The sequence below is a fragment of the Abramis brama genome (assembly GCF_963993115.1).
Source record: "Abramis brama genome assembly, chromosome: 13".
NCBI classification, from domain to species: Eukaryota; Metazoa; Chordata; class Actinopteri; order Cypriniformes; family Leuciscidae; genus Abramis; species Abramis brama.
Window position 1 is genome coordinate 9,384,484 of NC_139975.1, and position 72,089 is coordinate 9,456,572.

At 37.5% G+C, this 72,089-nt stretch overlaps 5 protein-coding genes across 6 annotated transcripts in view; 1 reads left to right on the forward strand and 4 right to left on the reverse strand.

The window, feature by feature from the left end:
• rnf44 (ring finger protein 44) overlaps window positions 1-967 on the reverse strand; it is a 14,510-nt gene extending 13,543 nt beyond the window's left edge. Inside the window, exon 1 of one of the 2 annotated variants that reach the window (XM_084132604.1) lies at window positions 679-967. The gene's annotated coding sequence lies outside the window, so the exon portion shown is untranslated. The remainder of the gene's footprint in view (window positions 1-678) is intronic. The other variant, XM_084132602.1, reaches the window with a different exon arrangement.
• A 3,529-nt stretch (window positions 968-4,496) lies between these two features.
• On the forward strand, window positions 4,497-20,560 carry cdhr2 (cadherin related family member 2). Its single transcript, XM_084133010.1, has 31 exons — window positions 4,497-4,738; window positions 5,275-5,340; window positions 5,583-5,648; window positions 5,762-5,901; window positions 6,056-6,109; window positions 6,195-6,284; window positions 7,861-7,950; window positions 8,029-8,151; window positions 8,348-8,491; window positions 8,894-8,969; window positions 9,179-9,297; window positions 9,486-9,704; window positions 9,831-9,986; window positions 10,666-10,824; window positions 10,907-10,968; window positions 11,159-11,402; window positions 11,562-11,801; window positions 12,008-12,080; window positions 12,217-12,801; window positions 13,295-13,366; window positions 13,497-13,546; window positions 13,713-13,867; window positions 14,154-14,247; window positions 14,373-14,461; window positions 14,571-14,639; window positions 15,253-15,400; window positions 15,556-15,677; window positions 16,137-16,250; window positions 16,357-16,440; window positions 19,188-19,251; window positions 19,858-20,560. The coding sequence occupies exons 2-31, from the start codon at window positions 5,289-5,291 to the stop codon at window positions 20,020-20,022; spliced, it is 3,918 nt and encodes a 1,305-aa protein (XP_083989136.1). The 5' UTR covers window positions 4,497-4,738; window positions 5,275-5,288; the 3' UTR covers window positions 20,023-20,560.
• Window positions 20,561-20,745: 185 nt separating this feature from the next.
• Window positions 20,746-23,776, reverse strand: gprin1 (G protein regulated inducer of neurite outgrowth 1). The gene is made up of 2 exons (XM_084134055.1): window positions 23,635-23,776; window positions 20,746-23,194 (listed from the first exon to the last, which is right to left on the reverse strand). Exon 2 carries the CDS (start codon window positions 23,108-23,110, stop codon window positions 21,512-21,514), a length of 1,599 nt encoding a protein of 532 aa, XP_083990181.1. The 5' UTR covers window positions 23,111-23,194; window positions 23,635-23,776; the 3' UTR covers window positions 20,746-21,511.
• A 3,096-nt stretch (window positions 23,777-26,872) lies between these two features.
• adirf (adipogenesis regulatory factor) lies at window positions 26,873-28,874 on the reverse strand. Its single transcript, XM_084134154.1, has 3 exons — window positions 28,656-28,874; window positions 27,547-27,609; window positions 26,873-27,225 (listed from the first exon to the last, which is right to left on the reverse strand). Exons 1-3 carry the CDS (start codon window positions 28,732-28,734, stop codon window positions 27,122-27,124), a joined length of 246 nt encoding a protein of 81 aa, XP_083990280.1. The 5' UTR covers window positions 28,735-28,874; the 3' UTR covers window positions 26,873-27,121.
• Window positions 28,875-29,856: 982 nt separating this feature from the next.
• sncb (synuclein, beta) lies at window positions 29,857-43,697 on the reverse strand. Its single transcript, XM_084133605.1, has 6 exons — window positions 43,112-43,697; window positions 42,177-42,307; window positions 38,590-38,619; window positions 36,805-36,923; window positions 32,311-32,397; window positions 29,857-30,647 (listed from the first exon to the last, which is right to left on the reverse strand). Exons 2-6 carry the CDS (start codon window positions 42,295-42,297, stop codon window positions 30,618-30,620), a joined length of 387 nt encoding a protein of 128 aa, XP_083989731.1. The 5' UTR covers window positions 42,298-42,307; window positions 43,112-43,697; the 3' UTR covers window positions 29,857-30,617.
• Between the last annotated feature and the right edge of the window lie 28,392 nt (window positions 43,698-72,089).

The window sequence follows — 72,089 nt, forward strand, 5'->3', positions numbered from 1 at the left end:
TCCGTCTCTCCATCAGAGACAGTGTGACACAGCCCAGTCTGTTACATAAGCCTTGCGCCAAATGGCGAGCCAGCGGACAGAAACACATGCAAGCGTCTCAAAGCGGCCAGAGTAACATCTCGTTTATTCAATGCACTTTAAAGTTCATAAACTGACATCAAAAATATGGACTTAAGTTGACCTAGAAAATGCACCATTCAATGCATTAATGAGACCGTAGAAGAACTAGGAAGGCAAAGTGCCCCATTTTTTTTTCCTTCTAATAATGTTTGAGTTTAATTCGTCTGAGCACCCATGGGTCAGAATAATTTTTGCAGCATTTTCTCTCGTGTGGCTTCACTGCAGAGAAAACGCCGCAATGTAACCTTCCTTCCTAATCTTTAACTCGCGAGAAAATAGCGAAAATAATTCCGATTCAAGTGAAACCTGCGCTGCGCGTGCACACAATCACGCACATCGGAGACAAGCGCGAGACAAGCAAACCCGCGTCCAATCCATCCGTGCACTTCCAATCCAATGTAAACATTACAGCATTACAGCAACAAAACAAGGAGGGGCTCAAGGCTTTAGGGGGACAAGATATAAAAACACGCTGATACCTATGTGCGATGCATTCAAGACCGTGAAAACCCACGGAAATCCACGCCATCAACACGAAGACGCAGGCGCGTGCGTTACCTGATTGTTAATTTGTGAGCATCGCAATCGCTGACATTTCTCCTTGTAATTCTTCACATCTCTCCCATATTCGGTGCGGCATGATCCTCAGCTGTTCCTGTTAATGGAACATTCCGTGGATTTCACCACTGATATGTGAAAAAGGTACAAACTGGAGCTCGCACGAAGAATAAAGGCAGAATGTGTCATTACTCTTCGCATCTCGCGCAAAACAACCACTCTCTGAATGCATCAGGCTTTGGAGAAACCAATGCACTCGGTTGAACCCAGTATCATCCGCCGCCTATTTGCGTGCTTTTGTGACATACCCCTATGTGGGGCATTTAGAGGCCGCTTGCTTATGGCAAGCAGTTTGAGCATTATTCCTCATGAAATAAATAACTGTTTAAAAATAACCGTAAAAATGATATGATCAATCATGAGCCAGTCATGAGTCATAAGCCATAACTTATGTTTTTACATTACTTTAACTCATCAAAATAATTTAGCAATTTCAACTTTTTACAAGTTATACAAGAGTTAACTCGATATATAAGTCAGTTTAACATATTTAAATGACTTGTACAACCAAGTTGAATATGCATAAAAATTGAAGACATAAACTGACATTTTTTTTTTTTTTTTTTTTTACAATGATATAGTGATATATATATATATATATATATATATATATATATATATATATATATATATATATATATATATATTTTATTTGTAAATAATCCAGTTGTCCAACTATAAAATCTTTTTCAGTGTCACTAACTATTAATTACTAGTACTATACTGATTACATTGTAGTATTTCAAGTATTGACAAATACTGAATTAGTCACTATTACTTATTCATTAACTTATATTGTTAGCAGTCACTTTCGTAGTTGCAAATACAAACAAGTAAATTCCACATATTGAATTCTACGTAGTTATTGTTATTCTTTAGTAGATACTAATAATTATGTACTAGAATATAACAAATAAATAGTAAAAGTGGAATAGATATTATTATGATTGTTAGTCTTCATTCCTCTGTTGAATCTCTTTGCTGTCTAGGAGAGTTTATGATTGTATGTGTGAATTTCACTTTCATATAGGTATATTGAATGAACAATCAATGCAAGTGGATGTTTATATATGATATTCAATCATACCATGGATTAAAAATGTAAGAAACTAAATAGATACGCTAAGGAATACATGTTCAAATGGCTTGCCACAGTTGTCTTGCTCTACCGTAAACACTGTACAAGTTTGTCCTCATGAACTCCCAATGTCAAGTCTCGGTTAACAAGATTGCATGGCTACAGTTCGGTCATTGCATAGACTGTGCCATTATCCTATTCTCCACATCGAATAACAATTAATAAAAGCTCAAATCCTCGTCGAGCATCCTCTATGACAAAAATAGACAGCTGACTGGGATATATTTTTTTTTACTTCATAACGATATTGATGACATTACCTGTGCTCTATTTTCTTATTAAATCTGTTTGCATCATGAGGAGGCATATGTCATCATCAATTTGATTCCTTGCATCCATTATGGAAAAACTAATCAGGGTCACATTACGTAATTGCCAGTCTATGATTAGAATGTGCTTTGCTTTGTCTCCCTCTACTAGCCAGACGAGGAACAGCAGACACTACCTGAGATGATTGACACACGATACACCATCATGTAATTCTCGCATTGTTTCTTCATAAAACAAGATGTTACAAAGTTATTTGATGTGTGTTTACACAGTCTATATTATATTATAGTGAGGGTCTAACTCTTCTATAAATCATACACCATCGTAAAGGCTACTGAAGTCTAACGTTTTTTGAGCCTGGGTTATTGTCTGTTTATTTATTGTGTGTATGTTCTTAAACATTAAGGTCTAATAATAGGGCGTTAGTCCATACTTTTCATAACCGTTGCTTAGTGAGATGGCTGCCTTGTTGTCAGCAATAAATGAGCAAAACACTTTATTGTCACGGAAAGCTATTCAATCTATAAATGATTAACTAAACAGTGTTCATGTGTATAACAGACAAACCAACTTATCGTACATACTTATTGTTATTACAGTGAAAATTATGACATGATGCCTGTAAACACTATTTCTTTTCCCAGCATAATTACACAATATGCATATCATTAAATACTTGTGTCTTAGGATGTGATGATCACTGGGCCTCACCTATTTCTCGTCATTGTGCGAGGTCATAAACCAAAGTCTAATATGATAAGATTAGGATGGCATATTACTGCAACACATGTGGCATGAACAGGTCACATTTTACAAAATGAGGACCAGTAAACAGATTTATGAGATTTTTGTATTTTTATGTACTAGTATAACACACCCACATTCTTTAAAGTCATAGGCCACACAAATTTGCCACAGAATAACTGTGAAAAAGAAAAATCGCTAGAACAAAATTAAATAACCTGTTAAACATGAAAGTATTATGCAATCATTTAAGACATGTCTTCGTATAAAGAACCTTTTCACATAAAGGGTTCTTTAAAATTGAGTCAAGAACCCAGAAACCAACTGAACCTGTTTTAAGAGTGTATACACAGACATACTGTACATACGCTTTGTGTGTGTGTGTGTGTGTGTGTGTGTGTGTGTGTGTGTGTGTGGTCCAGGTAAACCCTACGTTATGAGGACAAAATGTCCCCACATGTCCCCGAAATCCTTGTCTGTGTGGGACATTTTTTGGTCCCCATGAGGACAAAAGCCTATAAATCAGACTAAATTATGTTTTTTTAATGTAAAAGTGCAGAAAGTTGTCTGTGATGGGAAGGTTTAGGGGTATGGGATAGAATATACAGTTTGTACAGTACAAAAATCATTTTGTTTATGGAAAGTCCCCATAAAACATGAAAACACAACATTGTGTGTGCATGTGTGTGTGTGTGTGTGTGTGTGTGTGTGTGTGTGTGTGTGTGTGTGTGTGTGTGTGTGTGTGTGCGTGTGTGTGTGTGCGTGTGTGTGTGTGTGTGTGTGTGTGTGTGTGTGTGTGTGCACGCGTAAGTGGAGAAATAAATAATGTTTTCATACTAATTATAATATTTTATTCAATGATACAGAACTACTATTGTATGAAGCATTGATCTATTTAAACTATTTGTATAAGTGGTATAAAGTTCTGCTGCTCAATAGAATTAATTTTCTATAGGATTAGTTGATCTTCAGGGCTCGAGTGGGTTTAGTCTGATCCCTCATTCCACAGCATGTCCAGTATGTAAAACACCAAACAATTAGAGACGGACAAACACAAGCTTTTCCGTCAGTCCCAGGAGAAAGTTCCTCCATTGTTTTTGTTTGGTAGCGGTAAAGATTCTCCCAAGGGAGAGTTATCTTTTGTCTTTCTCTCGTTAATTATGAAGGCCCACGAGGGAAGTGGGCTCATTAGAGCCGGGCAGAGAGTAGGGAGGTTCTTGAATAGCTAATGAACTCATTTGCTCCCTGGAATCTCTCACACCACATTTATGTCCAGCTCACTGGGGTGATGCCAAGAAAGAGCCAGAAAATAAAACCTGTATGGTTCAGTAGTTGGCTTAGGACGCAGATGCACTATAACACTTCACTAGAAATGGTGTTGTTGTCCTCTGGTTTCTTATATAGTTTTTATGATCTCATCTAATCAGGTATAATAAAAAGGTTCCAGTTATTTTCTATTCCATGCACCCTTCATTAATCTTGTGTCTTTGAGTTTGCTCAGGAGTTGCTGAATTAATGTGTGAATGGACTGGATTATTCTAGACATAATCTGTTGTGACATTTGTTTGCCTACCCAGACTTGCTGCTCCGCTAAACCATTCTCTGAACACTGTTTTAGGATCTGATACTGTGGTGCCACTGAGCAGCTTTATCATCTGTCTACAGGGTGCGAAGACCGAATTAAGCACGCAGGCTTTTCTCCCCAGCATTGTTAATGATTAATGTTTACAACTGAAGGACAGTAATAGCCAGTGATGCACTAGACAAAGGTCTCATATATCATATATTGTTCGCTCATTTGAAGAACGCCACTTGTCGGAATAGCACTATAAGAGCAGATTGGGCACGGTAAGTCTTCATCAACCATATCATTTTTCTCTTATTATATCTATTTATATTCAGTTACTGGCATTTAGAACAATAGCCTATATCCGGAATAAACTTTAATTCGCATAGATTACTTTTTCATGAATGATGGGTTTGTACTGAGATTTAATTCAATTTTGATTGCAGACTGATAATGTCTTGACAAATCTAATCTCATAGTCAAGGAGAAATATTTGAGATTTAAAAAATAAATAATTTGTGATTTTATTTAGTTATTGGTATTCTAAATGAAAAATCGGTGCAAGTATGTTATTTATGATATTCAACCATTCCAGGGCTTGAAATGTAAGAAGTCCCGAAAAATAAAAAAGACAGATTTTGTTACTATTAATTAGTTAGTTACTATTAATAAGGTATTGTGCTTTCTTTTTGTTTCATAACATTTGATAAATAAACCACTATAGCAAAATTATAAAAGTTCTATCTTCTATAATTTTGGAGGTGGAACTGTTTTGCATTCAGTGGTGATATTGTGTTTCGTTTCTTTGATATTACAGCTTTATAGACAGACATGGGGAGGATGGGGACTCCTTTACTTCTCCTTTTCAGTTTTTTAGCTTCTGGTGAGTATCTGAGAATTAGTCAGTGTCCATTTCATATCAATAAGATGTGACTTGTTATAATGTACTAGCTCAAAGTCCAAATCTAACAATGATAGTCTTGACTGGAGAGAAGCCAATGTGATTAAGTTTCACTGTCATTTACAGAGAAGAACTCGAAAACTTGGTTCTTTAAAATAAGATTTGTTTTCTTACAATTGCTTTCTTATGACTCACATGCTGGTTCATATTTGTGTTTTCTGCAGCGTATTGTAATTCTGTTCCTGTGATTAACATGGCTCTGGTAGAGCTGAGAGAAGATCTTGGAGTAGGTCTGTACACCAGCCCTAGTTTCAGTCTCTCAACTCTTAAACTCAATCCCATTTTGCATTACTTTTTATATGCCTGGATGTGACATTTTCCCAATGATCTATTAACCTGACAGGTAAAGTGGCATTTCAAATTATTGCATCTGATCCGGATGATGACCCTCTAACATATGGCATCACTGGAACCGACGCTACCTATTTTGACGTCAACAAAGCGACTGGTGAAGTCAAGATCAAGAGTCAGCTGGACAGAGAGGTAGCCAGTTAGTTAAGATTTTAAAGGTCTGCCTTCTATTTCTGAATTGAGATGAAGGACAAAAATTGGGAATAATTTCCACAACAATTGTATAATAATTACTCTTCATGAAAGACAATATGTTAAGTTTGTGAATGTCTGTGTTTTCTTTCAGTCAAAAGACCTCTTACTCGTACAGGTTGTGGTGAATGATGGCGTTTATGCGGATGTAAGTTGGGAATATGAAAGTATTACAATGGTCATAAAATTCACTTTCCTGTAGCCTATCCTAATATGTACCTCTGCCCTTTTAGGTGACAAAAAGCGTTTATATTCCTGTGATAGATGCTAATGATAACGCGCCTTTATTCCATGGTCTGCCCTACAACGTAGAGGTCTTAGAGGTGAGTTTATCATGAGCCCTTTATCCTGTGGTATAATATGTAAAAATGGATTCTGTAACTGCTTCCTTCATTGAAGACAATGTTCCTTCAATGTAACAACTTTTGTCATTTAGCCTACTCACCATCTTGTCTTCCACAACAGGGTCGTTGCTTGGGTTGGAAAAATATATACAATGAAATTATATACTAAAAATATATAGGCCCTACGCTAAATTTACATGTTCAAGTTGTAAACTCTGCAATGTTTTTATTAGCATAGACGGTTTGTTGAAATCTTACGATTGACAACAGCCCCATCTACTGGCCAGAACAGGTACAGTTTAAAATGTGTTTTAAAAACGCGGCGCTCAGGATGCTAGGCAAAAAGCGAGTATAATAAAAGCATCCAATATTATTTGAGTACTATATTTCACCAGTATTTTTTTTTTTTTTAGTCATTGCTCATTGCATACCTTAAATTTATTTTTTCAGCGTTCAGAGTGTTATGAGTATGTCAGTTTACGTTGCGCACAGTTTCTTGTGGATTAGTGCGTTCTTGTGAATAAATGTTCTATATTTTATGTTATATCACAAGTAAACGTACAGTAGGTCTGCAATGTTTGTGGAATGTGCTTTACTGAGCGGAAAAAGATAGCAAATCGCTCTGTTAGCTGCAGATTACTGCTACAGCATGAAAGCCACAGAATATAACATTTAATAAGCCTATTAAAATCTTAATGTTTTAGGCCTATTATTATCATTATTAGGCATACACAGCAGTCATAAATCATTACAGTTCAATTCTAATTTATTTGTTGAAACCTGGAAGCCTTCGAGATTACACATCTTTATTATTTTTTTCATTAAACAATATTTATAATTGAATTATTAATTTTCTCGTTATTCATTAAAATGCATTATCAGCATCATAGTGCATAACAGTCATTGCCATTCAAGTCTTATTATAACTGGTAAAACCTGAAAGCCCAAAAAAAACAAAATATCAATATTGTTTATTTTCTAGACAGTATACAATATTATATCACCCAATATTACACACCGCCTAAATACTACTGCCACTGGGTTTGAACGAATCATTATTTTGTGAACTAGATCTGGTTGATCCGTGATTCATTCACAAATCCTCCTATTCTCGACGTGCATTTAGAAGTAAACAACTCACTTTATCCAAATAGTGTAAAACGACAAATTTAAGTCTGAATGACAGAAGACTGGTATCGTATAGACCTTTGATATTTTTATGGTGCAGTTGAGTCCACTTTGAAGCTTGAAAGTTTCAGTCAACATAATTTAACTGAAAGTATATTATTCTGCATCTTCTGCGGAAGAAAGTCAAACGAGTTCAGGACAACATGAGTGTGAGTAAATGCTGACCGAATCTAATCGTTTAAGAGGAGTTGAGGTTTACAAGCTGTGATGGTGTTGATCTTGTGTGAATGTGAGCTGGGCTAATTCTGTCTGTAATCAACTCCAATTTAACTTTACTCTTTGTCTCTGAGCAAAGAGTAATCTCCAAGAATTGACTATGTGTGTCAGTTTATTTTTATACATGATGTTTTCCTATTCTCTCCTTCAGAATGTAGCTACGGGCAGTGAACTGTTCAGAGTCAACGCCACAGATAAGGATTTTGGCCAAGCTTCTATAGTGTCCTACAAAATTGATGAAGTATGTTCCCTTCCATGGCATAAATTGCATTTTCACTCTCACATTAATTGTATTCATAACACAGTATGTTTGTCTTAGGTGGTACCGGATGACGGGATTATCCTGTTTTCAATTTCTGCGACCTCTGGAACTGTTGTCCTGCTGGGAGCTTTAAACTACACTGGGAAAAGCCCTTTCTATCAGATACGAATCATTGCATCTGTGAGTATTTATTTGTGAAGTAATCGTATTTAGATAAGTGATGGGCTGTTTTAAAAAATGATTGAGGGAAGATATCTGTGTATGGAATGCACAATCAAGTAGTAAATAATTCTTACAAGCAAAACAAGAAAAAAGCAATCTGAAAATCTACATACATTGACTGTGTCATGTGCTAAGTGTCCATTGGTTTTGTCAGGATGGTGGTGGAAGATTGGATGGTAAAGACGTGGTTCAATCCACAGCAGCATTTGCATTCATTACGGTTAAAGATGTGGCGAATATCAACCCACAGTTTCTGAATTTACCTAACTTTGCTACTATTGCTGAGAATTCGAATGTGGTGAGTGGTGTATTTTTTGTTTTTAAATTAATTTTGTCATGCTGTACTTTACTACTTGTACATCACATGCAAAAAATCAATGCTAAATGCAAATAATAAAATTAAATATAAAATTAAATTAAATTAAAAAAAGAAAAAAGCACTTGCAAAATAAAGACAGACCCACAAATTTGTTTTAAGTTTTCAACCTTAATTGACTATGCAGTTCATATTAATACATTTCAATATTTATTTCAGTGTTACTTTGTAAGCTAAACAGTTTTGGTACTGTGTTTGGGTACCGCTTGATGTCTAATGTAAAATCTGGATCACAAAGCAAAAACATCTGAGATCCACTGGTGTAATATATATATATAAATGACCTCTCACCGTTGACCCTCACCATATGCTGCTCCATCTCAGGGTGCGCCAGTCTTTACTGCGAGAGCCATAGATCCAGACACTGGGATCAATGACGAAATCCTCTACAGCATTGAAAGTGAGTCAGCTGGAAATTTTATTTTAAAGATGCGCTTGAAATTTGAAATATGAACTTTATATTTTGTCTCTAAAATTGTAAAAATACTCCATTCACTCTGTTACCCATCATTAAGATATATTAAGTAGTTTGGGACACCCTTAATAAAACAGCTTTTTCTTGGCCAATTAAATGACCTTTTGTCTCTATTATTTTGTCCTTTTAAACAGATACTAATGCACCAGACCTGTTCCAAATCGAGGAGAAGACTGGTGAAATATCTGTCAAAACTCAATTTGACCGTGAGGAGTTACTGCATATAAATACTACTGTAGTACTGCGCATAAAGGTGAGTTTACTGACTACTGAATTTGATGGTATCCTGTTATCATAATATCAGAGTGATTACTATTTGACGGCAAACCAATAGCACTATATACTTTTAACTTTCAAATTTAAGTACCTATCATATTCTTTGATTTCTATGAACTGCACTTTTTTTATTTTTTGCTCATTTGTTTTCTTCCTGTACTTCAGGCACGTGAGACACACCATAATGTGGATGGAGTATTTGCGAGTACAGTATCAGATTTAGAGATTTCTATTGGCGACATCAATGACAACGGCCCTGAATTTTATGAGTGTGAGAGTGAAACCTGCACAAAGAAAAACAGCTTCACAGGCAAGGTTGATGAGCATTCATCTGCAGCACTGGCAGTAAATGATCTGAATATAAGAGTCAAAGATCCAGACCAGGTTTGTAGTTACAACACTTGGATGGTTTCTTCTGAGAAGATTCTGTGTTTTTTTTTTTTTAGTTTTATTGAAATGATGACTGTTATGTTGTTTTATTTGTTGATGTTTAACTTATTTATGATCCAGGGGCAAAACAGCAGGTTTAATCTCGAACTTGCTGGACCCGATAAGGATGCGTTCCATGTCAGTCCCAGCTATGGGTTGGGAGACAGTCTTGTACAAGTGACAATAAGAGATTCTCTTGCTGTTGATTATGAGAAGAAGACAGTAATGTATGTTCAGGTATGTATTTGAAGGTGTGTCTCTGGAGATTAACCAATTAAGATAACCAGTCTATTACTTTGGAAGATGCCAGAATTATCTTAGTGAAAAGGACTTTGCCTATTTAAGATCAATTACTTTTAGAGTGATTACAGATATTGAAGAGCATGCCAGGAACAAATATTGGGGACTTTACTGTTTTAAGTTAATCGCATCTACTTGGAAACCAGGAAATGTTTGATTATTTTAAACTGCATGGCAATTACGTCTGTAACTAGCCATAAAACAACAACAATTAACTTTATGCAAGTAGTATAATGTATATTATTTGAAGAGAAAATTTTGTATCACAGCATTGGATGTTTCAGTCTTTGAGTTCACTACTTTGAATTTCACTTCTATGGTTCACAACATTTTAACTGAACTATTTTCATTGGTGAAGTCAAAATGATTTAAAAAAAAAATAGCTGTCCATATTTTGTCAAAAATGTTAGTTACTCTAAATTAACTTTAGTTTATTTTTATTATTTATTGCGAGTTTAGGATGAGACTATCTATTTTCCTAAACATAGTCAAACAGGGGTAGTGTTCAGAAAACCTCTTTGTAGTAGAAAAACAATGTACTTTACCAATCAAAAAACAACTTTTGAATCAAAATTATGATAAAATGCACTTTTTATGCTTTATTATATCTTCCTAGATTATTGCTAAAGATGCCAGTGCAGACTTCACCTCTACAGCCTCTGTCACCATTAACATCAATGATATAAATGACAACTTTCCTAAATTTGAGGAGGAGTTTTATAATGCAGATGTTTTTGAACACTGTAAAGATGGAACTTTTGTGGCTACCATTACTGTAAGTGCACTTGCTTTTTACCTTTATCTTGTCGTGGTGAGTAAAATTGTATCTTGCACTCACTAATGTTCTGCTTTGACAGGCAACAGATGACGATGCCTTGGATGATGGCAAAATCACTTACAGATTGATGCCAGAAAGCATGTATGTTGAATATTCAGTCTGATATCATTTGGTTAAGCCAAAATTATTTACTTAGTCAGTGCAAGATTCTAGCTAAATATGTGACTGTGTGATTTATGATTTAAATGTATTTAAATCATACTGGAGCATAAAAAAGATTAAGATGACTTCAAATGTTTTTTCTATTTTTTCCTTCTCAAATTGACTTTAGGCGGTCGTTATTTGATGTCTATGAAAATAATGGAACTATCTATGTAAAAAATGGATCACGTCTTGACTGGGAAGGCACCAATTCCTACTCACCCACCCTGCAGGCCTTAGATTCAAAACGCCAGATTGGTAGCATTGTTGTGATGATCGACATTATGGATATTAATGATCAGACACCAGAGATGAACAGAGAAGTTTATGAGGCCTATGTAAAAGAGAACAACAATTTTGAGCTTCAAATTAAGGTGACTTTATGGATGTAACTTTGTTTGAAAAAGCAGCGTAGACATCTCAAATGATGAAAACAAATTGTGTGAATGTTCTGTATGACACTTTTATCTATGTACCTACCATGTAATAGAAGTCTCCTTATTTTCTAAGACCTATTTTTGTATTTTTGATAGGCTATAGACGGAGATAAGCCAAATACGCCAAACAGCAAAATCCAGTATCACATTAAGGACAGCTTTTTCAGTAGTAACTTCACCATAGACCCGGACACTGGTTTGCTTAAAAACAATGGTCAGTTGGACCGTGAAGCCATGGACCCTCTTCTAAAGGGTGTAATTGATTTGACGGTGCTCGCTTCAGACATGGGCACACCATCCCTTTCCTCATCAGCCAATGTGACCATCAACATTGAGGTGAGAATCCGGCATGTATACAGTTAGAGATGTAACTACTTCATGCAAGTGTCCCCGCAAAGCAAATTTAGTTAAGCTGAATTTGACCATTTATTGATGTGACTTCGCAATTATACGTATACATTTTAAATGTGTATACCTTTGCATATATTTATAATTCAATAATATAATTAATTAACTTTAATTTTTCTTTCTATTTTTCCCAGGATGAAAATGACAATCCTCCACAGTTCCTGGATCCTACTCCCAAACCCTTTCATGTAAAGGAAAGTGAAAGAGGCAAGTAGAGTTTAGTGCTTTTTCTGATCAAATTTCATTACGATTTTAAGTAATTATTTCTATAAAATTATGTTCAATACCTACGTGATTTGCAAAATATCTTGTGAAAACCGACACTTCTTGTTGTCCCTTTTAGGCATATTGGTTGGCTCTCTGCTGGCTAGCGACGCCGACCAAACGGACTTTAATAACCGCATCATTTTCAGCATCACTGATGGCAGTTTTGGGAGTTTCATAATATTTTCTGAGTCCCTCAGTGAAGGTTACAGAGGCAACATCACGGTGGATCCTGCAGTTGAGCTGGACTACGAAAGTGACCGCAAGACTTTCAATCTGAAGGTGGAGGCCTCAGACTTGGGTCAAAACAAGGCTGCAATTGAAGTGCAAGTGATAGTGGATGATGTTAACGACACTCCACCTGTATTCCCATCTGGCTTGATCCTGAATGTAAATGAGAACAGCAGCTTGACAGAGCCTCTGATGACAATCAAAGGCAAAGATGTGGACACCAAACACCTTCTAGAATATGAGCTTATTTCTACTGAATGCCGGTGCAATGGCACCACAGGGCCGTGTCCAGAGGAGTGGTTCAAAGTTGAGCGTAACGGCGATGTGAAAGCGATTAGCAGTTATGATATTGACTATGAGAAATGTGATAAAGTGTTCTTGACTGCCATGGTGGTGGATCTTCTAACTGAGAAGGGGGAGAACAGTACTGAAGGTGTGTTCTGTTGCTTCTTACTGTCTTAAAAATGTGCTGTCTTTCTTTCCAGCATTGGTTTTTTTTCATAGTATGTTTTGTTGTTAAAGGAATAGCTCATCTCTAAAATGTTCTAGTTTGTATCATTTTCTTTATTCCATGGAGCACAACAGGTGTTTTCCATAGAAAAAAATGGGATGATAATTTCCATTTTCCAATGTTTGCTCCATTTTGCTTTTAAATTCAATTTCTAGCTTGCCATATCATGATTGGTCATGTGACACTCCTTTGTCATCAGTGATTTCAAACTTAGAACCCTAAAAATTAAGAAAAATACAGGACTCAAACAACATGAGGATGAATTAGTATTTTTTAGGTGCACTATTCCTTCAAGTTTAACATATCACATTTTATTTTTTTTATATATATATATATATTCCCATCTCCTCTCTCATACTGACCAGTACCTTTACTACTGAGTGCATTAAATAAAATATTGTTCACCTGCTTATAGGGGTCGTGACTATTAATATTGTGGATATCAACGACAACGCCCCAGAGTTTATTGCCACACAGGATTTCTTTGGTAAAAAAATTATTATTTTTTTTTTAAATTTCACCTTGACCATGTTTTGATGTGAATTAAAGCATAAATGTATACTAAGTAAATGTATATTATGCTTTCAAAAAGTTTTAACATATTTCTGCTTCTCCAGTTGTAGTCATTGAAAAAGTAGAAAGGGGCACATCTGTCGCCAGAGTTTATGTAAGTGTAATATTTTACTCATTGACAATTTGAGGTCTCTTTATATCTGTCACTCTTTGTACTGTAATATACATTTATCCACTGTTATGTAATTAAGTCAGAATGCAATGTCTCTACGTCTCCATAAAGTATGTTCCCTGTGTTTATTTCCTCTTACCCTATTAAGGCCAAAGACAGAGACACGGATGAAAAGAACAGGAAAATCAACTTTGAAGTTACAGAAATGTTCATCGACAGTGAAGCGAGTGTCATAGAAAACTTTCTTGCTGCTGACTCTCCCGCTCAGGAAGATGCTGAAGGAATCTTCTCTACACATATAAGGTGAGAAATTAACATTTGGAACCTGTTTGTAATTCCTTTATGTAAGTCCTTATGTGATGCGATGCAACAAGTTTTCAACATCAAATTATTTGTCTGTCCACGTTGAAGGAAGTCAAAACAGAATCAGAAAGTAGAAATTGTTACATGTGCGACAGTCAAAATGTCGATGTCCCTGGTTAGGGAATAACTGATTTATTGCTTTACGCGTCACTGAGAACAAGTGATTGTAAACGCACAAAGAAACTAACTCAAGATAAACAAGCAAATGCCTCTTTATAATGTCCAGGTCCCTGCAGGCAATGACAAATAATAAAAAAGGGACATACATGGTGAAGGTGAAGGCATTTGACGGCGTTTTCAATTCCACCTCTGTGGTTGAGGTAGAGAATTTTCACCCTACAATTCATTCATTCATTCATTCATTCATTCATTCATTCATTCATTCATTCAGTCAGTCAGTCAGTCTTGTTTGTTTTGGTCAATTTCTAATTGCATTGTTTTGCAGCTTCTCACAGTTGACAGCTCCTACAGAGTCAGCCTCAGATTTAATGCGCCTGTGACTGAAGTCAATGAGAATTTGGGTAAAATCAGAAAGTAAGGATATATGAATCATGATTATAGTTTGTTTATTTATTTAATACTTTTTTTTTTTTAACAAAGATTCAGGCCAAAAAAGTAAATGTGTATGATATATCTCTTACAGTATTCTGACAAGTGCTACAAAAGCAACAGTGGAATTCTTTGGTGTAAATCCTGAGTATGGTCCTCAACGGTAAGATTCCACCACCCACATCCCCATTTATACATACAGTAAACTAAATTGAATCTCACTAAACACATGTACGGCAGAAATATCTAATTTTTTCAATTCCTTCCGATGTTGGAATTTGTAAGATCCAGCAGGTGGCGTGTACATCATAGAATAATGAATCCAAGTCGGTTTGTATTAATTTATAGATTATAGACTGAGAAATTGTCATCCTTCACTCACTCTCATGTCTTTCCAAACCTGTATGACTTTCTTTCTTCTGTGGAACAAAAAAGGAAACTTTTTTAAAGAATGTTCACCCTGCTCAGTGTTGTTGACTTAAACTATTAAAGTAGTTTTTGTTAACTGAAATAAAATATAAATATTAGATGAAAAAAAAAACATACTAAAAACTTAATTACTATAAAGCTGAAATAAAAATAAAGCTAAATAGGAATATTAAAAAAAACGCAATTAACATGACATAAGGAAATATCAGAATTACTCAAACTAAAAGTACTGTGAAAGCTTAAAAAAGATTTATATGTGAATTAAAAATATGAATAAACACTATAATAGTATATAAATATAACTGGTTTTCATACAGTGAAAGCAAAATTTGTTATGTCCTTTGCAGAGCTGATGTGACGACTGTTGTGGAGGCATATTTTGTGTTCAGAAATGGCACGGCTCTTGACTATGATGCAGTGACCTCAATCCTGAATTCAGAGGAGGTCTATAGGGAATATGGATACCAACTAACTGAGCTTGGATTTACTGGCATTGTAAGTAATTAAAAATAATAGGTTAATAATTCCCCTTTTCAAAACACATGATGAATTGTGATATTCCAAAAGTTAAGCATGAAGGCCAACATTGTTGTTCAAAACATTAAGCATTAAATTTTTTTTAAATCATTTTTTTTTTATTCCCTTAACAGTCGACAACCATTACTGAGTCTGAAGGAAACAAGACAGACTTATTCATCATGATTGGTTTGATGGCTGCACTGGCGATCGTTCTTGTTGTGACAACCACCTCACTCGTGTGTATCAGAAGAAAGTAAGAACTGCTGAATTACCACCCATTATAGTTTAATGATGTTAAAGAAACACTCACTGTTGCGTTTGCATGATGCTTGATGCATGATGCTCCATTTGTTTATATTTCACCTTTTGAGAAACTTTAAAGCCAGATTGTAAAATGTACGATGCTAAAATTAGCAGTCATGCCTCTGAAGTTGGACAGGAAGACATTGAAGCTCATGTAGGGTGAATATAATATGCAGAGAACTTGAATGATCCCGTATGTCAGACTTGTTTCCAACATTATGCATGGAGCCAACATTATACAGTACCCTCTGACCTCAGTCTGGGTCACAAACAGTACAAATCTGCTAACTAGTTTCAACAGATTCTAAAATAGCTCTTCTGATGTGCAGTGCACCCACACACACACGCACGAACACGCAGGAGTTACTCCATCTACAACTTTACGGTATTGGTCTCTTTTACCCTTCAGCTACAAGAGGAAACTGAAGGCAGCCAAAGCCATGAACTCAGCAGCCACTGTGGTCATACAGAATCAGAAGACCGGGCCTGTTGTTCCTGGAACCAACAAATACACCAAAGAAGGGTGAGACAGAAATAACAAGCTACCTAAAATGCTGGCCCAGTGTAATATCATTTTGAACTGGCATTCAGCAACAGGCTGGTGTATGAGATTGTCTGATATTCCACAGAGCAAACCCAGTGCTGAATATGAATATTGACACGGCCACAGACCTTGGCTTTGATGAAGATGGCTCCAGCGCAGACAGAGAGAGGTACCGTGAAAGTACACTATACCTGTACACATCAGGCTGGGGATTCACAGTATAAAAAACCGACATTTTGCATAGGAAAAAAAAGTCTCTTATGCTCACCGAGGCTGCATTTATTTGTTAAAAAATACCGTAAAAGTAATATTGTGAAATATTTTTACTTCATATAAAATGTCTTCCAAATAGAAAATAACTTTTCTATTTGAATATATTTTTAAATGTAATTTATACCTGTGATGCAAAAGCTGAAATTTCAGTGTCACATGATCCTTCAGAAATGATTCTAATATGCTGATTTGGTGCACAATAAACATTTTTTTTTATTATTATTATCAGCATTGAAAAAGGTTGTACTGCTTAATTTTTATTTTATTTTATTTTCTAGATTTTTTGATGAATAAAAGAACAGCATTTATTTTAAATAGAAATCTTTCGTAACATTATAATTGTATTCACTGTCACTTTTGATCAAATTAATACAGCCTTTTTCGGATGCGTACCACATTACTTTTATTATGTAGATATGTTGTCTACACAATATATACTGTATTATTTACTTGTTCTAAGTAAAGCATACACTTTAAAAGCATGTATATATTGTATGAGAAAAAAATGTTCAAACAGAATATTGCAAAGTAAACTTCAACTAAGTAGAAAATTACTTTATCTGGTCAAGTAAAAGTTACTTATTTTATTTGATAATTTTACTTAAGTATTCCATATGTGAAATTTACTTTCAAAATATGCGTGCAAAAACTTTTTGTAAATTTTACTTATTGTTTTTTTAGTGTATTAGTTACATAATATATCATATTTGACTGGTCTCTCAGGCAGTTTGTGATTTCAGATATTTATATTGGACAGTAAGAGGTAAAATATGATCTTATGCATATGCACGTCTGCTCTGAAATGATCTGGGCTGCATTTCCAGATAACGATGGATCTTAGCACTTACGAGCATTTTCTATGAGCGACTTTACGAACGTTCGTGTTCTTTTCACATGCGTTTCATAAAAACGCACTTAGCACCCAAGTAGCAGTGCTTCGCCTGTGCTTCACCCCAATATAGTCCCATGTCAATATCTGCCTAGGAAATCGCCTAGTCTTAATCTGCATTGCTATTTGTACTCGTTGTGAATACGCAGGCCACATATTTTTTATTTTTTATCACTTTTACTCACGACATGCTAGCTGGCAACAAAGGATTCCATTCATTATGCTAAGCTAAGCTATCGGCGGCGCTGCCAAACTAAAACAATGTATGCACTGAGACAAAAATGTGTTCGCCCACCTATCTAAATGTAGGAAAGACGGTGAATAAGCCCTATTTCAAAAAACGGTGGAGTGTTCCTTTAAGTGCTACTTAAGAGTCGCTGTCCGTATGTCAAGTTCTGAAATGTCACCTTGTAGAATGACTCGTAATTGTAGCACACGCTTGTATTTTGAAATGTTTAGCCTAATTGTTTTCATCTGATGTGCATTTTCTACGAGCACAAACCTAGCTGGTGGAGACACCAGCAAAATGGCTGAACCAAAAAAAACTAGAAAATACATTTTTCAAAAAGAGGAGATTGTTATTTTAGTCGAGGTGGAGCTATACAAACATATTATTTTCAGCAGGTTTAAGGACAGTCATACAAATAAACCAAAACCAAAATTTTGGGAGGATATTGCTAGAAAACTGACTGCAACTAGGGGCATTAAAAGATCAGGGAAGGAGGTCAGGAAGAAGTGGCATAACTTTGCCAGCCTTGCTAAAAGGAAAAGGGCACTGCAGAGGACAACATTTAATAAAACAGGTGGTGGGACCAATGATTCCCCCCTTCTTACAGCAGGGGAAGAAAAGGCCTTGTCACTACTTGGCGCAAGTGCTTCAGATGGCATTTGTGGTATTGGAATACATGGAGGAGTAGGAGTAACTCAACCTGAGCCTGAGTCAGGTCCTTCATCAGTTTCACATGCCATCTCCTAGCACCTACCATCTCCTAGTCCTCCAAACAACCCTCCCAGGCCTCAGCCTCCATCTTCAGTTGTCCAGACTGCAGCCACAACACCTCAGCAGTTTGAGAATGTTTGTTGTTGTAGTCAGGACATATGAGAGTCTCCTTACTTAACAGGGAGGAAGATGAAGAGGTGGTGGAGGAGGAGGAGAAGGACAAAGTTGGCATGGGACCAGCCAAGAAATAGACGACATGGCTGGTTTTCGTGCACGTCACCAAGTCATTGACAATTTTTTTTAGTTCATCCCTATATTTTCCCAGTCTTTGAAGCATATTACATATTTTATCATTTTTGTTGTTCATTCATTTAATTTAGAATAAATTATTTTGAATAAAAGTTAAAGACATTGACCTACACTGGTGTTTGCATGCATATTTATCTTGTCATGGAAGCCCACATTATACTGCATCTACAAAATAATTTTACAATTGTTTTGACTACAAACAATAATGTGGTCCTCCATGACAGATGAACATCTGCTTGTATTGATATGTGGGCAATAGTAGATTATTAGTTTTACTAGCAATAGTTTTAGTTTGATGATGTGGCTATTGGTGACCCCATATTTCTCAGAATCACACTGAATCACACAATGAAGCATGTTTTTGATTTTTTTTCAAGCTACATAACTGGTCCAAAATGTCTCTACTGGTAACTTGTTCCCCCATAATGTCACTTATGACTTCATACAGAAGATTTGCTTTGTGAGATTCTGATTATGCGTGTATGTTGTGTCTGTTCTGTTTTAGCCTTAACTCCCTGGACTACAACATTGACATGACCATGACAGAGAAAGACACTATGCCAATGATGGTAAATGTATTATTAAAATGAATATAATATACAGTGGGGTGCAAAAGTCTGAGGCCACTGGTGTAAAACAAACATAAATTTAAGTGAAGCAGTGAATTAACATGAATTTGATCATTTGTGTTAGTATTTATATACTTTTTTATATATTTATATTTATATACTTTTTTGCTTTAATACCAGCAGAACTCAAACTGCATGAACTCCTCAAATCAGGCTGGAGAACATGATCATCAGGTTTTACATAAACTTGTGAATATCCAAAGAGCATCTTGTGCTTCAGTGGAAGCAAAAACATCTGATCATCTGACATCAGACCAACGGCTTTCACATTGTCACGAATTTAATTAGAAATTATAGAAATAGTGTAGCATTTAAAATATTTCTTATTCTTTTTACTTTGTTTTTTTACCCTAAAAGTTTACAAAACCCTGAAGATATTTAAATCTGATTTTCAGTGTGATTGCATTCAGACTTTTGGATTCCACAGTATTTCAAGCATATTTACTTATGGTGCAAGGGTATAAATGCTTAAGGGTATAAAAAGTCTTTATAAGCTGTTTGGTTATGTATGTTTTTTGAGTGCTTATGTTTTCTGTTGTGTGATAGGTAATTGAGGAAGAAGAAGAAGAAGAGGAGGAGGATGACGACAGGAGTGGTTCTCCATACACTGAGCCTTTGGGCGCTGCATTGGCCCAGCGAGAGAAGAAGAGAGGTGCAGACAGCCCTGGTCTCACTTTTGCAAACCCTTCCATAGACACCACTGATCTCTAAAAATCAACCTCTGACCTCCACCTGTCTGCCATTTTATATGTGGTTCTGCCAAAAAGGAGAAAATTCTCAATTTCACACTATATATTCTATGTTTGGCCAAACTCTAACTCTAAACAACACCTTTAAAGTTAACCCATGACTTTGAATGCTGAATCAACAATGCACTTTGAAATGTTGAGTTGGTCGGGGGGAAAGAATTAAATGTTTGGAAAAGAACCATTCTCAATGCACTAAAAACAAGTGGTAATTCAAACAGACTTTGAAGCCTAATTTTACCTTTCATTATTTTTGTCATTATTTTTATCATCATTTTCTATTCTTTTTTCATATTGAAGTCTCATCTCCAATATGTAATACCTAATCCTTCATACTGTATAAAGTTTTGTTTTACAGAAGAATGGAACTCTTTCAAATTTTTAAAATTCTTTTTATATTATTTTCTGTCTCTGAACAAACACATAAACTGATAAAGTATAAAACTGTTTGTGTTCTCTGCCAAATATTACCTGGCACTAGCCTGCTTAGTTTAGGTCTGATCAAAACAAGCAAAAAAAAAAAAATCATATCTTGCTAAGCCAGATTGGTGTCCAGGGTGTATATATCGTAAAATGTCTATATTTGGTGTATTGTTATATGTTCAAAAATTATTATTATTTTGCTATTTTACTCAAATAAAATTGATCATGTTATCAAAATGAGAGACAAAATCAAGTGTTTGCTTTTCCCTTGTAAAGATTATTTATTTTCAAAACTATTCACTTCACAGCTCTCACAACATTCACAAAACATCACACAGAATGTAAGGCTTGAAGGTGTGTTTGTTACGAGTGTGTTGAGCTGAACTGCAAAAACAAGACAAATCCATTTAATATTACAGGGTTATACAAAAGCCAATAGAAAAAGAACAATCTGAAATCCATAAAGAACACCAAACATTTGTCACAGTCAAAAAATCAGAGACGTCATCTATTACACGTTGCCAGAAACACCAAGAATTTCTAGGGTAATTTTTGTCTAACACACAGTACTTGGTACTGTCACTCTATAAATGTATTCTACCACTCCTTAAATATACATGGTGAATTCATATACATGTTTGAAATATAGAAATTTTAAAGGTAAAATTATTTGTGTAAAATATTGTAAAAGGGCACTTTAAAAGTGATCCTCACTGACCACAACAACATCAGGGAAGCATGGTCTTGACAGAAGCAAGCAAATATACACTCATAGCAACATAAACTGGAAGGAGCCATTTTAAAGTCAAAGTGCGAGGAGAAATCAAGACGACTGTAATTGTTTGCAGTGTATACAAACTAAACCAAAAATGATTATCCATACAGGGACTTGTTGTGGCGCAGTGTCATTTTTAAGTGTCTTAAGAATGTTAAAGGGGTGTATTATCGAACAAAACCCAATCCTGTGCACGGCCAAAGTGCACAAAGCTGGGAGAGATTGTCTCAAGATGATTTCGACTTTCATGCCTTTCTTAGTTTTCCTCATCTTGACGTGGTCTTGAACAACAGCTTGGTCGCCGGACGTTCCTGAACCACTGACGAAAATGATTCCGTCGCCGCCCGCCGCTCTGCACCGTCTTTTCCTCCTTTTGTTCTTTGGCCGGGCTGCTTTCACCGGGGTCTGGGATGGGGGGAGGACTGGAAGGCATCGTTGTAGATGTTTCAGTCAGATCCGCCGGCAGATCATCTGTCAGGGCAGGCAAGGCCGGAGGTTGTTTATTTTGCTTCTTCACCTGTTTCTCCAGGTGTTTCTGGATAGCCGTACCCAGCACTGCCACCTCCACCACTGCACCATACACCTCCCAAGTCATTCCCTTTTCGTCCCAGCTCACCTCCTGCACGGGTTCTGGAGCTTCCTCTGGCACCACCCCGATCCGTGGTTCCGGCTCTGGGATTACCTCAGGTGCGGTCAGAGTAATCGGGCTCATGGGAGCTGTGGCAACTGAACGTACTTCCACCTGCAAGCCCACCTGTAACTCTGCATCTTTTCTCTGGGCCACCTCTGTACTACACTTGTTGGCGAGTTTTCCAAAGGTGCTCGGAAAAATGAACGCTGCAGAGCCCTCGGGAGGAGTCATGGGGCTGGTGGCCACTGATTGGTACATCACTTCCAGACTGACCTGGGTTTGCACATGCTGTGCGCGTCCAGGTGACCGAGTCACGCCAAGCGTCTCTTGCGCTGGCCGTACGGCATTCCTGGAGTCAGTCGATTCGATTTTCTCCAGTTTTACCTCTACGTCTTTAGGCTGTGTGGACTCATCTGTCAGACTGCAGACATTCACTTCCACAGAGGAGCTTGTGTTAGCATGTGTGCTACTTGCGTCTGTTTTCTGAGGGGTGCTTGAATCTTTTCTCCCAGAGTTTGTCTCATTGCTACTATCCCCAGGATCTCCAGGCAATCTTGGTTCTTCATTGGTGGTATTCTGCTCAGTTGATGCGTTGCTTATCACGCTGGTCTTCTGAACTTGACTGACCTCAATCATGTTCACCACCACGATGGAACCATCGAGACTCTCTTCCTCAGTCGCTCCTCCACCCTCAACGCAAGAGACAGTCTCGGGTTCAGTAGGGCAGCTGGAAGTCTTCTGCTCCCCAAACTCCTCCTCCTCCTCATCCTCCAATATACAGTCATGGTTGGTCACCAGTATGGTGATCTCCTGGTTAATCTCCTGGTCAAGGTTTTGTCGGCCAAGCGCCAAGCATATCTTATCTGCTTGTTCCTCTGCTTGGTTGACACACCTCTCTTGTTCGCACGCTGACTCAGGTGGCTTATTGCTCTCTACTGCTGTTTGAGTGGAAGGTAAATCTTCTTCTAATCGCTGCTCATGTGGAATTACTGGCTTGATCTGATCTGATGTAACCTCTGGGTCGGGTTGTTCCTGGATGCTGTCGCAGATCTCCTCTTGGATTGAGATCCCTGGGTTTTCAGATGCTTTTGACAGGTTTTCGTCAGTTACGGTGTCATTCATAAGGGGTGAATTGTCAATACTTCTGTCATCCGTGTTTAAACTTGAGCTGGTCCCTGAGCCAACTTTCCAAACTTCACTTTCTGTCAGAACAGGACCCTCCATGGGTTTAGAGATGAGTTTGTGTTGATCCGAGAGAGGGGCGGGAAAATGTCTGAGCTTCACGGTCTCACACCACTGATGGTTTTGCTGGAAAACATTTACATAAATGCATTAGTGCATTAATGTTGGTGCAATTATTAAAAAACGGCACTTGACATGCATTAATGATAGCATACTCATTTTATTTGAAAACATATTACATTAGATAAAATTCATATCAAATCATATTGTTTAGTAATGATCTCAGACACTGACAAAAATCATAATTTCTGTTCTTGAAATTATTATTACATAAAATTGTATATAAACTTCAGCCTTATAATACTTAAGAAAGGAAGAATAGTATCAGTTGTCAATAAGTCGATTCCTTTTTTTATTCCTAAAAAAGAGAGATCCAGTAATGTCATAGCTGTCTGATTCGGTTCATCCACACACAGAGAACTTGCTCGGTAACAGTACACTCTAAAACCAAAACTACGACGCCACGCAGTGAGACAGTTATTGAAAAACACCCCAACGACACATACCTCAACTGCACGACAGATCAAAAGCGGTATCCATATTTTGAAAGATTTCACAGCCAAAGCATGTCTTCACACTCCAAGCTCCTCTTTTAGGTGCTCGAAATCAGAGGCAGGCTGTAGATGGTTTGTTTTCCAGAAGAATCTCAGTGGATGGTGGTCCTTGGATTTCACTTTGGCTGCGAGTACTGAAAGCTTCTGATTTTTAGTTTCCCTGGAAACCAGACTCAACCTGGCAGTGAGTGGTAATGAAATGACAGAGTATCCCTAGCTTTATGATCAGAAGCAAATCATGATTAAAATAGGTTTTTTTCTTCTTTTCTTTTTCAAAAAAGAGGGGGGGGGGGGGGGGGGGATTCACACATGGCTCTTATGTAATAAAAAATCAAATGAAACAAATTTACTTTGGAAGACAAGACACTAAAAGGGAGCACCGGTAATGTTTTTTTGATCTCTGGAACTTTTTCTTTTGAAATATATAGAATGAACTCATATTTTCAACATGTCACAGGAGACAAATCACTGTAAGTGTAAAGTGCTGGACAATCAATGTAGGTCAATATGCTGATGCAATGATGTATTAGATTATCTTCAAATTAATATTCTTTCAATTTTATTGAACAGCATGCAAGTTTAAGGCTGAATGGTAACTATAAAATGGCTTTTCCCAGTTTTTTTTGGATTCATGTATGTGGTCGCATACATTGCACCTCACCATGCCGGGGATTGTGTGTGTTCTCACCATAGAAATCGAGGGCTTTGCCAATTGCACGCACCCGCAGAATATTTGTTGCCTAGCAACCAGCCATGTACATGCAGGGGGGCAGGGGGTGACTGTGCTCATGGTAATGGGGGGGGAGTGTTCAAAAAACACATGCCATATTTTGATAACAACAGGATGCAGGCAAATGATGAGGAGGAGGTGGATAGGGATGTAAAGATGATGGGGGGTGTGGAGGTGGAGATTATGCCACAAGTTGTGGAGATCAACTGTAAAATAAGTCGCGGTGAGAAACCTTTCCTCAGGATGAAACTGTTTGACATTTGCGTCTACCACAGATATGAACACTAATGGGTACATCTTGTCTGCTTACATCTTCAGGGAATTTCCATTAATAAACAGTTCAGGATATTTGTTTCTATGTAGCTTTTATAGACACCTACACAATCTGGCATTGATAAGTGATGTTTCTTGATTTTTCATGCCATAAATGCAAAATAAACATTCTTTGTTATATTTGTGTTTTAAAGGAACTGAGCTGAAAATATAAACCAAAAATAATCTATAGATTATTCTTCCTTGCAGCTGCATGAAATCATACCAAGTCTGTTCTACACCATATAAGGTATTATGGGCTCAGTGGCTGGCAGGTTTCACATAAAGTGCCTGACATAAAGCATATCTGCTCTTGAACTTTGCAAGAAATAGGCCTATTCTACTCATACATTTTAAGGGTAAGAGAGGTTAATTCTCAGCAGTTTACCATGGAATATATAGGCTGCGTTTACTAAAAAAAAATCCCTTTTTTTACTCACATCTGATTACAAATCGAAATTTGATGCATGCATGTAAACTCAAAAATCCGCACAAGAGGTGATTTTTCGCATCCATTTTGAGCCACTTCCAAATGCGTTTTAAATCAGATACATATTAGGAGTTGCACACATCATTAATAGTCCAAGTGACTACAGTGGCTCAAACTTAAGTTTATAAAGCGACGAGAATACTTTTTGTGCACAAAAAAAAAAAAACAAAAAAAAAAAAACGACTTTATTCCACTTTTCATTTCCTTCTCTCTGGGCCTCGAGTTTTTTCACGTAGTGTTTTAGTGCAGCGCATCTGTGTTGTACGTCACACGTAGGCTCACTATTGGCCGACGCTGGTCATGTGTGTGATGCGTGTGACGTGCAACTCAGGCCCTGTTTACACGAGAACGCTCGCGGGTGAAAACGTAAAAATATTTTATCAGATGTGCCTTTCGGTTAGACGGCGACGGCATTTTCGGGGCTTAAAAACGCAAAAAAGTGAAACCACCCTCCAGAGTGGAAATCTTAAAAACGCTCCACCGTCGCGTTTACGTCTAAACGGTAAAAACGCAAAAGTTTGCTAGACAGTGAAGGCACCGATCAGTGCTTCACATTGCCACCTAGCCGCCTGGAGTGGATACTACATTGAATTTCACACACTTTTGCGTCACCATATGCACGCAGATTTCCCCCCGATAACGCTCGTCTAAACGCAGAATAAAAAGTGATCACTTTTGCGTTTTCTCTTCAGATCGTTTCCGTGTAAACGTAGCCTCAGAGCCATAGAGAGAAATTTCTCTCTATGGCTCTGGTGCAACTTATGCGTGCAACACAGACGCGCTGCGCTAAAACACTACGTGAAATAACTCGAGGCCCAGAGAGAAGGAAATGAATAGTGGAATAAAGTCTTTATTTTATTTATTTTTTGCGCACAAAAAGTATTCTCGTCGCTTTATAAACTTAAGATTGAGCCACTGTAGTCACTTGGACTATATTAACGATGTCTTTAATACATTTTCTGGGCCAGCAAGCTATAATGTCTTAGAAGCCTATGGAGGAGTGATCCAGCTCTCAGATTTAATAAAAAATATCTTAATTTGTGTTCCGAAGATGAATGAAGGTCTTACGGGGTTGCAACAAACAACATGAGGGTGAGTAATTACTGACAGAATTTTCATTTTTGGGTGAACTAACCCTTTAATCTACAGGGCAAATACATCCATAATGAAGATGTTTCTTTTCAACTAAATGAGTTTTTAAAAAGCATCTAAAGGATGTCCATTGCAATGCTTTACTGCAGTTTCACTGAACTGATAAACACTGATTTTAAGCTGTGCAACACATTTGAAACAGGATGCGTAAGTAGGTGAGTAGCAGCCAACACGTTGCACGTTGTTTGGGGTTATTGTTCGTAATCAAAAACATCATCTCTTGACATCCACAGGAATACTGAATAGCAGGAACTCTCCTAAGGCACTTTTGAATGAAAGTTCTTTCACTGTGGTCTATCTGTGTTATGTTGCCATAGCAACAGTTCACCACCCCCTCCTCTGATCACCCCCCCCCCCCCCCCCCCCAGTGACGTGGGAGCTGAGAAAAATAATAGAAGGTTTTACTAAGAAAGTGAACGTGTTCTTGCATACTCTATATAATCACATAGTATTACACTAGAATAGAAATGCAGGATGGATATAAAGAGACACTGCAGCAGTTGAACGGAATGTATCGTGTATTTTGAAAGCATATGCATCTTTGAACAGAAAATAGAAGGATTAACAACTAAACTCAAATGAAATCTTTAGGCATAGTCCGCATTGCAACTGCAGATGAAATAAAGCCAACTGTACATTTGCAAAGTTGCTAATTATTATTATTATTTTTATTATTTTACAATTTAATTCACAAAGTTTAAAGTTGAATCTATTCTGATAAGAAGGAATGTCAAATTGGTTGGGCAGTGCAGCATTTATTTAGAACTCATTTTTTGTCCAAACTCCTTTATGGTGTCTGATGCTTTCCCTGCAGCGGTGCCTATAGCAGACTGTGTTTGTCTGGACGCCTCCTCAGCAGCTGTTTGCACACACACACACACGCACAGAGAGAGATCGGTTAGGGATGCATTTACATATTCTTCATGGTGCAACATACAAATAAATTGAGAGAGATAAGCAAAACAATACAATGCAATATTAGATTGAAGACATTATGGCAATGGCATGACAAAATTATGCACAGAATATTCTGTGTGCAGTACAATACGATTGTAGATGATTTGCATACACTGACTGTAAACAAGCTGTAATATCAAGCACATCCACACTTAAGTGCATCTTTATCTCTGTACAGATGTAGCCTATATAGCAGACTCGTGAGCTGGCAGCTTTCTCTTACCTATACTGGTGGTTTCTTTGGCGGACTCTGCCACCTGGTGCACGACATCTTGCGATGCCTGAACTGAAATAACATTATCAAATATGTTGGATGTTTTTCATGCGCACTGGGGAAAAAGTCTCTCAAAAAGCATATCTAAAAATTACATTAACGCATGGTGAAATGGACTACAATAAATAGAATAAAAAATTATTTCACTTTATTTTGATGGTCCCTTTAACACATTCTGTTGACTATGTGTAACATTGCACCTACATGTCAGCTAACTCTCGTTAGAGTGTTAGTAGAGTATTAGTAGACTGGTAGGGATAGGGTTAAATAGGTTGACGTACTTGTAAAATAACTTAAGTCAGTAGTATGTCTGTTGGGGAGCATCAAAATAAAGTGTTATCAGATATTAAGCAGACAGTCTACTAATACTCTATTGAGAGTTAGTTGACATGTAGTTACAAAGTCAACAGAATGTTCAAAAAGTACCATCACAATAAAGTGATACTTAATTTTTAAACAAATGTTTTAAATTTTAATTATTTGAATATGCTTAACTTTGCTAACTTTGTATTAAATTACTTAAATTAATGCCATAGCAAATATTTTTTTCTTCTATTAATCAGTGTGTATTATTTAAACTTACAAAATCTAAAATTCAAAATTCAAAATTAAAGAAAAAAAAAAAATCTGAAATTCACAATATCTTAAACTACTCAAGTAGTTTTATTTTACTCAATTATTTAATTTCATTTGACGGAAATATGTCATATAATTGAAATATGCAAATCTTAAAAACAGACAATTTTTTTTAACTGTAATCCTGTCACTACTTTATGAAATCTTGTAAAACAAATGTAAAACATGTTCAAATCAAATGATTAAAATTATAGTTAAAATAAATAAATAATAAAATAATACATGAAAACATAAATCAACAATAAAAAGTTAAATAATGAAATGTCTAAATAAAACATCCTGATGATCAAAGTTCTTTAAAATCTATGTGTGGCACAATAAAACACAAATGAGGTAAATTAGACAGCTGTTCTTTCTTAAACTAAAAATGAACGTTACCAAACATAATCAATGACAGATGAGCAGTGTGCATCCATTAGTACCTGCACTGTCAGTGACGCCTTTAGTGGCTGACTGTGTTGTGTTCTTCAGCCCCTCCAGAGACTTCTTAAAGGAAGCCATGATACTGAGCACATACACTCACAGTCCTACCGGCTCGGCGTAAGAGGGATGCTGCCAGCAGGCCCTTAAATACCCTCTGCTGCCGGAGGGCACCACATTCTCTTGTAATAACACGTGCCAATCCATCAATGGTGCCCGGCTTATACAGGTATGCCAGCTATTCAGCTATTGCACCGTCCTGATTCTGCTGGGCTCAGCATGTCTGTATAGAGCACTACATTCTGAGACACAGCCAGACTTCCTGTTGATGAGAGACAGGGGGATAGGGCTCTCTGGATGTAATATATTATTCTGGAAGCCAAAAGATGGACACACTTAAGATATACAAGTGCCTTTGCATTGTGCTGTATAAGAAAATAGCAAACTAAATGGTAGTAGATCATTATTACAAGTACTTTTAACATTCATGTGTGACTTAAGTGTCCAAAAATGCTGTGGTGCTGTAAATCAAAATAGTGTTGCATATTTTCACTCTTAAATAGAAACTTAAAGGGTTTTGTCAGGCACTTCATATATAGAACCTTTAGGGGTTCCCTAAATGGAATAATTTTATGGATTTAGTTTTAATTCATTCATTTTGTTTTGATTCATTTAAAATTTTATGAATGAAACAGCATGAAAAAATACTTTATCACAATAGAAAAAACAAAACAAATAACATGTTAAACAGGAAAGCACTATGCAATAATTTAAGACGTTTCTCCTTACATAGAACTTTTTTGGCATAAAGGTTTCTTATTGAGTCAATGGCGTTTTGGGGGCCTGAAAATGCAAACTTCTGAAAACATGTTTCAAAGTGTACGTTTTTGAAACCGATACCATTATCGTCTTAGTGTAAATAAAAAAAAACACGAATTTACGGAAACAGTGGCGTCATGCGCATGCGTTTTACGCGTTCAGTCTGTAGCATACCGTCTATGGTCTGTAGGCGGGTGGTGTTTCTTTACAAAGCGACATCGCCAACTACTGGTCTGGCAGCTTAATACAACGTTTTTAATCGTTTTTGTGGATCCATGTGAACGGAGATCATTTTAAAAATGCAAAACACAAAGGAAAACATTTTTGTTTTTAGCACATCATTGTCGTGTAAACGTACCCTTTCGTGGAAAGAAAGAGAAAAGATTTATTTTGTTTGTTTTCTTTATATACAGAGGATTCACTGTCTTGAATGACACAGAAACCTTAATATTGACATTTCCAGCATTGTAAAGCACATATTGACCTGACATCCATAAACATCTCAAGACACTTTACACTAACTTTAAAATCTCCAGTACACAAACGCATACATACACACAGATACAAATTGCCCAATTCTAACAAATAATCCACTGGAATGATATCACAAGCAACTATAAAGTTACAACGTATAAAACTCTTACTTCAGTAACATTAAATAAATAACTTGCTTCAATATTAAATAAAAAATAAAAGTAGAATCCCACAAACAGGCATTGCACACAGCTATATATAATATCATATTTACCCAAAGATATTTGAACCCCCAATATGCTATTGGAAGATCTGAAACATCTATTACACGTATAGAAATGCAGTACAAGTACAAAGAGTCACAATGGGAGGGCAGGTCTCGTTTCATTGGGAGGGAGTCAAGGAAACGAGACAGAGCGCCCTCCGGCAGTCAGCGTAGAGCTACATCCAACACGTTACCGTCAGAACATGACATTTACAATAGATCATAATAAAAGTATATATCTGATAGGAAGAACGTTTCTCGGCAGGATTAACTGGAATATATATTTATGTTTTTGTATTTTTTTTTTCTCTTTTTTGCAACAGGGTTTATTGTGTTTAGAATGTGTACTTGTTATTGATAGAAACTTTTTGTGCTGCTGGCTGGACTTGGACTTGGAATGTGTAGTTTATGCCTCTGGCTCATAATCTTGGTTGTCCTGTGAGAAGAAACAGAAAAATGACATTTCTTAAAAATGAGAAGAATAGCAAAAAAAGGCAGTGGAACTTGATTTCAACAAGGAAAGGAGCTCGCATATATAATGGTGGAAGATTTCTTACAAATACCTTGTTTTAATGCATTGTTTTAATGAACCTTACTGTAAAGTGCTACCAGCTTCATTTTTATTCTATTGTTTGATTTGTTTGTTGAATTTTTCTACAATATACTTTTCACTGTTAATTTGAACGCAAACAGAAACAATATTACTATATATTACAATATTTCTAAAAATCACCTTTCTTTAATAATATCTAACATGTAGGTTTTGATTAGCCTAAAGGAACATATTTAGATAAAAAATAATAATAATTTTAAATGACACTTATATTTTACACATTGGGTTCTCTAGGATCATACACAAAGTAAATTTCAACAGAATATGATGGTTAACTACATCTCATCATGATGCTTTTCCTATGGCATTGCTTTTTTAAAGGGATAGTTCACTCAAAAATGTAATTCTGCCATCATTTACTCACCCTCATGTTGTTCCAAACCTGTATGAGTTTCATTCTTCTGTTGAACACGATATTTTGAAGAATGTTAGTAACCAAACAGTTGATAGGCCCCATAGTAGGAAAAAAAATTACTATGGAAGTCAATGGCTACCATAAACTGTCTGGTTACAGACACTCTTCAGAATATCTCTTTTGTGTTTAACTGAAGAAAGAAATTCATACAGGTTTAGAACAACTTGAGGGTGAGTAAATGATGACAGAATTTTCATTTTTGGGTGAACTATCCCTTTAAGTTCTGTTGCATTGCCTTATTTCCCCCCAGCAGGTGGCAGCTACAGCTTTCAGATCATACGCATCTGATTTATTTAATGAATATACTGTAAGTACACACATCATGCTGGAGTTATATTAGTAAGGTCTGAAGATCTGACATCTGAAGATACCGTACATCTGAAATGTCATTATCATTTTCTGATGGCCCTGGCTGCCTGTGTGTGAGAGGATCTATTAGAATAGCCCATCTCCTCAACAGGGCAGGGGGAGCCTCATTTGCTACCCACAATGCAACAGGGCTTTTGATGTCACCGCCACTCCCATGCAGGCACATTCAGCATGGCAGTGACAGAAGGAAAGGGAATAGAAGAAGGGGAGGAAGCAGAAAGATGCCGAAGACACGTTTGAGAAAAATGTCTGGGATTAAATTACATATTATAATTCTGTGAAGGATGGAATGAGTGTGTGTGTGTGTGTGTGTATATATATAGTTTTATTAGTGTTATTATATAGAGTCTTTTAACAAAGAAAAAGTGTACATGAACTCATTAATTTATTTAAAATAATTCATGTGAGAAGAAATAAACTGTGGACTAATAAGAGACTAACTTCTTAAAATGTATTATATAATATATAATTTTTTATTTAATCATTAATATAATTAATGATATTTTATATTATATAGAAATACATTTCATAAATAATATCAATTTTACAGTATCTTTTTGAATTTTATGAAATCAAATTTAACCTGGGTTCATTAAACTATACAAGCATCTAGAAAACAATTTGTGAAAGTGATTTGAGATTTGACTTGTGATTTGTGTGTCTGGTTAATGTGTGTGCTACTGTGAGTGCTGATGTTTTTACCTGCTGAGTCTCGTTGTATGTCTGTCCCTCAGGGTCCACGAGACCTTCTCCCATTGGCTCCTCGGTGGCTTCCTGACCAAACTCAGGCTGTGAATACACATGTGAAACCAAATAAATGAGTCATGACATGAGAAATCCAATTTGCCCTGATCTTTTGACATATAAAAGGTCTTTGTACCATTAAAACATTTAAAAACATTCAAACGGTCCTCTTCTTTATAAACAAAGCATTTATGTAACCAAACCCCAAAAACTGCTTGATTGGATGTTGTGGGATTTGTGACGTCACATAGGCAAATACATTTGCACTTCCTCCAGAGCATGACATCATCGCACCATAGGCCCCGTCCCCAGGCATTCAGTCGCTTAACGGCTGACATTTGCCTCCACTAGATACAGTATAAAGTACAGTACAGTCAAAAGCAAATAGAACCCATTATAATCACTGACGCTGTCTACACTGGATACAGTATAAAGTACAGTACAGTCAAAAGCAAATAGAACCCATTATAATCACTGACGCTGTCTACACTGGATACAGTATACAGATGCGCGTTCAGTTTCTGACATACTCCACGCACAAGCCTTAAATGAGCCGCCTCGTAAAACAGATCATTTCAGAATGAGGGTTGAAAATAATTGTTTTTCCACATATATACAGTATATATGGTGTGCAATAGTTGAAAATAAGAGTGCAATAGTTACTAGTATTGAAAGGGATCGATTTCTTTTAAAAGCACTATCACAAGCAGAGGTTAAATATAAGCGCTTGTCTCGTGTGCTGTTTACTGTATGTACAATATATATCAGTGGTGTATCTGCTACTGTGCTTTAATATGCATGCTACATCTTCATATGTACCTAATAAATGTTTTATCAAACTCCATTTTATGTCTTGCCAGAGAGAAAGAGAGACCCTCATTACCTACATACAGTAAGTAGTTAAGATTTTCTTTACAGTTCTGGGTCAATGGAAGGGTTATTTTTAAACTGAGCTATCACAGTCAATTAGGTCATATTTCAGCGATCTACAGTCCTAATATCACAACACAGCCTGTCAAACCCTTCACATCAATCAAGAAACGATGCTATTTGTGCTAAAACATTTTAGGATATTTTAGGAAACTTGTTTTATCCCTTCATTACTAGAACACTCGTAAGAATGATATATATATATATATATATATATATATAAACTCAGCAAAAAAAGAAACCTCCCTTTTTCACGATATTACATTTTTATAAATATAATTTTGTAAAATCCAAATAAGCTTAACAGATCTTTATTGGAAAGTGTTTAAACAATGTTTTTCATGCTTGTTCAGTGAACCATAAACAATTATTGCACATGCAGCTGTTTATAACTGTTTGTAATTTATTTATAAATTAGATTTAAATTTTAGTTGAAAAGTTCTTTGAATCAGTATTAAGTCATGTGGACACTAAAACACACAAGTGACAAATGTTTCCTGAGAACGACCCACAATCAGACTGGACTGTGCTATTTGTGTGTGTGTGTGTGTGTGTGTGTGTGTGTGGCACAAATGGCACTGTGAGTGTGTCTGTGTACAAGATCATTCTAGTCTACATACACACACACACACACACACACAGACACACACACACACACACACACACACACACACACACACACACACACACACACACACACACACACACACACACACACACACAAATGGCACAGTCCAGTACAGCAACACAGTTAGCACTGACCACCCACACACTTTCGCAAGTTTCAAAACCGCTAAACTACACACTTAAACCGGCCATCAAACACTTTTCTTATGACAATAACTGTCCTCCAAATGAATAGGGATGATGGCTTAACTGAATCACTAGAACACTCAGAACACACAAAATCAATGACAGCGACATAGTGTTTGTTTCTTTGTCTCCAGCAGGCTTCACGCACACACACACACACAACTGTAAACACTGAAAGCACATATGCTGCAAGCTTCTTATGCTGCTTTTGCCTCTAAGTGATTTAAGAGATTACTGAGTCACCACAAAGGACAAGACTAATTTTTAAGCCGGTTGGGGAAAATCCGGGGAAGACCACACATTTGTTGCTACTACCGCAACTGTTCAAAATCCAGCGAGCTCTGATATCAACAGTTTGTTTAAACGGAAACAGATCTACCTAAGTTTGAAGATTGGCCGACTTCTCCTCCCATTGTGCATTTTTAAGTAATATGCAAAGTGCTAAGTGACCTTGGGCAAGGTCGAGAAAGAGAGAGAGAGACGAGGGGGAGGGGAGAGCAGAGGGGGCTCAGCAGGACAGAAAGACAAAGTAAGACACAATATTCCCTGTGGGATAAGCAGTGATCAATTATGTGTCATGTGTTATGTTGTGAAGGTGAGTGTGTAGGGTGTACAGCCCTCTGATAGACAGTGTAGTGGCATGTATTTCTCATGGAATAACCCACAACTATGTCTGATGGACACACAGAAGATGTGCATGTGCATCTACTAGCGTTCACACATTTTCTAGTCTATGAATTCAAATAAAATTGAGCTGAAATGGAGTAGGGTATACCTGCAAAACCAGAGGGTGCAGTTTCAGAACCGCACTTCTAGGACCCTAGTTTTTTGTATGTACTCTCCTGGACGAAATAAAAATGGGCCAAGCCAAAAATGGCACAATAATTAGTGATCTTTTAATGGTCTTAACCATTTTAATCACAAATCACTGGTCAGGAAATTAGCAAGAATAGCACAAATACTGTAGATAAAGTAACTTAGCGCGGAATAGCCTTCCCAAACTTGCAGACAGCTTTTTACAGGAAGAGTCTGAGTTGTTCCACGTAATGTTAATGGCTTCAAACAGTTCATGGGTAGTTGAAAAAGTTCGTTTGAGTTTAATGTGAGACCAAATATTCACTATAGGGTTAAAATCTAGACTCGGACCAGGCCAAAACATGAGCATGATGGACTTGTTCTCTTGGTTGACTTTGCAGTTTGAGCACGAGCATTGTCTTGTTGAAAAATAATATCTGATCATTCTTCTTTTCATTTGTGGAAAGCAAGCTATTCTGCAATATTCTCCTCTACTCCAAAAGCATTAAATTAATCTCACCAATATCAGCAGCTAAAAGGAGCTCTTCCTCCATGCTTCACTGTGGTAGAGATGCTTTTATTATAATATTTCTCACCAGATGTTGGTGACACTGTTCTGGAGCATCACAATGTGAAACTTGTGTTCACACACAATTTCCCATTTTCTGCCAAAAACTTAATTCTGTCTTTGATGTTTTTCTGAGACAGCAATGTTTTTTTTAAGTAGTGCATTTGCTTAAGTTTAGCTAATTTCCTGACCAATAATTTGTGGTTAAAACAATTAAACACTTAGGGCCCTACTTTAACCATCTGAGCGCGGTCTAAAGCGCAGGGCGCAAGTGCACTAATGGCGTGTCCGAATCCACTTTTGCTAGTTTAATGACGGGAAAAAGGGTTGTCCCGATTCTCTTAATGAGTAATGTGTGTGTTCTGGGTGTAACGTGCAATAAACCAATCAGTCTCATCTCCCATTCCCTTTAAAAGCCAGTTGCGCTCGAGCCATGGTGGATTCGTTATTTACATGGTGGAATTTGCTAGCGGAAAAACTGAACGCTTCTCTAGCGAAGAAACGGATCTGCTCGTGCGCAAGGTTAAAACGCGCGAGCAGGCCATCTACGGGACAAAGTGGACCCGCCTATGCCTCCCAGTTCGTTTGAGGCGCATATTACTAACGCGGTCTTTAAATAACAAAACAAAAATTGACTTTAGACCAGGTCTTAGTTGGTCAATGGCACAGTCTACGCGCCTGCACACAACTCGTTTTCATACCAGCACGCCCATGGGCGCACAAATGGGCACAAATGCATTTGCTATTTAAACAACGTGGCGCAGGACGTGAAAATTATAACTACGTCGGGCTGAAACTAGCAAAAAACCCGCGCCTGGCACCACATTGCGCCGGGTGTATGATAGGCCCCTTAGTGTTTAGCCATTTTGTGCTTGGCCCATATATTTTTTTTCCAAAGTATGTAATAACACCCCCCCCCCCCAACAAGTTCATTAAAAATCAAGTACTTTTGTAATTTAACTTGAGTAAAATGGAAAAGAAGTACTTAATACTTTCACTGGAGTATTTTTTTTAGGGTATTTGTACTTTTACTTTTTAAGAACTTCATTTGTGTACTTCGCCCACCACTGATTGCAGGAATATAGGAATATATTGCAGAAATGTGACAAATCTTCAATGTTTTGTCAGGTAACCTAAAATGTCAAGTCAAGTAAAAAAATATATATATTATGACAGTCAAACTGACTACATTTCATTACACCAACAAAATATTTTTTTTTAGAGTTTGATCAGGTAGAAATAGCTCCTTAAGGTAACCACTGAACATTTTTACAGCGATATTTTTGAAAGAATGAAAATAAAATGATAGATAAGAATAATCAATAATGATATATAAAAGAACATACGTTTAAGTCACTGGGGAACTCATCCTTCTTCACCAGGCCTGTGGCGGCGGCGATGTTTCCGGCTCCGCGCATCACAGCTCCTCCCAGCTGAGAGCCCTGCTCCTTCGTCTTCTCAGCCACTAACCGGAGATGAAACACAGACAACCCATTTCCAACACAAACACATCACTCAGAGATTCAATATTTATTTGGTGACACAAGAAATAAAATTGGTCAATTATTTAACAAAGCAACTGTTCTACACTATGTCAATGCTATGCGGTAATATGAAAATAAATGGATTTTATTCAATAAAATAAAATTCTTTACAATTTTATATGACGGTAACACTTTACAATAAGGTTTATTATTTAACATTAGTTAACATGAACTAATAATGAACAATACTTCTACAGCATTTATTAATTTTTGTTAATATTAATTTCAACATTTACTAATACATTATTCAAATCAAAGGTTGTATTTGTTAACTTTAGTTAATGCACTGTGAACTAACATAAACAAAGATGAATAAATACTGTAACAAATGTATTGCTCATTGTTAGTTCATGTTAATTAATACATTAACTAATGAACCTTATTGTAAAGTGTTACCAATATGACTTAATGAACCTGCTTAAATTGGATTATACCAACAAAAGTCACTTTAAATAATCAGACCAGGTAGATATATATCTTTAACACAATAATTGTTCAAATATTTTTTTTTCACTGTGCATTTAAAACCACAATGTTTTTTAAAGACAGTGAAATAATTTAATGTACTGCTGTCTTTGAAAAAGAAACACTTAGGAATTTAATGCATTATATTATTATGGATGTTTCTCATTCTTTCCCCGTCAGCGTTTTTGAAATAAAGTTCCAGTCACCGTCAGCATTTTTGACCATTTTCACAAAAGTTTCATGGTCCCCAGAACATTTTGTTGTATGAATATCTGAACATGCAATACATCAAAAGAAAGAACAAACAAACTCGGCTTTTAAACAAACAAACAAAAATCCTGTTTTATTCTAGCTTCATGTATTCTTTTTTTTATCAACATTTGAATGTGGGTAAGTTTCATAAAAAAGAAGAAGCAATTCTTGCATTTTTGTCAAAAACTACGTCTGGATCGGATACAGAACGATGATCAAAACATACATGGAGTAGATTGAGTCCATCAACACCCCCAAACCTTGCACATTCCTATAGCTCGTCCTGGGTCGACATTTCATTCGGTAACGTTAGGCAGTTTTGATTTATATGCTGTTTAATGCTGATAATTGCGTTATTTTACATATGCATCTGCTTACATATGCTATCGCTTGTCTTTATAACACAAATAATAATAGTAATAATAATAATAATTATTATTATTATTGATATTTATGATATTGTATTCATGAAATTGATAGTTGATAAAGTGTTTTATAGTATTATAACAATATAACTGTGCTTAAAATGACTTACAAGAACATACTGATTAGTAGGCATTATGTGCATTATGCATACATAATACATTATGCACCGTCTATACAGGCTTCAAGTGATATTGAATTATTTTAAATGTGTGTCAGGTATTGTGGTTTAGAGACTTTGTGCTCACAGTAAATCATACGGAAAAACACTATGGCTTTTCTAGTTGTCCGTCTGGTCCTAGACAATAACCTTCTGAAATATCACCTAGTCACAGAGCTATTTGTCTCGGTTCCACTTACTGGCTGTAAGCCATGCCCTTTGAACACATTAAATGAGACGTATCCATTATTTACAAGACTAAAGAACCGTTTGCAGAATAACCTTACCTGTTGCAACGCTGTCTTTGGTCTTGTTGCCTGCAAGCACACAAAAAAATATTGTAAAATCACTTATTATTATACTATATAGAAACACACATTAAATAAGCCCTCTGAAGGAACTGTGATAAGGTTGAAAGTACATGATACAGACAGGAAAGACAATGTGAAATACAAGCCTGGAACTCCCAGAGCAGCTTCATTTAAAGGTTCACTGAGAAATCATTAGAGCTAATAGAACCTGTATCTCAGACCTGTCACCTTAACCAGCCAGCACGAGTAATACAGCTCAGGAGCACTTGGTAGGAAGGAAGTTACTACACACTGTAATGGCAAATACTACTCTGTGTCTCGGTTTGAGTATGTTTCTTACAAGTGAGAGAAGAAGAGAAATTACTCTTGAGCTAATAGATGTTTAAACTAGAGTCATTCAACCATGACTCATTAAAGCTGATATGTTTCATCTACAACACTTGAGTCATTATAACACAAAGTCGCTTCTTAAAAAGGGGAAAGACTTGGTCATGAATGCACAGTGTAACAGAAGTAAAACTTTTTTATAAAAATGGGCAGATTTAAAGTGCTTTATTAGGTTTAATCTATCACTGACAGAAATGTCTGTAAACTTTTCTTTTTTTTTTCATTTTATGTTTCTCAAATTTCTGTGTTTGGAATGCAGAATATACAGTATATCATTCAAAAGTTGTAGTCAGTAATATATATACACACACACACACACAGTAAATAGTTTTGCATTGTTACACAATATTTATTTTTCAAATAAATGATGTTCTTTTGAACTTTCTATTGTATTAGTTTCCACAAAAATATTAAACAGAAACTGTTTTCAATATTAATGATAATAAGGAATGTTTCTTGAGGATCATGTGACACTGAAGATTGGAGTAATGAAGCTAGATGTAGTTTTGCCATCACAGGAAGAAATAAAATATATTAAAATAATAATAAAGAAAATAGTTATTTTAAATTGTAATAACATTTCATAAGATTTTGGTTTTACTGTCTTTTTTTTAATAAAATAAATGTAGCTTTGATGACCATAATATATATATATATATATATATATATATATATATACACACACATACATACATACATACATACATATATATATATATATATTGCATTCCTATTTGCACAAACAGCAAATAAAACATATAACACATAAAACAAAGTATATTGTTATCGTTTAGCAGAACATTCATTTAAAAACAAAAATATTGTTTTGTTCTTTAAAGTAATAGCACATCTCTTCCCAGCAAGCCACACAATCATGTTTGGAGAACAAAAAGTGTGGGGGCAAAATTAAACCACAAATATACTACTAAATATACAGCAGGGAATATACAGCTCGATATGAGGATGAGGAACCACAGAGGAAATAAATGTAAGACGGACAGGAAATTAATATCAGTGGGACAAAACGAGCCAGTGTGAGATTAACAGAGGCTACTTCCTCTTCAATCTCTCCTCAGATGGGATGGTGGCACATGTGCATGAAGGAGTGTGAGTGTGCAACTGCTGTCCAAGGTGGAACAATAACCTATCAGATAACCGTCATCCCTCCTCCATGCGCGAACACACACTCTCATAAGGTCATTCAAGCATGGCATCCCAGGTCACCGTGCAACCTTGTGTTCACCGCAAAGGAAACGACAGCAAGAAACCGTACAGGACGATCTGCTATGTGCTCGCAAAGCAACCGCAAATGGACTTGAGATATCTGGCCTAATTGTCTCTCCCTGGGACACTGGTGGCACAGATGTGAGTTTTTTTTTAGTTTTTTTTTATGTGAAGGGATTCTATTATTCATTCATCTCAACATCAAAACAGACGAGTATGAATGAGTGCTGTCGCTGGGCATGAACGCGTGCACTTAAACACAAATGCCCTCTGAGTCTCCAATTACAGCAACGTCTCATCTTACTGATCAAAGCACACGGAATCAAGAAGAGCAGGCTGGAATAATTTCAGACAAGCTTGGAGAGATATATTTCCTTTCTTTCAGCTCTATATAAGAATTTGGACTGTCACGTCAGTGTTTATAGAGCTCTCTGTCACGGGCGCTGTGCATATAGAGGGCTATGAGATCATGGAATTGTGTGACATGTGGCCCGTACGGCTTTTTTCCAACCCGATAGGAGATCAGAGAGCTGCTGGATCAGATCCAGAAGTCAACCATCTCACGCGGTGTTATTTCACTCTCAAATTAGCATGTACATTAAAGATCACCTTATAAGATCAGGTTCCATAAAATGGATTTTCTCCATTTACAGTTCATGTTATACTAGAATCAATATCAGTCCAGTATTTTGAGAGCTTTTAATTTTCCAGATGTAAAATCCATTGTTGATTAAACAGGCCATGTGCACTAGAGAGTGATGACAACCTCAGAAATGATATGCAAACAAGACTGTCACAGCATTTGTTGTTAGGGAAACATACTGCAGTAGGACAACTATGATCATATTTACATAAGTATTGTGATAAGTACTGTGAGAAATATTGGAGAGATGAGTGATCTAGTGTCACACCACAAACTACGTGCACTGGAAAACTGAACCGAGTAAGACCCTTAATATAGAAAGATAGATTATCCTGACAATACTTTACATTATTATTGTCTATAATATTGCTTGACATATCACGATTTAATTTACTACTGTATATTTTGAAATAAATATACTTTTCTAAATATATTTTTAAAGAAAATCCCTAATGTATTATATATATCTATATACGTTTCCTGCAGGACCTTTGCGGACCCCAGCTGAAAACCCTCAGTTATTTTTTTTTTTCAACTGCAATATTTTAGTTAAAAATAAATATCAAGTAATGAGGGAACGAGCATATTTTCCCCTATACATTTCTGATGCTAAGGAGCCCAAATATGATGATACTCTTGCAGTGGACCACCTTCTTAAAATATAAAGGCAGCTATATATTTTAATGCATAACAACCCATTCATATTGTTTGAGAAACGAAAAAAAAATATTATATTTGAACAAAATGAAATAATTGGCTTTTATATTGTCAATGTATTAAGATATTCTTAAAATATTACAATATTTAAAATATTTCAGTTAAATTCCACATTTATTTGTAGAGTGCTTTTCACAATAAATGTACAAATGTTCTGAGTAGTCTTAATCATTACTGTAGTATATTAATCATAATTCATTAGAAAATGTTCTTTTTAAATCATTTAAAAAACTAAATGTCCTTAGTGTTAAGAGACTAAACAGAGACATGAACATGCTCAAAATGCCCAACAAGTACACAAGAAATGTGGCTCTATATGGCTGTTTAAGAAAAAAAGCTCTATTAATATTAATAAGATGTGGTACATGTAAGAGGCCTGGAAAACCCCACCCAATATCCCAGCCAATCACAAAATTACACAATAGTGCCTGAACCTATAGTGATGCTCTGAGAAGAGGCAGTGAAACAGATAGCAACCCCCTCCTGGCCCTCAGGCTCTGAGCTTCATGGTCCCTCCCACTCCAACCAAGCTCACGCTTGATTCGTGATATGAATGCATTAAAAAAAGAGCATTATATGCTCCATGTCTTACCCACAAACATCACGCCTTCCTTGGTCTTCTCTGCAGCCACCGCAACACCTTCCTTGGTTTTCTCTGCGGCCACTGCCATACCTTCTTTAGCTTTAGAAAGCCCCTTCATAAAAACATCCATCTTGGCCCCTCTGCATCCAAAAGAGCAAGTTATGTGGCAGCGCACAATGAAAACAGGGTTTGTGTTGCACTGTATATGACAAATGTGGGTTAATTTGGAATTGAGAGCAAGTGTGTGTGTGTTAATAGCAGCCTGTCAGTCGAACAAAAAGGAGTCTAATTTCCCTGAAGATAAAACGCCCAAACATGCTCACACAATGAGATGAGAACATTCACACCATCAGCTGACGTTATTATTCAGCTTTAACAGCAGGAGATGTCATCGAGATGTTCACAAACACATTACTGTTTTTACTCAAAGCTCCTAAAGCGCGTATTTTATACTGAACATCCATATGGGTCCTGAGAGACATATGTTAGAGCTTGTGTGAAATAAAAATGGCACATTGCTTTATATTGTAAATTTAAGTCATTTTACAGACCGAATGCACTGCTATAGTGGAGAAATGTGTGCAGACACATTATTGACAGTGTTTCAGACAGGATATTTTAATTTAAACGCAAAAAGAAGATGGATCTAGTACTTCTCATTTACAATATGGTGTCACCTCTCCAATGTCCTCACACAGAAGAAGTGCTGGACACGACACGGGAAAAACAAAACAATCGCCCGTTTAATCATCAGGTTGCATACAAAATTCAACATGCAATGTTTTAATTTTCATACAAGCGCGCGAATACTCGTTTCCATCGATGTGCACGGGGTTTTGTGTCCTTGCGAGCGCACCTTTAGTATTTTCACACGATCTCGGTTCATGTTAACACGAACAACTGCGATTCAGCCTCGTAGACGTGAAATCAAAATTAAAACGTACCTTTTAAAGCACCTTCTTCGTCCTTATGCTTCAATTGCGTAGTAGATTGAAAAATCGTGGAAGGAAATTTTACTCTACGATCTTGAGGTGGGCCTTCCTTTGGATGTGCTCAGCCAATGAGGACGAGAGGATGAGACGATCGACGTAGCTCATGGTATTGATCATGGGGGGTGTCAGTCCCCGGCTGTACTGGCCTGTGACACAGTGAGACTAATGCTGCATCCCTATCATATAAAAAGGTGACTGACATCGTCAGGAGATGGCACGCGCGCTCAAATTGCACATCTGCTTCATACTGTACTGTCAGGATCTATCTATCTATCTATCTATCTGAGAGGAAATCAGTTCATTTAGGCAGTATTGTGTAATACTGAGAAACTACATATGCATTGACCAGAAGTGGAGGGGGAAAGACAAGTCCATCCATATGTTTTTTTTCTGTGGCTTAATATCGAGCTGGATGTCTAACCGTTAATTGTATAGTAAATTCAAGTCAAAATGCTGTCGATCCTGAAGGGAGGGAGTGGCCATTATGCTCTCATGCATGTCTTATCGGGATTTTCTGCAAGCGATGAGTGTCGTGTCCACTGTCCATCTGCCTGAAGTGGGCGCATCGTGACTTCTGCCTCTGAAAGGCAATCGAATGGCTCGACTGGCCAATTGATTTTATCCAAACCTGTTTAAAGTCTTGTAAAGATCAGTGCCAGCTGGTGGTTCAAAAGTTTTTGAACGATCTGTCTAGAATACGTATTTTCGTGAAGGCCTAATGATGTATAATCAAGTAAAATTAGATTTCACATATTTAAACACATCACGGGAATCGTCGATTTCTTTTTAGTGACGTAGCTCTCACTCCTGTGACATCAGCCGTTAACACACAAACCCTGTTTTTATGCCTATTGTGCCATCTGCTGTTTTATACTAGTATAACATTGGTTATTCAGGAGTTTTCGCTAATTCGTTGAGATTGTTGACTAGCACTAGCTGTAGACGGAAAGGCAGAATTTCAGCACCACGGACAGCAGCCTCCAAAACACAATAGTTAAACACCGGGGAGTAAAAACTCACGATATTTGGCTTTTCATACTTCACAATAAGTTAATTAAACAGCACTATCTCTTCCATGACGCTATCTTCCCAGGCTGACAAAGGGATTTCACTTTTTGTTTGTTTGTTTTTTCCTACTTTATTCGACGCAACACATTTTATTGTACACTGTTTTTTACTAGTGAGGTTAACAGACTGTTAACCTCACTAGTAAAAATAAAGGTTCTTTATTTGCATCTATGGTAGGTTACATGGTTACATCTATGGTAAACCCACCATCTATGGTAGGTTTCATGGTTACATGGAGAACATTTAACATCCGTGGAACCTTTCCATTCCACAAATGGTTAGTGGTTAGTTCTTTGGGGAAACAAAATGGGTTCTTATGGCATCGATGCCACAACATCTAAACATTTAATATTTATAATTCAATAAAAAAATAAAAAAATACAGCAGTTATCATTCCTTAAAAGTTTTCTCTCTCTCTCTCTCTCTCTCTCTCTCTCTCTCTCTCTCTCTCTTCAAAAAACATCACTTAAGTATGATTTATAAGCTGTTTTCCTCATGGGGACCAAAACTGGGTAAGGATTTCAGATATTACCATCCTTGTGGGGACATTTTGTCCAAGCTTACCCTTTTGTTTGTTATTTTGGCTTTAACCCCCTCCTGAAGCTTGAAGTCTTGCTGTAAAAGAGACTTTACTTTGTAAATAAAACATTGAAGAGTTTCCCTGTGTGTATGGGATTGCAGACAGAACCAACTCGCTCTTATTTTTGTCTTATTTCAAGGATATATGTTTTCTTTCCTTTTAATAATATATGTTTCTCCCCTGCAGCCTCTAGATAAAAAGGGGATGTGCATATAATTATTCACAAAATAGTTTTTTTCATTACACATTTTACAACTTCTATTTACTAACCCTAAATCTACCCATCACAGAAAACTTTCTGCATTTTTAGACTTTCAAAAAAAAACCCAAAACGTAGGGTTTACTTGAATGCAGATCTGACGTCCTTTGCAAATATCCATTTATAGAAGAAAAATGAAGGAAATTGTAATGCATTGTTTCTTCGAGTAAAATGTTGACAGAAGCAGACTTGATCCCACAGAGACATCACGTTTGACAATAACTATTTACCTACTTCTCCTTGGTTCCTGCAATGAACTTGTTGTTCAGAATTTGGAAGATAAGCCCCGAAGCCCCTTGATAGAAGTGCAATATCTGGGAACAGGAAATGACAACAGTACCCTATCAGTCAGTGTTATTTGACCAAAGCTGTATATTGAAGTCTCTCTCCGCAAATGCATTTCAAATGAACCTTGGCCATTGAAATTTTACATCACTCCCTTTTCTATCTTTCCTTTCTTTATCTGTTGTTTTAGTGCATTATTTTTATTTATTTATTTATTTATTTTTTGCCTTTGCAGGCTCTTGCTTGAGTACTGGTGTTTCAATACCTCCAGACTGAGCTTACATTCTTAACAATCCTCCTGACAGGCTCCCACTGAGTAAACAGATTTAGCACTATGCTCCAAACATTTTTTATAAGGTCCTGTCTGTTTCCCAGAGATCCAAAACAAATCAGGAGACATTTGGCTTTGATTTGCTGCATGATCTTGTTCGAGGTCCAGCCTTCACGACGTGAAACTTTTCGAGTCAAAGGCCAAAAGCAAGAGAAGTCTATGAAAGTGTGGTGAAATACTTCACAGAAAAACTCTTCTCATGGTTCTGGTCTGCACTGAAGTTAACCTTATACAGCCTGCCCTACAGTATCATATTTGATATATTTGATATATTTATATTTTTAGCAAGTAAAAGGTTTCATTATAAAAAAAGAACAATGCTCTTCTGGCTGGACTTCCATCATGTGCAACCAAACCTCTACAGATGATCCAGAACGCTGCAGCTCGTCTCGTCTTCAACGAGCCCAAGAGGGCCCACGTCACTCCTCTGTTCATCTCTCTGCACTGGCTACCACTCGCTGCTCGCATCAAGTTCAAGGCATTGACGCTTGCTTAAAGATCTACCACAGGCTCCCTCCTACTTTCACTCGCTCCTACGAGTCTACATCCCTACCAGAAGCCTATGATCGGTCAATGAGCGACGTCTCGTGGTTCCATCAAAGAGAGCCACAAAATCACTCTCCAGATTATTCTCATTCACGGTTCCATGCTGGTGGAATGATCTCCCCATCCTCATCCGGAATGCAGAATCCCTGACAACATTCAAAAGACAACTGAAAACTCATCTCTTCCGTGAGCACTTAACCTCATAAAAAAATAAAAATAAATCCTTTTCCTTTAATCCTCCCTTGTCTGGCTTATGCTACTCTGAGCAATGCCTGAACTTTGCATTTTGAGCACTTCTTGTGTTGTTTTTGCCTCTTCACGATGACTTGCTTAATTTAGTCCTCATTTGTAAGTCGCTTTGGACAAAGGCATCTGCTAAATGACTAAATGTAAATGTAAATGTAAATGTACTCCTTCAGGTTATGGTACATCAGTCTTTTATCTGTGAATCAGGCCAGCAGCCCCACTTTTATGGATTTGCATACAAATAGATTACAAATGCAAATATATCTTCATTAGCATAAACTGATAAAATCAGTAATTTTTAATTAAAAAAATAATTACAACAAGTACTTTTGAACACTGAAATAAATTTCATTGTTAAAATATACTCTTTAGGCCAAAACCAGCAGTTCAGCATCATCACCGCTGGATGGCGACAAAGACCATGTTTTAGCACAGCACAACTATTCTCCTCAGCTGTTGCAAAGCCGAAACTATTCACATAAATACATTTCATAAAACTGAAAAAATGAGAAAAGATTTTCAGAAATGTAATTCCAGTGAGGTCCGTATTCAAGTATTTATCGCCACAAGGATAATTAATATCTGACAAAATTAGTGACATCAAAATGTGCTTTATTTAACTAATCTCGCCAGTTATGTAAACCCATTAATTTGGCTGCCTACCAGCACAATTGGCTGCTATTAAATGTTAAAATGTTAATCTACAATTATGTTACATAAAATGCTTATGAAAAACATTTAAAACGGATAAGGCAGGGAGGGGGGAGGCAGATAGCCTACAATATGAGTGGACGCTGTCTTCCTGCGCAAACCCCCCCCCCCCCTCCCTCTTTCTCTCTCTCTCTCTCTCTCTCTCTCTCTCTCTCTCGCCTTTCAAAATAGGCTACAAGTTGTAACCTACAACTACTGCCTGGCATGGCATCCCATTATCTTTTCCACTATAAATATAGGTAAATACCGAGCAGCTGCCGTATATCTGGAGACTTTGGATGGCAGTCAACTGAAAAAGCTATAAACCGCCATCAGTCAGACAGAAGCGCGTGACTATTAATGTGCAAATGTTAAGCGTACGTGCTCGATCGAGTGCTCTGCATCGTTGAAGCACTTCACATGAACTTGGGACACATCAAGAGACGAGCTTCCCAAGGGTTTCGGCAAACCGTGGTTGCCAAAGTGAAGCTACTTAAGACATCTGCTCGCTGTGATTGGAACCTCAACTCTGTGTTCAGAAACAAGGCTGCATAATGAATGCAAACTCAGGACTACTGGAGAGATAGTGTTAGCTCTTTGTGAATGCTATTACCATGCTAATAACAAACTGACTTCCACCCCCGGGGGAAAATTACCGTAACAGAAATGACTGCATTGGTTTATGAAATTACTGGGAGCTCTTCTCAACCCTGGAAGTGCCACCAGGGGGCAGTTTAACTACGTGATGCAAGTTCAAGTATTAATGCAGAATCTATGGTTTTATCTGTAGGAAGCATCTCTCTCGGGTACGCTTTGTTTTCACTATTGCATTTTAAATCAACTCCTCAACCGATATCTGAGAGAGAAATGGCGGAAGAAAAGAGTTAAAGAGACAATAAATAGACACATTTGGGTGTATGAACGAACACAGGCAGCATTTGTCAGTCCAGTAATAAAAAGCAAATATTTACCAATTTTCATCTATAGATTATACTCCCTCTCCGCGCGGTCACAGACGAGTTTGTAGACTAGCAAAAGTGCACTGGGGTGAAGTAAGGGAACAATCTGTTCTACTGTGATAAGTCAAAAGGAAATTTGTGAACAAGGGCATAATTTGCACTACAAAGAATATGTTTTCCCCAGAGAGCATGCATGCGTAAGTCACTTTGTAGTAATAGGTCTTCAAATTTGTTGCTCAGGGTTTTTTTTTCCCCCTGGAGTGATCAAACGCGTATTGGGCTTATTTCCGGCGACATGCCCTGAAACCAATCAAAGTCAATTTTGAAACAAGTGAGAAGTTTAAGCGTCACGTCTTGCTGTTCTGAAACATCTTCCTGTCATTTGTCATTCTGAAAAGATGACGAACAGGTCTTTTCGTTCATTCCGGGCCCTCCTCGAAATAGAGCGGGGCGATGCGCTCATGCACTTGTTTAGGTGAGTTGAGCCACATACACAGGAGTATGTTAAACAACCTATTTCTCAACTCATTCCCCACACAGCCAACAGGACACTGAAATCAGAATGACTTCTGGAGACAGCTTTGGCTTTGAAGTACGACAAATAAGTGTTATCAGGCAACCGGCGAGCAGAGAATTGCTCACCATATTATGTTCTTCGACTGGGGGCCGCTAAGCTAATGAGTTTGCTCGTCTATCTTCTTAGGTTTGTTACTGCTTTTGTGTCCAGGCCTTTGAGGATCTAGTGTGCAAAGCATTGTAATGCTGTTCCCATTGTCACCGCCTCAATCCCCATTTCTTCTGGAATTTAGGGAATCTTGACGCAAAAATTTTCACATGGGAAAGACAGTCCTTAGAAAGTACAGAATTATGAATAGGCTACTTCTGCAGACAATTAAAAAAGTGTTAAAAATACAATTTACCATCAGAAATGGGGCACAATTGGATACATTGGGTACAAGCATACATACTTGCGATGTATACAAGAATATATACAGTAAGTTCCTCTGAAACCCTCCACATTCCCAAGCTCCACCTGTAGATCTGCTATGGATAATTTATATGTGCTATTTGTGCAGCAGCAGTATGTCTTACATACTCACAGCAGCGTATTGGCGTATGTATTGGCAGTACCAAGTTCATGTACTTACTCTGCAGCAGCAGCAATTCAGCAGCAGCAGCGTAGCAGATCGATTCCGTCGAGACCAAAATAAATTACCATGCTAAAAATCTTCCGATAGCTGTCATGATAGAACTGCGGTTCAGACTTGCATAATGATTCAGATGGAACCATTTTTTACACCATTGCTCTTTAAAAAAATGTTTCAGTTCAGCAGTGTTCTCGGGATGTCTGGTGTGAATCGCTCTCTTGAGATCATGCCAAAGTATCTCAATAGGTCAGGACTCAGTTCTTCATACTTCTGCTTATAACTGTAATTTAGGAGGTCTATGGGTCTTAAAATATATCATCTACCTGGATGATGCGACGGCAGCCATAGTGCGCCAGAATGCCCACCACACACCAGCTTATTGGTGGAGAGGAGACAGAGTGATGAAGCCAATCAGTATATACTGTATATGGGGATGATTAGGAGCCCATGGATAGAGGCCAATGGGTAAATTTGGCCAGGATGCACTCCTACTCTTTTTTAAGGACATACTGGATTTTTTTATGACCAGAATCAGGACCTCAAGTTAACGTCTCATACTAAGGATGATGTTTTTTGACAGTATAGTGTCCCCATCACTACACTGGGGTGTAAGGACCCACACAGACCACATGGTGAGCACCCCCCGCTGGCCTCACTAAAACTAACAAGGTGTAGCATTCAACTCATGAAATATGCACAGAAAATAAGCAAGAAAAACACTTTTCTCACTAAGCTTTTCTTCCTTATTTGCTGTGTCACACTGAAAACACCTTTCACACCTTCTTCTGAGCTCCTTTATGAGAATATTGTGCCTTTCACCAACCATGACCATCAAGTCTGGAATTCTGCACTTCTCAAACCAGGAGACGCCAGCTATTTTCAAAGCTCCTTTGCTAAAGCAGTGGACTTAGAACCACTTAATGTGATCAGATACACAAAAAGAGCTTGAAGTGGAGGGATTTAGAGGAGGGATCACAGAATGTTGAAGTACTCAAGAGGAGATCTTCTGGCAGCTTGCACCTTCAGGCACAATGGTAACATTGATTCAGCTTTCACAAATGAGAAATGAAGTGTGCTTTTCTCTTTAGGAGAGCACGGGTATCTCCTTTAATGTGTGTTTACGTCTGTGCTTGTTTATATGAGACCACATTAATTCTTTATTAAATTATAAATAAACTAAAATGAAAAAGAAATATTTAAATTTTCTGGTTACTAATCTAAGCAAATTTGTGACGATCATCTAACTTGTCATGTTTTTGCTTTCATTGAAACACAAAATTCTCTGTGGATCATTCTAAAATTATGCAGCCCGAGTTTTGCTGTTATTAAAGCAAGTGGGGGACAAACAAAATACTAAGACGTCCTTAAATGCATGTACGACACTTTTTCAATCACATTTATACTCAAAAAGTTATTTTAAAAAATATAATTGGTTAAATTCTGTTAAGTTTAAAAAAAATAACAATTTTTACTAGACTGTGCACAATTGCTTGTGTTGGCATCTATTTTCAATGTGTGGACATGTTTCCCTTCTTAGCATGCAGTGGGCTCATTTGACGAGTCTGTGGTTGATGTAAGAGGGTATTACACTTAGAGCTGTAATTAAGCTTTTACCACTGTGCATCAGCAAAAGCAGAGTCGGACAATATTAGCAAGGGTGTCTGCCATGCTATGCTTGGGGCTGCACTCTTATTTAGACTTCAGCCTTGTCCATTCCTATTTATTCAACCATTAATGCCTGGGAAAAGCGTACAGGGAAATCAAATAAACACTTCTCGCTGCTTCGCAGTGGTGGGGCTCCTTGCATCTCTTTGCTGCACTCATCCGCCCCTTTTGCACATCCTCGACTGTCCTGTGGCCAGACCCTCCAAAAACAAATTAGCTTGTTTCCCCCTACTTTAGCTCATGTATCACTGACGCTTTAAAGGCTCTTGAGACTACTTCTACCTTTGGTGCTACTAGTAGAGGGCTTTTTTTGCCATACTATTGTGACAGCCTAATATTAGATGTTTTACAGATGCTTTTTTTATTTTATTTAAACATCATTTTAGTTTAATTGGAAAAGTATATGCATGATCCGGACACAAGCTTACGACCTAGTGAGGACAAACACACTGACACACACACCACTCCATACATTATGCAATCAAGGCTCAAGGTAGCAGTCCTTATCAAACATATCAAGTTAACCACTGATGTCATTGATCAAAAAGCCAATTCAAGTTCTATTATTGTGTCAGAGGAGAGAACAATTGCAAAATGACTTTGTGAGGTGTTCCCACTTGGTAAACATTCCTAGGATCCATTAGAGCGAGAGGAGATTATCAAGACTGAATGCAACAATTTGCGGAGATTATTCTAGCTGACCTTGGTCTGCACTTGAAAAGGAAACATGGCAATGAGCAATTATGCTCACCTTCACTTTGATTATGGCTCAAACATGCTGGCACAACGTTGCCAATGTGCCCGTGTCTAAAAAAAACACATTTACCCTTATCGATATCCCTGGTCGTCTGATAAAGTTCAGCTGTACTAATGGCACAACACTAATGGCCCCTTAGACATCGCTCTTGGCTCTTAATCACGCCATCTTCACTCCATTAAAGAGATGCAATATCATGCCCCGTCCTCATCAATAATACAGGGAAAGATTTGACAAAAGTTCCCTTATTCCCTCTGTCAGAGCTAGCCTCTGGAGGACCGGTGACCTCTGTTGAAATATTCACCGATTTTTCAATGTTCTTCCAAAAGCCCACAGCATATTGGTTAATGAGCTTCCATCTGTGATTCAAATATTAATGTTGTTTAGTTACAAGATATTTGGTGTTAATTATGACTGGTTACAAAAAAAAGGCTATTACTTAACATGTTTACAGTTTACACAATTTAATGAAAGGTCTGTTTAATTCAGCAGACATGAACAATAATAAATAATTTATTATTTCTTGAGATAGTCTAACTTCCTTTCAAAGTTCACATGTTAGCACTTCCAGTAACAGACAAAGCTACTGTAAATGTTTCTTTGTATCTTAAATGTATCTTTAATTAGACTACATGTTGTCACGTGAACAACCAGTCAGTAAATAACTCTCCTGGTAGCGGTTTCTGGTTTGTTTCAAATCAGGCATAAACAAAAAATGACTTGTGGTTCTTTGAGGAAATCAGTTGTGAACTCTCTTTACTGAGTGAATCAGATTCAAACCATTGAATCATTTGTCCAGTTTCAAAGGGGTGAATCTGTTTGACTGATTCATTAAAAATAATCGATTTATAGGAGTCACTGGTTTGGAAAATTGCACATCGCAGCTCACGCAGCGTTCAGTATTACGTACCAAAAACACTGGCACGTGCTTTGATGAGGCGGACCAATTTTCTGATGGCTACTAGATTTCAAAACATGACTGCTTTATCTATAGCATTCATTTCTTCTAGGCTATACTGTAAATCATATAAAGGTCAAGTTCTGCTGCTTAATTATAAAACAATGTGTTAATGGCTGTATCTATACTACTATACTACTTTGGACATGGTGTTGATAATTGGTGCTTATTTAATCATCACACTTTTAATAATGTGTCTTATCTCATCTTGGCTTTATGTTAATCTTTAATTATTTGGCAGTTGAGATTTTTTAGGGCCATGTTAATCAATATAGAAATGCATTAGCATTATCCCTTATGATGCATCTCATACAGTATGTAAGTCTGTTTTGACCAGTGAGTTATGCTGCTGGGTTGTTAGATGAATTCTCTGTCTGACCACAGCTCTCCTCTTCGACACACACACACACACGCACACACACAGACCGCCTGCTCTTGAGTGACTTGCCAAACACTGCAAACTTGGTTTAATAATAATCCTGTCCTAAACCTGGCTTTGCATAAAGATGAGGAGGCCTCCAGTGCCATGTTTCTTCATTTTTATCAGATCTCTGGCAGTCCCTGAGAAGTTGGACTGCAGGAGAGTCACACACCAACTATCCTGGTGTCTTCAGCTCAGGCAGAGATCCAGGGATGCGTTCTTGAAGAACACCCCCAGCTCTCTGCCTCTGAATCTGGCAGCACTGCTGCTGAAGGTTGAAGCTTCTCTGATGTCTGCTGTATGTCAACCAAAACCACACAGCAGTGCTGGAGCAAGAGAAGCAGGGAGCTTGTTTGTGGAGATGCTTTATTTGGGGAATATTTATAAGGTGCTGCTACAAGAAACAGGCATTAGCATTTTCCTTTCAGTTTGAGTTGCATTCAGAGTAATATGGTGCCTTGAGACTCTTACGAAATGCACTGAATAACGAGCAATTCATTAAACTCTTACTATCCTGCATTTCCCTCGCAGACGATCATAAAATCAATGCGCTCATCTAATGAGCAAAGAGCCACTGCTGTGAAAAGAAACGAAGCTTCAGACGGCTGAAAAAGTCAGTAATTTAGAGTGTTTCGCTTTTAAACTAATAATTATGTTATTAGGGTGCATTTTATGTTATATAATACACTAAACCTGTTTTATCTTTTAAGATTAAAGTCAGAATATGCTCTCACTGTGGCACAAATGTAACATTTAGCTGTACACATGTAAACATTCACAGTTTTTTTAACCCAAATACTTGATTATGCATGTTGCCTTAATCTTAAGAAGTAAATATCTAAAAACGGCAAATATATTACATATTTTATCACAGTGCTTGTACTCCAGCTCTATTTTCCACTAAAATCAAGTCAGAGTTCTGCCTTACAAGCTTCGTTTGTCAGCCTGAGGCACATTTAAAGTTTCTCCAGCTAAATGGTAATTGTAAAGTAAAGCTAATTTGTATTAGTCACCACTGTCAAACAATAAATGAAATTACACATTCTAGAAGCATTTTACAAGGCCCCTTTTACATAGCTGATGTAAGGCTGCACGCAGCGGCTCCAGAGGCTGTGTAAAGATGAAGCTGTGCATAAAAGTGGTGCTAAAACATGCAGCTTTGACCTACCGAAATGAAAGGCAATGCAGTAAACTTTGTCGTTGTCATGACAATCAGTGCTGCTTTGTTTCCTGTCAGCTCACTTGGCTGTGTGCCAGAATCAACAAGCGGTTGCCAGAACAAATAGTCTAATAGCTTTGTTTGTTTTGAGAAAATGGCTAGCAGTAAGAGAAACAATGATTGTAATACTTTAAAATCCAAAAAAAAATTTTTTTAAGTGTTTATTTCAGGAAAAAATATAATACAAAAAATAAGAAAAACATCAGGACCACAGAAGGCCACAGTCTGTCAGATTTAACATTTTGTTTCTGTATTGATAATTGTATCATTTCATATTTATTCCATTATTTTCAATATAATAAGATTTAAAGCTGAATTTCTGTGTCTGTATCACTGGGGCGTCCAAACTGAAGTGTAAAAATGGTTTTCAAACAGGTTTCCCAACCCCCCTCACCTCTAATCTGCCATTGGTCAGCCAGATAGTACCGCCCCAAACTCACACCATTGGTTGAGCCAGTGTTGCCACAAATTAACCCTGTGATGATGCAATTCCACAGTTATTAAAATTGTAAATAGTAAATGTTTTTATATTTTCTTTTTATTCTCTTTTATAATTGTATGTAAATGTTTAACCCTATATGGTTACACTTTATTTTGATGGTCCATTTTGACATTCTACTAACTATGAGTAACTTTGCAACTAGGGTTAGGGTTAGGTGTTAGGGTTCGGGTTAGTAGAAAAAGTTGACATGTAGATGTAAAATTACATGTAGTTAATAAAATGTCTGTTGGAGGAGCATCAAAATTAAATTTTAGTAGATATAAAGCAGACAGTCGAATACTCTATTGACTTACTTGACATGTAGTTGCAAAGTTACTTGTATTAGTAAAATGTCCGTTGGAGGAGCTTCAAAATAAAGTGTTAGCAGATATAAAGCAGACAGTCTAGTCTACTAATACTCTACTGACTGGTACTTGACATGTAGTTGTAAAGTTACTTGTAGTTAGTAAAATGTCTAAAGTGGGCCATCAAAATAAAGTGTTACCCACTATACTTTTCTTAACTTGGCATTAAGAAAAATAGCTAACAGATGAGTGATTCTAATACAATGGCTGAGGGAGTTATGGCAATCTCTCTTTTTTCTCTTTTGGAAAGTCATATAAAAGCTATTATTATATTCTTTTGCTATTGGGGCAAATTGGTGTAGTATACGTTCACCTCTACAGAAGTTTACCCAACTATAATCACTTTTGAGACGCTTTCAGAGAACCCCGGAAATGTGAAAAGGGTCCATGGCTTGCTTAGAGTTGTCTCTGCATATTAAGCTGGGAGAGGAAAGAGTATTTTGATAATAAAATACCACATTTCAGCTTTAAACATCAATAATACAATGCAATAATAATAATAAGAACAAGAAGAATAAAGAAATTAATAAAAACATGAAATTAATAATAAAAAACCATGAAATTATAAATTAATGTCAAGGGTGTGCTACACAAATGCCTTTATTTAATCCAGACTTGATTTATTAAAAACTGCAACCAGGCTTGGCACCAGCATTACATTTCTGATGCTCATCTACGGTCATGAACTAACCTATTTCTATCTGTTCCCAGGTCCCTTTTAAAATTTTACGGAGACTGTGCCTTCTTCAGTTGCGGTCCCATGCCTCTGGAACAGTTTGCTTCTGCACATGAAATCCTTTCCAAATATGAATGATTTAATGGTTTAAATCTCATCTTAAAGTAATGCGAATTGCAGTTCACAACCCCTTTTATCCAACTGATTGGATAATGAAAAGTGATGCATTGCATACTGGAATAAAGCAAGACCAAGTGCCTAAATAGCTATTTGGTAATTGGTTAACATTACCAATGTGATGTAAATGAAAATTGAAGGTCATTTCAGAGTCTACAAGTATATTTTTTTGTGGATGGAAGTGCACCTGATTTCAATTCTCAACGTAATGATGCAACTTTGTTTTGTGCAATTTTGTTTTGAGGTTGCCTTCAAAGCCGCTGTGAAATCTCAGTGTGAATGGGAATCGCACGCCTGCAAGTAGCTGCTAGTTTCAGCATCATGATAACAATCTGTTAAGTGTCCTTGTCTCTCTGTGCCAGAGCTCAACATCCTCTTAGTGATGAAGGGTTAGAGGGGAATTGACACTCTTCTGTTGAACACTATCATGGGAGTCTATCGTTCACGCTGTGCGCTTCACCAGGAGACTTCACAAACTCTGCCCCTGTGATGTTTTGAAGCATCTTCGTCTCACTGTGGTCTTTGTATGGACCTGTCATGATAAAAGAACCTACATTTCAGTTGGAAACTTGTTGAAGCCGCAGAGTCTTTGTAGTGCACCCTATACATGACACAGCAAATGAGGAGTTCTCAAAGGAGACGCAAAGCTGTTTGTCGAAACACAGTGTATTTATCTGTCTGATTTGCTTCCTTGTTTTGGTTGTTTCTATAGCGGTTGTGGTTTGTTGTTATCTTTGTCTGTTTGAAATAATGAGTGAGCGCAAACAAGCATGCGGTTTGAAGTTGATCTTCTCTGTTGACCCGCGGTAAATTTCAGCCGTCTGGAAAAAGGGCGTCTGCGTCATCGCTCTCAACCTTTTCTTTTCTGTCGAGGCATGATTGACAGGTGGAATATGCGCATCATTATGATCTGCATCGCAGTGATGGGCTCCCAGTGGAGCTGCGATGTCACCTCGCCTGACTTCTCCTCTGACCTTTGCTTCATTCTCTGATCAGACTCTGGCTGGGTCTTTCAAGAATGACGGCTCCATGTACAAAGGATAAGCAAAAAAGGGAACTAGTTTTCCTTCAAAAGGATCAGGTAAATTCATGTTTCAGAGACATATTTTGTGATTCAAATCCCGTCGGAATCAAACAACTCTGTTTTTCCTCCTACAAACCTCTGTAAAGCAAATTACCAACAAGGATCTGAGCACAAAAAAAAAAAAAAATTCTTCCTCAGTATTTTTGTCTTGTTTTCCAAATTTGCTTGAGAAACAAAATTCTAAGATATTAAGGGCCCTATTTTAACGATCTGAAACGCAAGTATCAAATGCGAAACGCAAGTAACTTTGTGGGTGGATCTCGGGCGCTGTTGCTATTATACCGGCGGGATAAATTACTCCTGCGCCCAACGCAAATCTAAAATGGGTTGGTCTGAAGTAGGTTCATTATTCATAGGTGTGGTTTGGGCGTAACGTGAAATAAACCAATCAGAGCGTCATCTCACATTCCCTTTAAAAGCAGGTGCGTTTGTTCCATGGCAAATTGCTATTATAATGGCGGATTTGCCAGGTGCACGCCAGGAGCGGTTCACAGCCGAGGAGACCGACGTTCTCGTCAGGGCCGTAAAAAAAAGAGAAGTGACATTGTATGGGGATGGGAGAAACCCACCCAAATTAGCTTCGGTTAAACAGGCGTAAAATAATTTGGGTAAATGTGTAAGCTAGATTTTTTCACATCTTCATGGACACCACAATGATTTCCCTCGTGTGGAATATTTTTCCTTGTAATTACATGGTTTGCAAAAATGGCAACTGCTGCTTCTGTGTAGATGAGAGAAGTGTATGTGCGTTGTGCACATGCTACATTATGGCCAAGCATGCGCCCTTAAAATAGCATCTGAATAATGCCCACTGACTTTTTCCTGGTCTGTGGCAGATTTTTTTTCTGAAACGGCAAAATAGCACCAGGGAACGTTTGCGCCGGAACAAGCCCCCTCTTTTTGCTGAACCGCCCCCAGGAGCTCAAGTTCATTCCCTAATTTACCTAAATTACCTAATTTCATTAAATAGGAATGATACATGCGTCGATGTACAAAGTCAATTGCGCTGGGTGCAAGATTGGGCCCTAAATCTTGTTTTCTGAAAATGTATCAATGAAGTGAGTTTATGCTTAATACAAGAAAAACTTATCTGCCAATGGGGTCAGAAAAATAAACTTGCTTTCCTTTTGAATTAAGTTTATTTTTCTGACTCCATATTTTTTTCTTGTTTAAAGCCCAAACTCACTTGATTTTGATTTTTTTTTTTTTTTTAAAGAAAACAAGACTCAATATCTTAAGTAATTTTGCTTCTCAAGTAAATTTTGATTTAAGAATGCTTAGATATTTGTACTGGAAAACAAGATAAATATACTAAAATTGTACTTACCTGCAGAATTAGGAAATTTAATCTTTACTCCAACTGTAAATTCATCGTTCAAGTTAACAGCATATCTTTACAACCTTCTGTGAAAGCAGAACAGCTTGCATCAAGTCTAGAGAGAGAGAGAGAGAGAGAGAGAGAGAGAGAGAGAGAGAGAGAGAGAGAGAGAGAGAGAGAGAGACAGAGTTTATCACTCTTTTCAAATCCATAGACAGGATCTCTATATAAAGGCCTATATCACACTGACTGTGTATGGAAGGCAAGATGAGAGAGACTGTAATTCTTTTGACATTTATTACATTTATTTACATGTTTTTTCATGGCTGGAGTTCATATTAAAGCAGCAGGACGATTAGTGCATCAGCAAAAGACACAAATCAAGTGTTTCACTTCAAGGCTAGATTTGAGGAAAAGAAAATCAGTGTGTTCTTGTTAAATTGCATTTAAGTGCATATTTCAAAATGTTATGTCTTGGCATTAATTTTTACAAACAAAATAAGGAAGGACTGAAATATTGAGTGATTTGTCAGGTATACCTGTGTTTGGAGGTGGGATCAGAGCTTTTTGCGATATTGCAGACCAGAAATAACATCTTCAATTTGTTTTTAGCAGGTACAGCCAACAGATAAAGAGATCTGAAAACAAAAGGCGTAATATGAGTATTTGTGAGCACAAATCAATGGTCATCTTGGACAAGTACCAGGCTTTTTACACACTGGGAGTACAATGTGTGATCTGCAACAGAAAATTAGGAGCTTTTGGCCGGAAGGAAAAGAAGCTCTCAAGGTGAGTTTGAGATAATCAGATGTAGGACATCTTTTCTTTGATTTTATATAGAGGGGTCATTCCTACAGTAAGGTGGATATTGGACTGAGCAAGTTTTTTTTTTTTTTTGTCTTGTCAGAGGAAGAAAATGTCTGTCTAACATATAAATAGGACATTTGTCCACCCTGTTACATGACATTTTTACAATGCAGTGTGTAAATGTAACGAGTCTACTACAGGCAAGTTGATAGAACCCAAGTGCAGCTTAATTTCCCAAACATGAGCAAACATAAAACAAACAAAGGCTTGGCTAACATGGCTTGAGAAATATAGACTTACCAAACAGCGGTTACATGGACAGAGCTAGACAAAGGAACAATGGAAACATGAGGGCTATGTAGAGACAAATGACAAAGCCACTATACAAGCCTGCAACCTTTAGCCAAAAAAGCGTAACGCTAATGCTAACGCCGGTGCGCAGCGAATGAAAGCAGAGGCCGTTTTTTTATGAATGGATGTCAATGGAAAGGAGGCTTCACAACCGAGGAAACCGCTTTTGTGAGGAAACACCTTATCATTTAAGTAATCGACAGCCTGTATGCTAATCTTCAACATGTTTTACACTAAACAATATTTTGTTGGGAACGATATATAGATTTTACTATGATAAAAAGGTTTTTTTATAAGGGAAGGCAGAGAAGGTAATGTTGCGACAGGCAGGACTCATTTACGGCATTATCATAGTATTTAATAGTAATATTGAGTTATATTGTATATTGCCTAAAAAAAGTAAATTGTTTTCTTTCTTTGGCTTTCAGGTTTTACCAGTTATGATAAGACTGGAATTTTTATTTTTTTATAGAACTATTATAACTGCACGAATGCATATGATATAACGCTGTTATTATGCACTTTAATGAATAATGACAAAGCACATTCCACAAACAATGCAGTCCTACTGTAACTTCACTAGTGATATAACACCAAATATAGAACATTTATTCACAAGACCAACGTGCTAATAATCCACATGAAACTGATTAACGTAAGCTGTTACTGATTGTCATCAAATTTTGATCTGCGTGCACTGACGTCACTGCCATTACATGATAGGCTGAGGTGCCTCATGTGATCCAAGTTTGCTGTTACGCTTTCTCCAATGTTATAAGACTAATATAAGACTATCTCTGCTAATGACTAACACTGAGCACCTGTGCACAATCAAACAATGAACCAATGAGAACATAGGAAACATGACTAGACCAACCAATAAGAACATGACACATTCACAAGGGGAGCACATGGATCACATGAGGGCAAGGGAATCACATGATAAAACCAGGAACCTAGGCTGAATCCGAAATCGCCCACTAAACCTTCATTCACTGTTCCCTACGTTAGTCCACTAATACTGTTCACTAGAAGGGGTGAATGAAAACGAGCTAGTGAATTCGGACAGCCGTTGAGCGTACGTCGGTTGTACACTCATTGCGGTGCATTGTGGAATTGAATTAGTGCACTCAATAACGTCCCTATTTGCGCCCTAGCGCCCTATTTGAGGGTATAGGGGGCGATTTCAGATTCAGCCCTACTAAGCCAAATTTAAAAATGAAAGACATGAAACATAAACATGAACCAAAACCAAATGTGACAGTAACAGGGTGGACGTTTTAAGATAAAGGCCATTACTAGCTAGGAAAGGACAACATGCTAGCAGAATTTTAATAGATATATAAAATCTATTTAAAAAATAAACAAATATTTTCACGTCCAGTATAAATTGACACAACGGAGTGGACATGCCAACGCTATCTCACGACCAATTCGTACAAATTCGTACGTGTGAGTAAAATGTGACTGATTCGTATGACCTCACTTGTACGAATTCGTACGATTTGTCTAAACCCCAGTGACGGTTTAGAGGCGGGGTCAGGGGTAGGTCATTCGTGCGAATTCATACGAATTGGGCAACTCGTAAAATATGTACGATTTAGCAAAAATCATACAAAATTCTTAGGAGTGAGGTCATATGAATTTGTACGAATTAGCCACCTTGTAAAATTCGTTTTTCGTGAGATCGGGTTGGTCATGCTATGTTTTACATTTTTAGATAAGTCTAATGAGGAACAAAAGCTTATGAATACTTTGCTCTTGTTTTCCCTACTAGAAAATTATGTCACTTCTAGCAAGTCATGTGTTTTAGGGCATTTGCTTAAGAGCAAGTGGCACCAATGTAACAGGGTGGAGTAGAGTTTGAGAGACATAAACTAATGTAAAGGTTTTACCTATTAAAAAAAAAATATGTATCACAATAAATTCGTAACAATGAATTTGTAAATGCATATAATGCTAAAAATAGCTAATTTAGAAACATATATGTAACCTTTATTTCAAAGTGAAGATGATTGGGGACATGGGGATTTGCCTGTTAATGCTTCAAAAAGTATTTTTTCTATTATTATTCTTTGTTGTTAATTGAGGTACATCTATGCATGAAAAACCATGTGGCATAATAGTTTATTATTCTTTTTCTTTTTCTTTTGTAAAATATGCAGTATTGTTTCGTAGCAGCATAAAATCCACATAATTCTAGGAATGACTCAGAGTTTGGTTTTAACACAGACAATGTCACAGTTGCATGTAAACAGAAACATGATTCATACTCTTTTACTAAACTTATTAGACCTTGGGGCAAAAGAAGGTTACATAAACTTGAGATAAAACAATAGCGCCTTGGAGTTTCTATAGACAGCAATCTAACACCAATATCCAAACTGATATTTCTACAACTCTTGTGTTAAAGAAACCTGGCATCACTGCCTGCCACCTAACATCTCCCCATCCATCGTGGCCCCAGGCAGACCCAAAGAGCCAGCGTTCTTCTCCTGCGGAAAGACAGCTTTCGCAATATTAAACACAACTGTGTGTAAGTACGTGGAGAGATAGAGTAGCAAGTGTTTCTGTGGACGTCTAAAGCACCTGCACTGATGTCACACTAACAGAGCATATGGGAAACTGCTTTACGGTTATGGAGAAAAACATTTGCTCTCAATGAATAAGTGATGAAAGGAAAAGTGGCATGCAGCATTCATTTTAAAAAGGAATTTCACACTTTTTTCTCTTTCTCTCTCTCACTGTGAAACAAGTTTTTACTCAATCTTATTCCTGGGCAGGACGTTACGGCTCCAAATAAAGCAACACTTTGAGGGAAACGGTGTGGAACACTTTATGTGCTGCATTGGCCCATATTTGCTCATATTTTTCTAATCTCTCTTTGGGAAGGTGCTTCAAATCATACATGGTGTTTTAAAATAACGTTTTATAATGTCATATAAAGACATGCAAATTAGATTTTCATGACACATGCAGATGATTTAATTCAACATGACAAATTTGCACTTCGTTTGAATGGATGAAGTCTATAAAGGAACAGTTCACCATTTACTGACTCATGTCTTTCCAAACCTGCATGTGAGACTTACTTTACTTTGAAGAATGCAATTCGTTTTTCTTCTCTATTCAACGGTAGGGTTACAATGGGGACTGAAGCTTTCAAGCTTCAAATAGGATACAAAAGCTCCATCAAATATCATAATAGTGGTTCACAGGACTTTATTCCAAATCTTTAAAAGTCTTTAAGTTGTTATTAACTGAAAATCTTGAAGTCCATTCAAGATCTTATTGGAGCAAATGAAAGTTCCTGAGAAATTTAGGGGTGACTAATTTGTGAATGAATCATTTGTTTGAGTCAGATCTTTTTAATGAATCAGTTTATTCTGTTAATATAGCACATACTGAAATGTAACAACCTCAACTAGAATTTGTTGACTTCAAAAAGTGTGGGATATAGAGCATGAGTCATATGAACTACTTTCATTGTGCTTTTTTTGTCCCTGAAATTTGAAATCTCTTGTTCCTTTAATTGCATGGAAATTTGCGATTTAATTCATTTTCTTATAAAGAAAGTTGGATAGATTTGGAACTGGATTTGGATTTGAATATTGATTTGGAACTACATGAGCATGTTATATAAGAATAATGACAGCTAATGATATATTTAAGCATACCTTTGATGTAATTTTTATATTTAAAAAAATCATCAGATATTTTTTAAAGGAAAAATGTGTGTGTGTGTGTGTCTGTGTGTGTGTGTGTGTGTGTGTGTGTGTGTTTGTGTGTGTGTGTGCTTTCAAATAAACCATTGAGAAAAGTGTTTCAAAAAATCAATTACAAGACACCTGTGAAGCCTGGTGTTTATCATTTGAGATCTATTCGATGTTTAGTTCTTCTGATAGCATCACAATATAAGCTGGGCGTACCATGCAGCCAAAGGTACAACCCTCACAGGTTAATGCGACTAACCAAATACATACAGCTTATCAGTCTATTTAATTTCCCCCCCAGTGATAATTTCCGATGAATCATTTAGAGCGTGAAAACTGAAGCTTGAAGGGCTTTGATTTGTAAGGGCATGGGTAAGCATACAACATCTCCCCCTGGCAAAAGCTATATTAAATCATAAATATAATGCATTTCCACTGTTGTCTTGAATTTAATAAATACAGAAAAACAATAAGCATCAGATCCCTTAAGAGCTGGTTATCATAAATATAGTCTCGGACTGAAAGATTCCAGTGGCTTTCTAAGCACAGATATATACAACATGCATCAAATTTGATATAAAATACTCATTCACTGTAACCTCGTCTGATCAATGAAAGAAAATCAGCAAGGAAGAGCTCTCGTCATATAGGACCATCCAAGCTGAAACGTCAATGAAAACCTGCAAGGAGAAAGTGAGACAAGGAAAAAAACATGCAGATGCTTTCTGTGCAGATTAGTAACAGCTTTCTGAAGTGTGAATGCCAGAAGCAGAGAAACGTTGAAAAAAGATGGCTGCCACCGAGCCAGTGTCTCCGGACAAGATGGCTGCCGACGAGCCAGTGTCTCCGGACAAGATGGCCGCCGACGAGCCTGTGTCTGTTCCTGAGCAGGTGCCTGTTCCTGTTCCTGAGCAGGTGTCTGTGTCTGTTCCTGAGCCGGTGTCTGTGTCTGTTCCTGAGCCGGTGTCTGTTCCTGTTCCTGAGCCTGTGTCTGTGTCTGTTCCTGAGCCGGTGCCTGTTCCTGTTCCATAGCCGCCCGGGGGGTCGTCTCCGCCGTGGCCGCCCGAGGGGTCGTCTCCGCCGTGGCCGCCTGAAGGGTCGTCTCCTCCCTGGCCGCCTGATGGACTATCTGCTCCGCCCTGACCGCCTGAGGGGAAGTCTCCGCCGTGGCCGCCCGATGGGCTATCTGCTCCGCCGTGACCGCCCGATGGGCTATCTGCTCTGCCCTGGCCGCCTGAGGGGAAGTCTCCGCCGTGGCCGCCCGATGGGCTATCTGCTCTGCCGTGGCCGCCCGATGGGCTATCTGCTCCGCCCTGGCCGCCTGAGGGAAAGTCTCAGCCCTGGCCGCCCGATGGGTCGTCTACTTCACCCTGGCCGCCGGCTAAGCCGTCACCCCCTGTTTCCGTTCCCTTCCATGGTCCTGGCCCCCCATCCCTCCCCCTGATCCTCCACCGTTCCACCTCCCTCCTGGACTCTTGTTTTGTTTGTTTTTTGTTGGTCTTGGAGCATCTGGTAGCCGCTCCGTAGAGGGGGGGTTATGTCACAGTGTCTGGTTTGTGTTTCCCCGGGTGTCCACTAGAGGTCTCTTCCCCATACTGTCACCATTACTTCTGGAACTGCATTTCCCACAATCCCTGTCTGGACTCATCACTGTTCATTGCACTCAGCTGTTCCCTATCACATTGTTAGTGTCTGTGTATATATACCCTGTCTGGTTAGTGTTTGTCACGGAGTCGTTGTATATTGTCCACACTTCTGAGGTCTGTGTTTCTAGCCTGTTTCTTGTTTTGTTTATTTGTTTTTGGATTGATTATATGGACTTTGACCCCTGCCTGGATGACTACGATATTGGATTACCCTTAATAAATAATTACTACTGCTATTGGATCTATTTTTGTGTGTCCGTGACACTGTCTGGTTACTAATATTCTTCAAAAGATCTTATTTTGTATTCAACAGAAGAAAGAAACTCATACAGGTTTGGAACAACTTGAGAGTGAGTAAATGATGACAGAATTTTAATTTTCAGGTGAACTATCCCTTTAAGTCACTGATGCTGTTATTAAATCAATGAGATGAACTTAAGAACCGTATCAGTCTTATTCGTGAATGAATCATTCAAACCGGTTTTGTGAACTCGATCAATTTTGCTCGATTTTGCCTCAGAACTTCCCGAACATCCAACACAATGCTGTGTGCTGTGCATCTTGTGACATCACGTCCTGTTTTTGGTTTGTTTATGTCTTTGGATCGTGTTGCGTTCGTTGTTCATTGTTCATCGTGTTGAGTTCATTTGAAACCTGAAAAGTTGGGTCTCGGTCCAGAGTTTGGATGGCAGCGTTCACACTTGTTCAATTGAACTCTCAGACTCTCAGCTGATCCACGTCTACCTATAGGAATAGGACGCCTATCACAGCAAATTACCCTCCTCCATCCCCAGCTCCTCCTCTCGTCAGTCAGGATTTGGCATTCTGATTACCCCTGAATCAGACTAAAATTCTCTAATTATGTTGAACATTAAAATGAATTAATGATATCTTCAATACATTCAGTTGGATCTGTTCTGTTTACCCTAAGGGGGGTTATTGCTGCTCTCCCTGCTCTTATCCATGCTAGGCTGCGTGGATGCGCAGGGAGTTCGGTAACACATGTACTTATTATAGGGTTAGGAATATGGGTTGGTTTAGGGTTAGTTGCATGTAAGCATAATTTATTGTTATTACTACAGTAACTAATGTGTAACAAGGACACTGTAAAATAAAGTGTTACCAAATAATAAATAATAATAATATAAATACTTTAAAATTGACTTACAATTTGCTTTCTAATGACTCATCAGAAATCATGAGATTAAATAAAGGTTAATTTAATTTATTGGTATAGCCTTAATTTCTCTTTGGTTTATTTACTCCAAAATAATGTTGCTTAAAAAAACATAATTTCCAGGGTATATTTTACACATATTATACTATTTATTATATTTTAAATATAATAAATAGGTCTTTTGTATTTTAGGATCGTTATACTGTATTTGATGGATTTGAAAAGTTGGAAAACCTCTAGAATAAGTAACCAGAATGCATTTGTCTTACACTCAATCTTATGATGACATTCTATTACATGATACCTGTTTTTTGTCATTCCTGTTCATATGCAAAGAACGTTGCACCAGACCTTGGAGCGTAGAAGCATTTGGAATGCATAAATCATCAGCTTGACATTTGAATGCTTCTGAGCAGCGCATGTTAATAGAATAACTTCAGAATACAGATTACTTCAATGCTTTATGATGTATTGAAGAGCAAAATGGGGTGTTTGAGCTAAGGACAGGCACAAAAAAGAAAACAACTCTGACATGGCTGTTACAAATGCATAAATGTGAGACGTGGCAAACAGTTTGGCTGCCTCTTTATTTCTTGTAAGGTATTTCTTTTCCCCGCTGTACTTTCAAGTAACCTGTACATTTCTGGTATCATTAAGCATTAGATTGTGTTAAATCTGGGAGGTTCCTCTATGCAATCGTTCAGGTCTGAGGAGACAGCAGCTGTGGAGCTGTGGCCAGGTTGCTGTTTCTGCCTGAGTACATGCAGCCTCTCTGCTGTAAATAACACATTCATCGCTGTGCCGCCTCCTCCTGCCAACACTCTGCAGATACACTGTGACGTTCTGTGTGATTAGGAGCTCTCAAAGCAGACCGACCGGCCGTGACTTCAAAATGAGTGAGTCAGATTTCTAGAAGCTTTAGTTTGCTTTCCATCCACTTAACATTTCTAGCGTTCTTCTGCTACTCACACTTCACACAATTCACACTTTAAAAAGCATCTGTTACTACTCTGCACCAAAAGCATCTGTATGTGTATTTTCCATGCAATTACAGCGAATGTGGACTGAGGCTTTCAAGCTTCAAAAGGGATGCTAAATCACCATTAAAGTGTCATCATAAAAGTGGTCCATAGGACTTCTGTCAGGACCACTATCGTCAAATACGATTGACAATTAGCATACAGTTAGAATTGGCGGTATGGTTCTGTTATGGGCAAGAACTCCCGGTAACCCTTCCTTTTACACTCCCCTAATTACTAGGTATTTACCTGGTAAATATATAAGTTATAGTTGGTTATTGGTAATTACCACAGGTAACAAGAATGTAAATGCAGAGAAACTACAAACTAATTACTAGGTATTTACCGGGTAAATATATGGTAAGTTATAGTATTTTAGTGTGTAATTACTTAAGGTGATTAGTTTGCAATTACAGAGAAACTACCAGGGGAAAAAAACACCACTGTTAAATATCAACTCAACAAAGTACTGTGTACTTGTTACCTGTTTAGGTTGGTAATAACTCAGATTTAATTGTGTACTTCCTCAGAATGTAGGCAGCCAATTTTTAGAAACACCTCCAGTATTACCCATCAATTCAAGTTAGGTTTGTAGTTATCCTAGGGTTATGTTGGTAACAGTCCATGTTTATTTATTACTATCTTGAAATTAAGACGGTAGTTTCCAATAAATTACCTTGTCTTACATAGTTGTTGTTCATTGCTACACCCATTTATAGAGGGTTTATCAAATAATTTACCTTGCACTTACCTGGTAACTACCCCGCAGGAACAGTTTTCCCTAATGTCATAGCACATCTTAAATACTGGGTATGTTCTTGCAGATGTTTTTACAATTTACTTGGTAAGTAAAATGCAACTGTACTGTAAAATGAAGCCTTGTTAATTTCCATGGTATTACCGGAATTGTACCATATAACCTGATCATCCCTTTTCCATATAGTCACAATTTTTTACCTCATATGTCCTGCAACGTTACCAAGGAAAACATGACAATTTACTCAGTAAGTAAAGTGTAACTGTACTGACACGAGTGGACCACACTCTGTTAATCAACCCAATCAACGAGGTAAGAGGTGTATATATACTGCAAACTTACCTCCGTTCGTTGAAAGTTTAACAGCATCCCTCCACCACCCCATCTCCTCACTTCTAGTCCTAAATACTCTTACAACAACGGGGGAGTACCAAGCGGCAACATTCTAATCTGAAAAATGAAGCCTACCCAGAAGTGCGAAAAACTGCAATACATCAAAAATCCGCTAGAGGGAGGTCCCAAAAGGGAGCAAATGTCCATAGACCCCATGTTAAAATGTCCGTTTTCACAGCATAAATTCATGTTTTTACAGGTTGGTCCCATGGACTTTTATTGTATTTTTCGATAGGTTCCGAGTGCCTGACAACTGTGAGGGGGGTGAATTTTTTTCTAACTCGTTAGTTTAGATCGTATTTAGATATAAAACGTATGACAAATAAGGGCGTGGTTAACTTTGATTGACAGCTTGATTGACAGCTTAGGCTGCGCCAAGGAGAATGACAACATAAGAAGCGCCATTTTTTAACACAGTTGAAATATAATACTACTGTTTTTGAATCATGAAATGTAGTTTTAAGAGTTTTTCAGGCGAGAATGTAGTTGTTTAAAGCTCAAATCTGTGGTTTGTTTATAAAGATTTATGAAAATTTTATCCAGGTTGTGAGATCCAGCGATGACCGGGCGCTCGGCGTTCATGTACCCCGCCTGGAACAGCCTTTCCTTGGCTAGTCGTTCTGGCGTTTGCCGCTGACTCTGGCGTCTCTGTAGTGGTTAAACATGAGATATAATTCGTCTTGTCTATATCTAACGGGCGATCTTTGGTCTCGTGAATCTATAATTTGTTCCCTGGCCAATCGTTTTGGCTGAGGGGAAGTTTCATAACTTTATAAGCTATTTAACTTTACCGTTGTATGGTTAGACTAGAGCGCTGACTTTGTATGTTTGACTGAATTGTTTGCTTTATTTGTATAGCTTCTTGTACCTTTTACTTATACTTTTATAATGGCTAATATTGATAAAACTGAAATTTAACAAAAAGAGACTGGGTTGAGTTTTGTCATTTTAAATTTTAATACATGAAGATGATCTGTAATGTTGTTTACTGCAACATCTGTTGTTTAGTACAAATGCACATATTGCCTGGACCATATTAAAATGTTTAATATTTTTATATTATATTTTAAACGAAAAGAGGCAGGTTTGTGTTTTATATTTCGTTTTGTTATAAATAGGCAAACGTTATATGCAGTGAATATAATCAATACGCGTTGCCTGAACCACATTTGTGTGGCTATAATGTTTAAGATTTCTTTAAATGAAAACGAAAAGGGTTAGTATGGTGTTTTATAACATATTTCGTTGCCTAAACGGGGTTAGGATTTCCCAAGATTTTCCAAGATGGCGCCGCCCATACCCCCCATAAACGGCTTCAAAACCGTTCTTCAGAAAGTCTATGGGTGACGTCACAGACGCTTTGTCCATATTTTTTACAGTCTATGGGGAGTACTCTGGGTTCGGGCAAAATTTCCGAGCTCGGAGCCCTCCCCCGGACAGCACGCCAAATACGCATAATCTTTACTCTGTTTAATTGATGTTTAAGGGTGAACTCGTGAATTGATATATCCAGTCCCACTTTATGTTTTAACTATGTACTAACATTTAAATTAATCATTTGATACAATGCACTTATTTGTTTTTACATTGTTCTTATTGTAACAATAGTGGTAAGCACGCTTGAAGACAGAGTAGGTTCAAGAACACAGTCTTTATTATTATCTAAACACTCAGGAGAACATTGGAGAAATGCTGCAACAACTAAATACAAATGAGAACCGACAAGGCACTGAACATAAATACAAGACGACCATAATGAGAGACAGGTGCAAATCATATGTAACCATAAGAACAAACAAGGCCATAATCAGTAACCAAGGAACCCAAAACTAAACAGAGCAGGGAAACAGGAACTAAAGGAAACAAAACAGAATATCAAAATCAGAGCCCATAACCATGACACATATCATTATAATTACCTTTATATAATCACATCTGTAATTAATATCTGTAACTACAGCTATAATTACACTGCTGACCCTTCCCTTTTAACCCACCCTTAAACCTATCCATAACACTAACCTTACCCGTATATCCCACCTCAACGTTTTACAATACAACATGTAAGCATAGTTAAAGACACCTAATATAAAGTGTGACCACATTTCCTAAGGTAAAGGATTTGCTCATGACCATAAGCTCCTGGAAGATAAACGTCTGCACAACCCAATTAATAATCACATGTTATGCCTTGATTTCTCGTCGTATTACAGAGTAGCAAAATATGGCGCAACGCCTCCCATTATAATCAGCGAAGTGGTCTACACTGTGATTACGACGCGCCATGGCAGATTGAATAGTTGATTGAATTTGGCAGTGTGCACAAATAATTAGCCATATTTCCTTCTTTCAACTTTTTACCTCTTTCTCTAACATTACTCCTGGAGCTCCGGCATGCTTCCAACAGATGGCAATATTGTGTCTTTGGAATCTCCTCTTGCCACGACTCAACTCGGCGTGAGAGAGCGGCTCTGTAAACCCCAAACAAATGAAGGCTGAGTTAATCTCCTTCGAGCGGGGTGGTAATGATTACGGCTAATTGTGAGGGAGTGGGCAGCACTATTAGAGCAGGACCCACAGCTCTGGCATGCCTGTAATCTGCACAGGCAGGGGGGAGAGAGATATGGGGGCTTATCTCTCTTCCCTCCTGCCTGTGGAGTGAGGAAGTGTGCGGCGTGCAGCTGAGACTGATACTCTTATATGGGCCGCACAGGTCCATCTGCCTTCCATCACTCACATCATCCTCCTGCTCTTTTCCTAGAATCTGATCGATCGATCTTGGTCTGGGTTTTTTTTTTTTTTTGGCTTACAAAAGTCGAGCCTTGTTTACATGCTGAGAGAGGAAGAACTGGGACGTTATTGTTGCATCAGCTCTCTCTGGCTCACTCTCCCCCTCTTAAGAGGCCAATTACACATCAGAGAAACACTCACAGATAATCTCTATCCTTCTCTACTTCCAATATCATCCTTCTTTCAGATCAGATCATTCTTCTTTATTTAAAGGGGAAGCGGTTAATTTCTCTGTCACTAGGGTCACCAGATGGAATTGCAAAAATAATGACTCCCTGTTCTGCTATGTTTTAGATCCCCTGGCCTCAAGAGGCGCGCTAGTGACTGACGCTATAGAGGCTGCGGTCTTTAGCGTCCTTGTAAGTGTTCCCGCCTCCCATGGAATAACTCTGGTTAAATTTGGTGTAGCTGGCAATTAAGGGTTGCAATCATTTTTAAAGATTTAGCCCAGTTAATTAAAGGCTTTTTACTTCACCACGTGAGTGCCTTAGAGTATTTCATCTTCATGATTTGATGTCTACCTCCAGTTCATCCAATGAGCACCAGTGGCTACGTAAAGACACCCGTGCAGCACTCTCTGCTTCTGTTGTTTTGTGAGAAAATAAAATGTTCAGGGAAATCAACCTACAGCTGATTTATACTATAGTTCACAGTGAAATAGTTGTCAACTAAATCTATTAAAGTTCAGCCGTGAAAGTAATTCCATTGACTTGATTGAAGTCATGACGACCTTTAAAAAAGTGTACGTCATACTTTGAAGTAGCATCATTTTTACCTTGGAATGTTAGTGAGAAAGAGCACACATATTCAGTTTCAATAGCACTCAAGTGCAAGTTCCCCAAATGATACTTAAGTATAGTAATGAAGTACAATTACTCAAGTAGCTTATACAGCTGCCTACAGCCGTGCTCCAACATCGACTGGAATGGATTGCCTACCTGGAAGAGTGGAAGAAACTCAAGGGGTGTATTAATGCTTACATTTAAAAAATACACACATCACCTTTAAATAAGAAAGAACAAATCAGCTAATATCAGGCTTCAT

Bases quoted from the DNA above. Each gene is read 5' to 3' on its own strand.
- cdhr2 (XM_084133010.1), top strand. From the start codon at position 5,289: ATGGGGAGGATGGGGACTCCTTTACTTCTCCTTTTCAGTTTTTTAGCT. The intron at 10,825-10,906 runs GTAAGTGCACTT...CTGCTTTGACAG, and splicing joins CTTTTGTGGCTACCATTACT to GCAACAGATGACGATGCCTT. The intron at 16,251-16,356 runs GTGAGACAGAAA...GATATTCCACAG, and splicing joins AACAAATACACCAAAGAAGG to AGCAAACCCAGTGCTGAATA.
- gprin1 (XM_084134055.1), bottom strand. From the start codon at position 23,110: ATGGAGGGTCCTGTTCTGACAGAAAGTGAAGTTTGGAAAGTTGGCTCA.
- sncb (XM_084133605.1), bottom strand. From the start codon at position 42,297: ATGGATGTTTTTATGAAGGGGCTTTCTAAAGCTAAAGAAGGTATGGCA. The intron at 32,398-36,804 runs GTATGTTCTTTT...GTGTATTCACAG, and splicing joins AGTTCCCCAGTGACTTAAAC to CCTGAGTTTGGTCAGGAAGC. The intron at 30,648-32,310 runs GTAAAAACATCA...TTCTTCTCACAG, and splicing joins CATACAACGAGACTCAGCAG to GACAACCAAGATTATGAGCC.
- adirf (XM_084134154.1), bottom strand. From the start codon at position 28,734: ATGGCTTCCTTTAAGAAGTCTCTGGAGGGGCTGAAGAACACAACACAG. The intron at 27,610-28,655 runs GTACTAATGGAT...ATGTTATTTCAG, and splicing joins AGGCGTCACTGACAGTGCAG to TTCAGGCATCGCAAGATGTC. The intron at 27,226-27,546 runs GTAAGAGAAAGC...GTGTGCAAACAG, and splicing joins CAAAGAAACCACCAGTATAG to CTGCTGAGGAGGCGTCCAGA.